Source organism: Cyprinodon tularosa, unplaced genomic scaffold, assembly GCF_016077235.1.
Source record: "Cyprinodon tularosa strain WSP-4 unplaced genomic scaffold, ASM1607723v1 ctg248, whole genome shotgun sequence".
NCBI lineage: Eukaryota > Metazoa > Chordata > Actinopteri > Cyprinodontiformes > Cyprinodontidae > Cyprinodon > Cyprinodon tularosa.
Genome location: NW_024038921.1, coordinates 494,799 through 566,686, shown reverse-complemented (window position 1 = coordinate 566,686; position 71,888 = coordinate 494,799). Strand labels below are relative to the sequence as shown.

General features: G+C 41.1%; 4 protein-coding genes and 1 long non-coding RNA gene across 5 annotated transcripts; all 5 read left to right on the top strand.

Annotated features, from left to right (window-relative positions):
* Positions 1–13,790: 13,790 nt before the first annotated feature.
* Positions 13,791–14,487, top strand: LOC119785415 (E3 ubiquitin-protein ligase DTX3L-like). Its single transcript, XM_038288092.1, is given in 4 exon segments — positions 13,791–14,021; positions 14,112–14,144; positions 14,147–14,334; positions 14,418–14,487. Coding segments are annotated over 4 exon segments (522 nt in total).
* A 7,036-nt stretch (positions 14,488–21,523) lies between these two features.
* LOC119785391 lies at positions 21,524–32,319 on the top strand. Its single transcript, XM_038288017.1, has 6 exons — positions 21,524–22,074; positions 27,152–27,255; positions 27,790–27,835; positions 30,576–31,481; positions 31,582–31,799; positions 31,883–32,319. The coding sequence occupies exons 1-6, from the start codon at positions 21,535–21,537 to the stop codon at positions 31,950–31,952; spliced, it is 1,884 nt and encodes a 627-aa protein (XP_038143945.1). The 5' UTR covers positions 21,524–21,534; the 3' UTR covers positions 31,953–32,319.
* Positions 32,320–37,352: 5,033 nt separating this feature from the next.
* On the top strand, positions 37,353–58,820 carry LOC119785386. Its single transcript, XM_038288009.1, has 8 exons — positions 37,353–37,423; positions 41,775–42,012; positions 43,196–43,394; positions 43,534–43,718; positions 43,796–44,554; positions 57,870–58,286; positions 58,374–58,591; positions 58,675–58,820. The coding sequence occupies exons 2-8, from the start codon at positions 41,791–41,793 to the stop codon at positions 58,742–58,744; spliced, it is 2,070 nt and encodes a 689-aa protein (XP_038143937.1). The 5' UTR covers positions 37,353–37,423; positions 41,775–41,790; the 3' UTR covers positions 58,745–58,820.
* LOC119785387 (E3 ubiquitin-protein ligase DTX3L-like) lies at positions 45,696–47,121 on the top strand. The gene is made up of 3 exons (XM_038288011.1): positions 45,696–46,612; positions 46,700–46,917; positions 47,001–47,121. The coding sequence occupies exons 1-3, from the start codon at positions 45,722–45,724 to the stop codon at positions 47,068–47,070; spliced, it is 1,179 nt and encodes a 392-aa protein (XP_038143939.1). The 5' UTR covers positions 45,696–45,721; the 3' UTR covers positions 47,071–47,121.
* Positions 58,821–70,164: 11,344 nt separating the features above from the next.
* Positions 70,165–70,751, top strand: LOC119785390. The gene is made up of 3 exons (XR_005281034.1): positions 70,165–70,315; positions 70,408–70,616; positions 70,689–70,751. It is a non-coding gene; the product is annotated as an uncharacterized LOC119785390 (long non-coding RNA).
* The last annotated feature ends 1,137 nt before the right edge of the window (positions 70,752–71,888 follow it).

Sequence of the window (71,888 nt, the reverse complement as noted above, 5' to 3'; positions counted from 1 at the left end):
TTTCTCAAATGATAAGAGAAAAATTTGTTTCGTCCTCTCTCAATTGACCGGAAGAGCCCTCAAGTGGGCGGAAGCCCGTTTTGCCTTAGACGCCAGTTTCAGGTGTACTTTTGTGGAGTTTATTAAGGAATTTTCCCAGGTCTTTAATCAAGACTCTGCGGTTTTCCCCGCATCTACGCACAGCACAGCGCAGGCGGCACGATTCACCGCGCAAGCGACAGAAACTCGTATGCTCGCTAAAGGCGCGCAACTGTCGCCCTGTGCTCGTGCCACAGGAGAACTATGAAGAGCGTGAATGATCAAATGATAGCCTTTATGGAGAAAGGGAGAAATCTGGATGGATGGATGGATGGATGATGGATGGATGGATCGATACTCTGCCTTTTCAACCTACTGTATTTTTTATTTTAAACATTATTTGATGGCCTTTGTGGCAGGGATGGAGATCCATATTTTATGTCACACACAGAGTATACATCTAGATAGATAAATTGATAGATAGATGTTGATAGATAGATGTTCTATAACAACCCAAATACACAGGATTTCAGAATGAGACATCCCCAGTTATTAATTTCATATACTCACCAGATCTGAATTCCCTGTTAAAAAACTTCACATCGCGTTCCCCCTGATGTCATTTACGTTGAGTTGCAATAAATGCAAAACTCTCTGCAGGTTCTTGTCTTTGTCGTCCACTCTATTCAGCTGGCTTTTGAAACACACGGCAAGAAGGTGGGGGCCGGGTGGTGAGGGTTACGGGGGCGAGAAACGCAAAAGTAACGCAATAGTTACTTTTACTAGTAACTAGTTACTTTTATTGTGGAGTAACTCAGTTAGTAACTCAGTTACTTTTGGGAGAAGTAACTAGTAACTATAACTAATTAGTTTTTCAAAGTAACGTGCCCAACACTGCTCATCAGACTCAGCCTCTTGAACTCCTGATCTCAGGAAATCATAGAGAAACCATAACTTTTTTCATTTTTCCTTCTGCCTGTTCATCTCTAGTTCTGGGATATGAGTGGTTGGAGCTGCACAACCCCCACATTAACTGGGCCAAAAGACACATTGAATCATGGTCTGCCTCCTGTCATGTCTCCTGTCTCCGCTCTGCAGCGCCTGCCATTCAGTCTCCAAGAAATCATGGGGAGATGGACCCCCCTGATCTGTCTTCCATTCCGTCTGAATATGATGATCTGGCACCAGTCTTCAGCAAGGTCAGTGCTATGTCTCTTCCTCCTCATAGACCATATGACTGTGCCATAGATCTTTTACCTGGGGCTCCCCTTCCCAGCAGTCGACTTTTCAATATCTCCAAACCAGAGAGAGAAACAATGGAGAAATACATAAATGAGTCCCTAGCTGCTGGAATTATTCGACCGTCTTCATCCCCTCTTGGTGCAGGCTTCTTTTTTGTAGGAAAGAAAGATGGTTCTCTCCAACCCTGTATCGACTACAGAGGGCTAAACCAGATAACTATTAAAAACAAATACCCCTTACCTCTGCTCGCATCAGCATTTGAACCTGTTCAAGGGGCTACTGTTTTTACCAAACTGGACTTAAGAAATGCCTACCATCTTCTCAGAATAAGAGAGGGAGATGAGTGGAAGACGGCTTTCAAGACCCCAATCGGTCAGTTTGAATACCTGGTAATGCCTTTTGGTCTGACCAACGCCCCTGCTTGTTTCCAAGCTCTGGTCAACGACGTGTTGAGAGATTTTCTCAATGTTTTTGTTTATATCGATGATATCTTGATCTATTCTAAGAATCTGGTCAGCTGAGGCCAAGGCTGCATTCAATAAACTCAAAGCTCTTTTCTCCAGTGCACCAGTTCTCATTCAGCCTGACCCCTCTAAGCAGTTAATCTTAGAGGTGGATGCTTCAGACTCTGGAGTGGGGGCCGTCTTATCCCAACAATCTGATTCTGACCATAAAACTCACCCATGCGCCTTCTTCTCTCGCAGGCTTTCTCCAGCAGAACAAAACTATGACGTCGGTGATAGAGAACTTCTACTTTTTAGCACACGTGGAACAATTAATAATAAAAAAAAAATACACACGCATGTTGAATGAAATTTGACTTTTATTTGTAACATTCTGTAAACATGAGTTTTCAATGGAAAAAAGCGTACTACTTTAAAGCAGCATTCTCCTTGGTGCCATGTCTTTAAAGATGTTGATGACCTCGCTGTGGTTTACCTCAATGTCTTTTTCAATGGCAAGCAGAAGGTCAGAGAGCCTTTCTTCTCCACACAGGCTTCTTAGTTTAGTTTTGATGATTTTCAGCTTGGAAAATGATCTTTTAACTGAAGCTGTGGTCACTGGTGATGTTGCATATATTTGGATCATTTTGACAAAGGCAGAAAAGATCAGCTGGCCATTGTTTTCCCTCAGTATTAAACATATTTCTTGTAGGTTCTTTGAAGTAAAGCTGGAGTGGAAGACCTTTAGTTCTGTCTTAAGCTGCTCCTCATCTTCTCCATAGAACTCACAGAGAATGTGCACAGCTTCCATGGCTTCTGTGTTTGGTGTGCCTACCCAGTTAGCATGTACAATTAAGGGCTGGAATGACTCGATGATTCTTGATGTAGGGCTTCCAGTGTTCTCCCCTTTGAATCTCCTGTTCATCTCCTCAGTCATAATATCCAGGAAGGTGAAGTACACGCTACTCCTGAAATATGCCTCCACTGACTCAAACTGAGCTCCTACTTGAGACACTGTTGGGTTGTGTTGGAAACGCACCGGCACTTTCTGTTTCCTCTCTTGACCAGGCACCACAGTAGGTACTGGAATGTTGAAACTCTCTGCCTTTTCTGTTGCACATCCAAATATTTCTGCAAATTTCTCCTCAGACCTCAAGGAGCTCAATGTGTGAAGAACACCATTAACTACCTTGTGGGCTGTGGAATGGTCCAATCCTTTCTGCAGAGAATTTGATGCCATAGCAGTGACTTCGAATACTGGGGTGGTGATCTCCATGCACAGAATAAACATGAAGTTGATGGCGTTTCTGTACATCTGCGCATCACCTCTGGCCAGGTTTGGTGGGTCACTTTCAGTGATGTCATCAAGGAGCATCAAAACAGCTTTCAGATTTCTCTGAAGTGCCTTCAGAGCTTTTTCCCTGCAAGCCCATCTGGTATCTGACAGCTGCTGAAATGCCAAAACACGCTGTCCAGGATACAAGGACTCCTGAAATTTGACCAGTGACGCATGGCGCTTTGGAGAGCCTGTGCAAAATGCATACAATTTCTCCACCAGGTTGAAGAATGTCACAAAATGTTTGCTGGACTTTGCTGCTTCCACCAGTACCAAATTGAGGCAGTGGTCTTTGCAGTGCACATAGAGCACCTTCTCATTGTGTGCACGAATCCTCGCTTGGAGACCTTTGTACATGCCACTCATGTTGGCTGCTCCATCATAGCCTTGGCCATACATGTGGCTAGCTCTAGGCCATTCTTCTGGAGAAGGGAGAACACAGTGTTCTCCAGCTCCTGGCCTGTAGTGGAATCTACGTTGCAGACTTCAATAAACCACTCCTTGATTTGCATATGATGTAAATATCGCACAACAAATGTAACTTGCTCTTTGTGTGAAATTTCAGAGGTTTCATCAAGAAGGATGGAAAACATTTCTGCCTCTTTTATTTCGTGGTTTATCTCCCTTCTGATGTTAGTGGCTAGTGCTGCAATGATGTCATTTTGGCATCTGTTGGAAAGCAGTGACACCTGGGGCCTAGTCTTGGTGGCTTTAGCTTTCAAAATCTTTTCCAAATGCATTTTCAGGACACTGTCATATCGAGCAAACACATTCACCAATTCATGGAAATTGCCACGGTTGTCGCTGGACTCACTCTCATCATGACCTCTGAATGCTTGTCCCTGATGTGCAAGATACACTGTGAGGTCAATCAATCTGGTCAGGATTTCACTATTTGCCTGCCTCTCTCGCTTTCTAACTTCCACCCTCTTTACATCTGAAACATCAAATGCGGACTGGAGGAGCTTTTTTTGGAAGTTGGTCCATCGAACCATGCTTGTCATGTGCATCTCTGTGATGGAGTGTTGCTTGATTTTTTTCAAGAGCAGTGCTCCACTTTCTGATGCCATCAGTTGTCCAGGCTTTTTTACTTTTGTATTTTTCCTCAGAGAGGAAAGGCCGACAGCTAAAACAATGCATGGAATTACCAGCAGGGGAGTATTCCAGCCACACATTCCCTGAAAACCACTGCTTCTGGAATGATCTCCCCTCTGTATTTTTTGGGTATTGTATAACTGGCTGACATGGGCCCCGACTGCAGCACATTGAAATGTATTCATCACCCTTGATTTTAAATGCTGAAAAATGTGAAGGATCTGTGGGATACGGCAAAGTCGCTATCTTGCTCATCTTTCTTCTTCTTTCATCTGGCTCATCTCCCTGTTTTCCCTCATCCATCTGTTCTCCCTCATCCTGGTCTTGAAGACATAAAAACCTACCGTATTTTCACGACCATAAGGTGCACCGTACTAAAAGGCGCACTCTCAGTTATGTGTCCCATTTCTGTATTTAACACACACATAAGGCGCACCGGACTATAGGGCGCGTTTTTTATATACCGGTACATGTCCTCTACTACCTTTAAATACCTCTACTGCGTATTTAAAAATACAGCGGGGGCAAAACTGAGTATGACTGTGCTTTATTCATGTATTTATTGCAAAGTATTAATCAAACCTGGGTGCTGGCCGTGAGACAGACACATCGCAGATGACAGTGCGCTGTGATCACTCCTAAATTAACTTAAAATCCTGAAACCTGCCGACGGAATTTGTTCGCTTTTATTACCGGTATCCTGGTGCCTGCAGCTAAAATTATTTAGATGAAAAACACCTGCCAGCAGCCGCCGGTGAACCTGGAGGCTGCCCAGCCTAGAGGCTGCTGATGAAAGGATTTCTCCTGTCGGTGTACCGCTGGTACGTGGGGGTCTGAGAGCCTCCGACAGAAATAGATAATCTGGATGAACTGACTGCAATTATGAAGTTTTCAGGTGGACTTTCTCACTTAAAAACATATTAAAACTACTTTATTCCCACTGATCACAGCAAATATAGCTGCAAGATTTAGATTATTTAGATGAAAAAACACCTGCCAGCCACCGCGGTGAAGAGGAGGAGACCCGCCCAGAGGCTGCTGTTGAATTAAGTTTTCAGGTAGAAAATTAGAGCGGGAGCAAAACTGAGTATGATTGTGCTTTATTCATGTATTTATTACAAAGTATTAATCAAACCCATCAAAGTCATCATCCTCTGTTTCTGAATAAAACAGCTGCGCTAAATCAGACATGCCAGTTTCCCCTTCTGCGCTGTCAGAGTCACTTTCCGTGCAGCGCGGCTCCTCAGAAATAATGCCGGCTTTTGTGAAAGCTTGAACAACAGAGCCAGCAGACACGTTAGTCCAAGCATCTACAATCCATCCGCAAACGGTGGCGTAACTTGCCCGGCGCTGCCTTCCACTTATCCTGAAACTGTAGTCTCTGTCTGTCATCCATCGCTCCCACGCCGCTCGCAGCCTTACTTTGAACGGCCGCTTCACACCAATGTCGAGCGGTGGAAGTTCCTTTGTCAGACCCCCGGGATAACGGCGAGCACAGCGTTTATTTTTTTTCACCATGTTTTTCACATCAGCTGTGAGATGGGCAAGCATGGAGTCACATATTAAAAGCGATGGTGATGCGTGGAAAAAAACCACCTGGTCTCCTCACATAGCCTACACCTCCCTCAGCCACGCTTTCATCATCTCCTCATCCATCCAGCCCTTTCATTTGCTTTAAAATCATATGTCATCAGAGCGATGTGTCTGTCTCGCTGTCAGCTCCCAGATCAGCTTCTCTGATTGGTTGATGTGGCGCGTCCAGCAGCAAAACTTCAATTTTTTCCATCTCGAGCAGCAGCAGCGCGTTGGCGGTGCGCTCCCGACTCGCTGCGCCTGCTGCACCTGCTGCGCTGCGGGACCTTCTGCTGCGTCTATACGCTCGTCAACCGTTGACTTTGCATGTAAACTCGCTGCTTCTGCTGCACCTGCTGCGTCCGGTTCACAGCGAGCACAGCATTAATTTGTTTCACCATGTTTTTCACATCAGCTGTGAGATGGGCACGCATGGAGTCAGATTAACAGCGATGGTGTGGTGATGAGTGGAAAAAAAAAACACCTGGTCTCCTTACATTCAGCCACTCTTTTATCATCTCCTCCATGAGGTGGTCTCAAAAGTCGCAGTTGCAACACACATAGGGCGCACCGCACCAAAGGGCGCACCGCACATTTTGAGGGGAAAAAAAGACGTTTATGTGCGCCTTATAGTCGTGAAAATACGGTAGATGACTCTTAACTTTCTGCTTCTGAATGCAGACAAAACAGAAGTTATAGTCTTTGGACCAGAGTCTTTGAAAAAGAAGCTGATTAGTCAGTCATATCATTTGGATGGGATTAAACTGATTTCGGATAACATTAAGTACAAGTACAACATTTTGGTGTTGTTTTTTATCAGGACATGTCATTTAAATCCTATATCAAAGAAGTTTCTAGAATTTCCTTCTTTTATCTGCGAAATATTGCAAAACTTTGAAATCTCCTGTCCAGGGGTGATGCTGAGAAACTAGTCCATGCATTTGTTACTTCAAGGCTGGACTACTGTAATGCTTTACCATCAGGAAGTCAACAAACTGTAGTTAAAAGCCTTCAGCTGATCCAAAATGCTGCAGCCAGATTTCTGATAAAAATTGAAAAGAGAGATCAAATCTCTCATATCCTAGCTTCTCTTCATTGTCTTCCTGTTAAATCAAGAATATCCTACTTCTCAAATATAAAGCCTTAAATGGCCAACCTCCATCCTATATCAGAGATCGGATTGTTCCTTATGTTCCTAGAATTTCTAAAAGTAGAATGGGAAGCAGATCTTTTAGTTATCAGGCTCCTCTCCTGTGGAACCAACTACAAGTTTTAGTCCGTGAGGCAGACACCCTGTCTACTTTTAAGGGTAGCCTTAAAACTTTCCATTTTGATAAAGCTTATAGTTAGAGTGGCTCAGGTTATCCTGAGCTATCTCTGATAGTTATGCTGCTATAGGCTTAGACTGGTGGAGGACGTAAGGATCCGTTTTTCATAATTCTGCTTCATTCTATCTCTATTCCTCCACTCTGCACAATATGTTAGTTCAATCTCTGTTATTCTCTCTCTGATTTGTCTCATAGTAGCTTCGCCTCGGCTGTTCCTGTTTGGCTGTGACACCATCCTGGAGAGAAATATTAGCTGTACTGCTGCCATAAACACCTTTGTTTATAGACACTGGAGATTGGTATTGGTAGATTGGTATATATATATATATATATATATATATATATATATATATATATATATATATATATATATATATATATATATATATATATATATAAACAGCGAAATAAAACGAAGGTTGTGAATTTGAATTTCAATTTCAATAAAGAGGTGCGTCAGTACGAGCCGGGGAGCACATAGCATCACATGGAACTATGCTGTTTAACTTCGCTCTCTGATTTTTCTGCGTTAAGTTCCGCCTTCTCTCTTTCTCAGTGCTTGTTCTGTAAAGAAGCAGGAGAGAGTTTTGATTTGTGGAACTTGAGAAATGTCAGTAACCAACATTAGGATTTCTTTTATAAAACTAAATATTCTGAGTCAGTCAGGAGTTCTGAAAACTCCTGTTAAAATGAACAAGCAAAGACTGTAAGCTATGAACATTTCTGATTGCTATTACTGTTTTCATTTTTGATGGCAGTTTAGGTATAAATAACAGGTGTTATTTCTTTTGTAGAACATAGCACGAGAAGGATGCTGAAGATCTGCTATTTTTTGTTTTTCACATAAAAATAGTTCTATTTAATTGACTTCTACTTCTAGAAATAGGATAAAGACAAATAGAGGAACACAATTTACATTGATTCTATTTTTCTAGATTTCCACATGGTCCATAAGTCAATTAGTACAAAAATTAACGTCTGATAAATAATGCTTGAATCTGGCTTTTTATTTTGGATACTATTATAATTACAGATAAGATAGTGTTATATTGTTTTTTTTTTTATAATTGTTAAAAGTGATTTTATATTTGAATAAACTTAGGCTCATTCTTAGTCTTGTGCTTTAAAATAGACATAAGGAGCTATGTTAACAGCCAGACATTAGGCAATATAGGATGATGATAAAAGATTGTGTTACATTTAATCCTTTACTATTAAAAACCCACTTGTATAATAGAAACATTATATGATTGTAGGAAACCCAGACAGAATGATGCAGGGCAGTCTCAGGGTGAAGCAGCAGCCCTTCAGTGCTGTATTATGGAAGACATGTGTTTGGAATGTTATCATAAAATTAGGGCTGCAAATAGATTAATCTGTCGATAATTTTTTCGATAAATCGATGAATAATTAGACATTTTATGAGAAGATTTTTTACCACAAAAACTTTTTTTTTATCTTAAATGCAAAATCTTTACATGTTTTTTACAATCTTGGTATAATTCCTGCTCTAAGTGGGTCGCTCTGTCCTAATTCCGCATTGGTCAGAGCCAGTGATGCTTTAAACATTGATAAACAGCATCTAGTGTGTGTAGGGCTTATAAGATTTGTATTAATGTAGCAAGAAATGCTGCTGTTCTCTTTAAACAAAATGTGCCCTGATGCTCACATTAAGCATAAATAAAGAGCATGCATATTTTTGCATAGGACCAATGAAACTGAAGACCAATAGCAAGGGTGTAACACTGTAATGGAGTTGGTGGGGACACTATAAGGCAGAGGTCACGGATTAGCAGACCGCGGTCCGGATTTAAAACCCAACCTGATTTAAAACATTTATAAATTACTGCATGTTGTCTGAGGACAGTGTCTCAAGGTCACTGTGGCGCTTCTTCTGTTACCCCGAAATCCCACATCCTCCGCCCCGCAGCGCTCAACACCCCGTGCGCAAAGCAAAGCCTACAGCCTCCGCTGTTCCTCCCGTATTGCTGCGCTCCGACTTATCCTAGGAGCTCGAGGAGAGCATGCACCATATTATCATTAAATACGTAGGAACAAAACATGCAGAAATTAATGCTTAATTTAATATGACAGATAAAAAAAATCCCCATCAGCATCCAGCACATGTGCGTCCTGATCTGTTGAAGAACCAATAGTTTGCATCCAGTCCTTTAAATAAACAGTGTTAGTTTTTTTTAAATATGTAAGAATTATGCTCTAATTTGTAGTTACCAATCTTTTGTTACTATATTTTAATTTGACAAAGCGGATCTTCTCTCGCCGTTCTTTTTCCTGTTCGGTGCGATTGCAATAGCGGATCTTGACCTGGCCGGACCGGAGCGGAGCCTGACCATTTAGAGTATGTTTGGCTCAACCTGCTGCTGAGAAGCAGGATTCTCCACCATGAACATGATCAAAAATAAACATGGATCCAGGCTCAAAATTAGCATCTTGATATGTGCTTTAGAATGGCTTTGTCTCCATTCAAACCCAGGTTCAAAGCCTTGCAGGTCAGCATAAAGCCCACTGCTCTCATCAAGTTCGAAAAAAGAAAGAAAAAACTGTGTTTTATAAAATATGGGAATCAGGAAATTGTCTATATACCAAACTATTGTTGTTCCCTACTTAAAAAAAACACTTTAGATTGTAAAATATAAAATTTTATTTATTTATTATTTTTTTATTAAGAAATTCAATGTATAACATGGATGCATAAAAACCTATACCCTTTTATCTCAGTGTTAAATGCTTTTTAAAGTAACAGATCATTAAAAATGTCTCCATTTTTGTATTTAGCTAAAATAAGCCCATACACAAATTTTAATGCCACACATTTATTCATTACTTTCATATTGCTGAGAAACAACAACAAAACAAAAATATTATAATGTACAGATATACTGGTTCCTTTAAGTGGTTCTTTTGTAATGGCTCAGAAACATCAGCAACATTAATAACAAATAAAAACAGGGGAAAAACTGAGATGTTTTGCTTTTTGCAAACCAGCAAAGAACACACTATTTAAACACCTGCTTTTGTCAAACTTATTGCATTACTGTTAGGACTTCTGTTTGTGTGGTTTGTGTTTTGTGTGTTTGTCTTCCTTCCTCCACCAGGTGGCGCCTGGTCCTGATTCACCTACTCACACACCTGCTAAGGGTTACCTCATTAACTGAGTGCTCTTAAGCTGCTGACTGCCACTACCTCGACGCCAGAGTGTTTGCCAGTTTTGGGTACTCTAGCCAAGCTGAGTGTTGCTGAGTTTTGTCAACCTGAGTTTTAACCTTGCTATTTTTGACTTTGCCTCTCGGCAGGAAGTCATCCTGCAAACTGGACTTTTTGGACCTTCTCTCCCTGGAGGGATCAACTGAGCCTCAAACTGAGCTGGGGATTCAAACTGGAGGTTTGGATCCACTTTCTACCAAGGGAATGTTTGAGTTTCACACTGAGCAATTCAATTCAATTCAGTTTATTTATATAGCGCCAAATTCACAACACATGTCATCTCAAGGCACTTTACAGTTCAACCAGATCATACAGTCAAATTGATACAAAGTTTTCTATCTAAGGAAAACCAGTTGATTGCATCGATTGCATTGCATTGTACATTTGAACACAAATGTACAAATCATTGGTGGGTACTGTCACCACCCATTTCAAAGTTGGTAGAGACATGTCCACACCAGTCCTTCAGAAAGTTACGCCAGTGACCAATAGTGTCCCTGCCAAAGTTGAAATCAAACCTACGCCCTTGGAATAAATAGAGAACAGTGGCTATACGCAGCTCATTCAGTGTTCAGACACTTTAACTTAGAGGCTGTTGATAGTAACTGCTGCCACCCTTTGGTTTAGTGGGGTACTGCTTGTTTCGCCTTATCTCACAACGTTAGAGGATCCTTTAAAAAAATAATTTGTCCAGATTACGATGTGGATCATCACTAAACTATGGGTTGTTCCTTGGACTCAGGTGCACCTTTGGTTAGATTATCATTAAAATCCATCCATAACTTCAAGTTATCTTTAGCTCAGGAAAACAAAAGGAAAAAAAAAAAAAAACTTGACTAAAACGAAACCTCCTTGGCAGAGGTAGTAAATTATTTTGGGAAAAGCAAGAGAGTATACTGTTCATCCCTTTAGAACACAGAAGCTTAAAATAAAAGCATAGGTATCTTTTTTTATGTAAATAAGAATGAATCTTGGTTAGAGTTCCCAGTCGTATTCATTGTCAGATAATGCAGTCATCAGAAATTGAAAGATTGATTTATTATTTATTGTGTCCCTTTTCAGGACATGGTCCTCCCTGTCAAACAAAACAATCCCCTTATAAAGGCTTGACGTGTAGCTCAAGAAAGTTGTCTTCTACCAGTAAATCCCTTTTGGTACATGAGTCACATCTACAAAGAAGAAATTAAATGTATTGAGAGAAAATATAAAAGTAAAATCATGGCACAGGTCCATCTGACATTTGAAGCTGGAAGACCCAATGAGGCTCTCTGTGAGTTCATAGAGCTCTATCAGAGCTGCAGCTGAATCAGGGGACGTAGTGATTCCCCTCAAGTTTGTAGATCCAGATCAGTGGAGCGATGCACTAAGAGTCATCAAGAGAAGTGAGGATAAGCTTTTGCTCTCTATGTCCTCTAAAGAAGTCATTGTCTGTGGTCCAAATGTGGCACCCCAGAGAGGTGTGATCATCCAAAAACAAAAGAAAAGAGACGGCGGCGATTGTGAGCAGAGCCTTAAAAATGTTAATAGATTAAAAGTTCAATAATTGATTTAAAAAAAAGAATTTGCAAAAAAGTTCTCTAAATAAAAAAAAAGTTAAAAGGTAAAAAGATTTAAAAAAAATGCAGGGCAGTCAGGAGCAGCAGAGTCAGCGGACAGTCTGTAAAAAGGGGTGTACTCTTAGCTGACATGACTCTCTCCAACATGCCGGGCCGTCCTCTCTCTCTCCAACACGCGGGGTTGTCCTCTCTCTCCAACACCCTGCGCGGTCCTCACTGCACGGTCCTCTCTCCGTCTGCAGCTCCTTTTCCCCGTGCTCTGTCCGGCTTTCTTCTGTCTTCTTCAACTGCACAGCTGCCTTTTATCACCACCGTCTGTATGCTGCTCAGCTGATAGAGAACACCTGTGCTGCCGCCACGGGGTCTCCGGGTACACGTGGCAACGTCACCTTAAAACCAAGACAAAATCAGAAGAAACATGCAACACAGCAAACCCAAACTAAATCCAACAAGAAAAGCAAACAACTTCAAATCAGGAAAACAAGACATGAAACCAACTTCAAAATAAAACAAAAGAGCCACATTACCACACAGAGCAAGGCCAAGATGAATTCAGTTCAGTCCTAAATGCAATGCAGAAGATAAACCATCCCATTGACCTTCTTAAACCTGTATCAGTTGGTACATCACAGAGGATGAGCAACGTGACCTTGAATGCACCAATTGGACAGATTTTAGGGGAGAGAAAAGAAGGTGACAGCAAAGATGACCAATGCTATATACACTATATTGCCAAAAGTATTTGCTCACCTGCCTTGACTCACATATGAGCTTAAGTGACATCCCGTTCCTAATCCATAGGGTTCAATATGACGTCGGTCCACCCTTTGCAGCTAGAACAGCTTCAACTCTTCTGGGAAGGCTGTCCACAAGGTTTAGGAGTGTGTTTATGGGAATTTTTGACCATTCTTCCAGAAGCGCATTTGTGAGGTCGCACACTGATGTTGGACGAGAAGGCCTGGCTCTCAGTCTCCGCTCTAATTCATCCCAAAGGTGTTCTATCGGGTTGAGGTCAGGACTCTGTGCAGGCCAGTCAAGTTCATCCACACCAGACTCTGTCATCCATGTCTTTATGGACCTTGCTTTGTGCACTGGTGCACAGTCATGTTGGAAGAGGAAGGGGCCAGCTCCAAACTGTTCCCACAAAGTTGGGAGCATGGAATTGTCCAAAATGTCTTGGTATGCTGAAGCATTCAGAGTTCCTTTCACTGGAACTAAGGGGCCAAGCCCAGCTCCTGAAAAACAACCTCACACCATAATCCCCCCTCCACCAAACTTTACACTTGGCACAATGCAGTCAGACAAGTACCGTTCTCCTGGCAACCGCCAAACCCAGACCCGTCCATCAGATTGCCAGATGGAGAAGCGCGATTCGTCACTCCAGAGAACGCGTCTCCACTGCTCTAGAGTCCAGTGGCGGCGTGCTTTACACCACCGCATCCGACGCTTTGCATTGCACTTGGTGATGTATGGCTTGGATGCAGCTGCTCGACCATGGAAACCCATTCCATGAAGCTCTCTGCGCACTGTTCTTGAGCTAATCTGAAGGCCACATGAAGTTTGGAGGTCTGTAGTGATTGACTCTGCAGAAAGTTGGCGACCTCTTCGCACTATGCGCTTCAGCATCCGCTGACCCCGCTCCGTCAGTTTACGTGGCCTACCACTTCGTGGCTGAGTTGCTGTCGTTCCCAAACACTTCCATTTTCTTATAATACAGCTGACAGTTGACTGTGGAATATTTAGGAGCGAGGAAATTTCACGACTGGATTTGTTGCACAGGTGGCATCCTATCACAGTTCCACGCTGGAATTCACTGAGCTCCTGAGAGCGACCCATTCTTTCACAAATGTTTGTAAAAACAGTCTGCATGCCTAGGTGCTTGAATTTATACACCTGTGGCCATGGAAGTGATTGGAACACCTGATTCCAATAATTTGGATGGGTGAGCAAATACTTTTGGCAATATAGTGTATGTATGTTCAAATTTACTAATAAGGAACAGCTGAAGTGTAAGCATGCATTCTGCAAAGACTGTCTGCAAATGGCAGTGCAGCACAGTGGACCAATCTGTCCTATATGCAAAGATGTGTTTGGTGTGGTGAAGGGAAACCAACCTGATGGAACAATGAGATGGAGAAAACAAAACTATGCAGACCTCCCTGGCCACATAGAGATCACCTACAATATCCCTATAGAATTACAGACAGTAAAGTACCAGCTCAAATTCCCTATATTAAGAACTTAACATGTATTTTTGAAATGGCTATCACTTACCAGACTTTTTCCATTCTATCAGAAAAATCCTCCCAAGTCTGGACAGTACTATGTACTGTAGGAACTACTAGAACAGCATATCTTCCAGATAACAAGGAGGGGAATGAAGTTCTGCAACTGCTGAAAAAAGCCTTTGAGCAGAAGCCGATTTTCACTGTTGGAGAATCTAGGACAACTGGGGTGGAGAATGCAGTGACCTGGAATGATATCCATCACAAGACATCCATGACAGGAGGACCAGAGCAGTACGGGTATCTGATTTGATCCTTTTACTTTCCTTTAATGTTCAGTTTCATGTATTAAACATTTTAGATTTGTTCTTTCACAGTTTTGGATATCCTGATAAGACCTACCTGAGCGGAGTCAAGGAGGAGCTGAAAGCTAAAGGCATTGAGTGAAATCTTTATTCTACATTAAAGGAGAAGTTCGGTTTTTTTACACTTTAAGCCCATTTTCTGTAGTGTCCAGGATGAAATCGAATGATCGACACCAAAAGTTTGACAATTGCTCCTGTCTCTGCTTTTTGGCTCATTAAGAATCAACCCCTGGCTGCTTTAGAATGGCTTGCATAGAGCATGTCTGATAATGTCCTTAAAACAACCTTAAACGTTCTTTTTTTTTAAATATGCTACTCACCGTGTCGTCAGCGCTGTTCAATGACGTTCCAAAAAAAGTTTCGTGAAGAAAAAATGTTCCTGTAGTGTTTTATTTAGCATTTTGTAAATCCCATTGAGTTCTGTAGGAATAGTCAATATTCCGCTGCCAGCGGAAACGGAAATGGAGCCTGTTTACACAGTTGTAGTCTTTTCGCTTCACTCTGTGTACTCCGACGTCGAGAATCAAGAATCCACCTTTCGTATTCCATTTTCAGAGTTTTTTAAAGTGTTTAACAGAGACGTTAGCACCTCGACGTCGGAGTACACAGAGTGAAGCGAAAAGACTACAACTGTGTAAACAGGCCCCATTTCCGTTTCCGGTGGCAGGGGAATATTGACTATTCCTACAGAACTCAATGGGATTTACAAAATGCTAAATAAAACACTACAGGAACGTTTTTTCTTCACGAAACTTTTTTTGGAACGTCATTGAACAGCGCTGACGACACGGTGAGTAGCATATTTAAAAAAAAGAACGTTTAAGGTTGTTTTAAGGACATTATCGGACATGCTCTATGCAAGCCATTCTAAAGCAGCCAGGGGTTGATTCTGCATGAGCCAAAAAGCAGAGACAGGAGCAATTGTCAAACTTTTGGTGTCGATCATTCGATTTCATCCTGGACACTACAGAAAATGGGCTTAAAGTGTAAAAAACCGAACTTCTCCTTTAACTGATTACATTTCAGATAAATATGTCTTCCTAAAGTCTGACAAACTGAATTTGCACACTAATAGATAATAGATGCGTAGTAGTAGTAGATCTTAATGGTTAACTTCGAGTTCACTGGAAGCTAAATCACATCGCTCATCGGTTTTAATGCAACCAAATGAATTACAGAGTTTTGAAATAATTTGCTGAGCTGTTTTCTGTAGTCTTTATCTTTTAATTGTTTTATTATTTTAGAGATGTTATAAATGTGTTGATGTAATTATGTGAGAATGCGTGTTGGAGCAGCCCTGTTAAAGAACTTCTGTCAGTAGATTAGACATACAATTAAGTTTTTCTATATGTCATCTAAATGAAAATATCATCAAAAATGTTTTTTTTATTCTAATAAATCAACAGGGTTACATACTTTTTATCTTCCTATAATGAAATGTTCAAAAGTCTGAAGTTCACCAACAGTGGGAGAGGTATTTTTTATATGTTAACAATTCACAAAACAAATTATCTTTCTAGGTTGGTTAGTATAAAATAAGATTCAAAAATTAAACAATACTAAGTAAAGTGGAAAAGATTAAAAACACGTGGTCAATATGTAGCTCATCAAACACTCATGAATTAAGACTGGCTTAGTGGAATCGGACATGGCAGTGATTGCTCTAAGGTTTGTAGACCCACATAAGTTCAGCAAATATATACATATGTATGTATGTATATATACATATATATATATATATATATATATATATATATATATATATATATATATATATATAGAGAGAGAGAGAGATAGATCTGATCTGACCATAATTCCCACAGAGCAAAAATTGGCTGAAAAGACACTGAAAAGACGACGATGTCCAAAAACATTTTTTTCAAATAAACTTTATTTAAAAAACCGAATATACAATTGCAAACGGTCGCATGCTTGAGGTGCAGGATAAATAATCCACAGGATCCAATGACAAAAAGGGAGAGAGAGAAAAAAACAAAATGTCGATATGTCCAAAGACTGTAAGAAAAATATCAGCTTAATGACGTCAGCATGTGAGTAAATGGAATCGCTAAAATAAATTAAGTTTTAAATATTGTTTTCAGATGCTTAATGGGTCTGTAGCTCAACAAGGTTTGCACGTAACAAATTAAATGACCAGAAGAGATAAAATGGCAAAACCTGAGCGCGTGACGGAGGAGCGTCAGTTGGACGCTGGGAGCGACTTTCCTGACAGCTGAGCTTCAGCTGCTTTCACTTTCATTTACTGAGAAGTGCTGAAAACATTGACGGTAAGTACGTCACAGGGTTCACTTAATATTTTACTGTTTTTATATAGAAAATATGACAGGATTTCTATAAATATTGATCAAAGAAGTAGTTTGTAGAAACATGAAGACAGAGGCGAACCTAAACGTTTAACTTTACAGTTGGATCTTGGCTAGAATAAGTAGCCTACTCAAAGTAGAGCAGAAAAATAATTTCTGTCAGCCTCTATATCCAGGTAACTCAAAACAACCTTCATTTATACACAACTTTTTACAGTCCCTAACTATTACTTTTTGCTTGTACATACACCTGTTATAATATTTATATCCTGTATAGCACATCTGGATAAATGCAAACCACATATTGTTGCTTTGTACTCGTGATAGTGCAATGACAGTAAAGTTGAATTCTATTCTATTCTATCAAGACGAAGGCTATTAGACAAAATTTCTTTGAGAGGCCCTCATTGGAAATGGGGTCTTCCTTTAGGCAAAAACAATACAGCTTTTGTCAACTGGGGGGAGCCAAAATCGACCATAATGAAAGTTCTTTGGTACTCCTTTAATAATTAATTTAGTGGTTCCTAGTTTTCTTTTTTTTTTTCTCGAATATTTGTCACTAAAGTGTTTCAGAACAACAATCTGAGCAAGATATTATTCAGTGACAATAGAAGTAAACACAAATACAGTTTTTTAATGCTTTTATTATTAAGGGAGAAAGAAAATTCTCAACAATCGCGCCTTTTTAACCACTGTATATAAAAGCCAAATTAACATAATTGTCACGATTTGGTTAAAAGGTTTAGATTGGACCCAAACGCAGAAGCTGGGAGGCAGAGGTGAATTCTTGGAGGGTTTATTGCAAGATAAGGCAACAAAAACAGGTATCCAAAAATCCAACTTAAAAAAATGGTAAACAAAAACAGGAATCCAAAAATCCAACTTAAAAAATGTTTAACAAAAACAGGAATCCAAAAATCCAACATAAAAAACAAACACTAACCAGAACCATGGAGACATCAGGGAAAAACCAACAAGGAGCCAGGGTGAGGAAAGGTAAAGACGAGGAACCAGCAAAGAGGGACTGCAGAGGGAGTGTATTTATGGCTGACTGAACAAAGGTAGAGGTAATGAGCTGATAGGGAACAGGTGTGATTAGAGCTGACGAGGAAGCCAAGGGAAAAGAACACAAGGAGGCAGCAGGGGACAGACAGAAAAACCTAAGCAACTTAAATGAATCCAGACACACCAAAAAAAGCTAGAAATCAATGAAAAACCTGGCTAAACTTGAAACAGAAAGCTTAAAGAAAAACAACAGAACCAAGATCATTACAGAGCCCCCCACTCAAGGGCGGATTCCAGACGCCCCTTTAATGTCCAAAAAGCAAAAAAAAACAAAACAACCCAGGGTGGGCGGAGGGGGAACCAGGAAGGGGGGAAAGAAGCCAAAAACAGTCCAAGAAACAAAACGCAACCCATCCAGAGTGGGCGAGGACAATCGAAAGTCTCTGAAAGGCCGGCCGCGGGGCCGGAGGCGAGGCAGAGTCTCTGGAGGGCGGCCGCGGGGCCGGAGGCGAGGCAGAGTCTCTGGAGGGCGGCCGCGGGGCCGGAGGCGAGGCAGAGTCTCTGGAGGGCGGCCGCGGGGCCGGAGGCGAGGCAGAGTCTCTGGAGGCCGGCCGCGGGGCCGGAGGCGAGGCAGAGTCTCTGGAGGCCGGCCGCGGGGCCGGGGCTGAGAGAGACGCCCTGGAGGCCGGCCGCGGGGCCGGGGCTGAGAGAGACGCCCTGGAGGCCGGCCGCGGGGCCGGGGCTGAGAGAGACGCTCTGGAGGCCGGCGTCTCCAATGCAGCAGAAACCTAGGAGGAGGACGCCGCCTCCGCAGGATGCGCCGAGGAGGACGCCGCCTCCGCTTCTGTTGCTCTGCAACAGGCTCAGAGGGAGCCGTCGACTGCGGCTCTAGAACAGCCTCGGAAGGGGCCGCCCACTGCGGCTCTGGAACAGCCTCGGAAGGGGCCGCCCACTGCGGCTCTGGAACAGCCTCGGAAGGGGCCGCCCACTGCGGCTCTGGAACAGCCTCGGAAGGGGCCGCCCACTGCGGCTCTGGAACAGCCTCGGAAGGGGCCGCCCACTGCGGCTCTGGAACAGCCTCGGAAGGGGCCGCCCACTGCGGCTCTGGAACAGGATCAGACTGGGCCGCCCACTGCGGCTCAGGAACAGGATCAGACTGGGCCGCCCACTGCGGCTCAGGAACAGGATCAGACTGGGCCGCCCACTGCGGCTCAGGAACAGGATCAGACTGGGCCGCCCACTGCGGCTCAGGAACAGGATCAGACTGGGCCGCCCACTGCGGCTCAGGAACAGGATCAGACTGGGCCGCCCACTGCGGCTCAGGAACAGGTTCAGACGAGGCCGCCCACTGCGGCTCAGGAACAGGTTCAGACGAGGCCGCCCACTGCGGCTCAGGAACAGGTTCAGACGAGGCCGCCCACTGCGGCTCAGGAACAGGATCAGACGAGGCCGCCCACTGCGGCTCAGGAAGAGGATCAGACGAGGCCGCCCACTGCGGCTCAGGAACAGGATCAGACGAGGCCGCCCACTGCGGCTCAGGAACAGGATCAGACGAGGCCGCCCACTGCGGCTCAGGAGCAGACCGCCGACCGCAGTTCCGGATCAGGTTCTGAGGGGGCCGCCGACTGTGGTTCAGGAACAGCCTCAGAGAGGGCTTGGAGTGCCCGCAGAGGGCTCTTGGAGGCTTGGAGCTCCCGCTGAGGGGCTCTTGGAGGCGTACTCCCACAAACCCCAAAGTCTGAAGCCTCTTTGAAAGTGTGCTCAGGGGTCTCCAGAGGGCACAGAGCGGGCTCAGGGGTCTCCAGAGGGCACAGAGCGGGCTCAGGGGTCTCCAGAGGGCACAGAGCGGGCTCAGGGGTCTCCAGAGGGCACAGAGCGGGCTCAGGGGTCTCCAGAGGGCACAGAGCGGGCTCAGGGGTCTCTGGAGCTAGGCTAACTAGCCTGCTAATGGCCTCTGGTGCTGGGCTAACTAGCCAGCTAACGGCCTCTGGTGCTGGGCTAACTAGCCTGCTAACGGCCTCTGGTGCTGGGCTAACTAGCCTGCTAACGGCCTCTGGTGCTGGGCTAACTAGCCTGCTAACGGCCTCTGGTGCTGGGCTAACTAGCCTGCTAACGGCCTCTGGTGCTGGGCTAACTAGCCTGCTAACGGCCTCTGGTGCTGGGCTAGCTAGCCTGCTAACGGCCTCTGGTGCTGGGCTAGCTAGCCTGCTAACGGCCTCTGGTGCTAGGGAAACTGGACTGCTAGGAGCTGATGGAGATGGCAGAAAAGGGAAAAGATCTTCCCTCTCCCCATAAAAGAAACCCCAGAGATCTGACTCTGGTATATGGGGAGCTCTGACTGTGGGGGGTGAAGTTATGAAAGCAGGTCTAAACCTACCAACCCGAGAAGCTAGCTGTTTGTCATGGAGGTGACGACTAAAGCCATAGGGGAAACTAACCAGGTTAAGAGAGGGACTGAAAAAGGAGTCAGGCTGACCCTCCGGAGAGGGAGAGGAGGAGTCAGGCTGACGCTCCGGAGAGGTGGTTGTCTTCCTCCCCCGGCGGCGTTGCTTGCGCCTGGAGGAAGCAGATGGCAGGGGAGGACCCACAGCTGGTAATGGTGGGGGAACAGGATCGGAGGTGAGAGACAGCAGAGTGGGAAGGTGATGGAGTGATGGTTTGGGTGGTGGAGGTCTATTGCAGAGTTGGGCGAAGGCGGCTTGGCGGTTCCACTCCAACTCCTCGAATAGCTCAGATAAAACTGGTGGTGATAGAAGTGAGGAGTTAGAGAAGAATACTGGCTTCAACTGGTCAACCGCACTCACCCTCTTCCAAGGCGGACTGAGAGCGGCAATGGAGTCCAGAGCATTCCTGAGAATAATGGAAATTCTCCTGGGGGCGTCCGGGCCGTGTTCTGCTGGGTCCATTCTTGGCTGGTTCCTTCTGTCACGATTTGGTTAAAAGGTTTAGATTGGACCCAAACGCAGAAGCTGGGAGGCAGAGGTGAATTCTTGGAGGGTTTATTGCAAGATAAGGCAACAAAAACAGGTATCCAAAAATCCAACTTAAAAAAATGGTAAACAAAAACAGGAATCCAAAAATCCAACTTAAAAAATGTTTAACAAAAACAGGAATCCAAAAATCCAACATAAAAAACAAACACTAACCAGAACCATGGAGACATCAGGGAAAAACCAACAAGGAGCCAGGGTGAGGAAAGGTAAAGACGAGGAACCAGCAAAGAGGGACTGCAGAGGGAGTGTATTTATGGCTGACTGAACAAAGGTAGAGGTAATGAGCTGATAGGGAACAGGTGTGATTAGAGCTGACGAGGAAGCCAAGGGAAAAGAACACAAGGAGGCAGCAGGGGACAGACAGAAAAACCTAAGCAACTTAAATGAATCCAGACACACCAAAAAAAGCTAGAAATCAATGAAAAACCTGGCTAAACTTGAAACAGAAAGCTTAAAGAAAAACAACAGAACCAAGATCATTACAATAATGTGAATATTTTCAGAAGTGGCTTAATATTACTTTAATTCAAGTGATTTAATTATACTTTTCAGGGCTTGTAATTACTACCATTTTATTAACATATATGTTTAAAATATAATCTGTGCAACTTAAAAATAGTTTAGAACAAACAACTATTGCGTTGTAAGCAAAAATCACAGTATTATCCTTTACAGTTATCTTCTAGTAATTTAACTTATTACATTTTTATATATTCTTCTTGTGTTGTATGGGAGAGAGTCCCTTGTCCTTAAAACCTGATAACACATGTGCTAATATTTATGTTTCGTAGGAAAAACACTGTTACAATGTCTGACGTAGTTCAGCCAATGGATATTGACCAGAAACCTGAGGAATTTTACTTCGGAACAACGAACCCCCAAACACCTGACTCCAGCGGACTTGACTTCAACAGACCTGACCTCAACCAATCTGACTTCAACCGACCTGACTCCACTGGAACTGACTCCAACGGACCGAACACCAACGTACCTGACTTCAACAGACCTGACTCCTATAGATCTGACTCCAACAGAGCTGACTCCTATGGATCTGACTCCAAAAGACCTGATTCCTATGGATCTGACTCCAAAAGACCTGACTCCAAAAGACCTGACTCCAAAAGACCTGACTCCATAGCACCTGACTCCAAAAGACCTGACTCCAAAGCACCTGACTCCAAAAGACCTGACTCCAAAGGACCTGACCCCAAAGGACCTGACTCCAAAAGACCTGACTCCATACCACCTGACCCCAAAAGACCTGACTCCAAAGGACCTGACTCTAAAGGACCTGACGCAAAACCACCCAGCCTCAAAGAATCTGGTCTTCAAGAACCTCAATCTCAGGTTTACTTTTCTATTATTTGTATTATTAGGACTGCAGCTGTGTGTTTTCAGTTAGTTACACCACAAAAATGTGTTTTAGTCACCCATCTGAATTTGAATAATTAAAAACACAACTGCGCATAAGGAATTAGGTCTCAAAGATAATAAAAAAATTTTAGTTTTCTCTGCTCTAAGCAACTCGGTGTGTCACGGTCGCTCTGCTCAGTGAATGCAGAAACAAGTCGCTGTGGAGGAGGGAGGGGCTTGCTAGCTTTACATGAAGATGGTAAACTCGATAAGTGCTATCATGTGTTTTTACCAAAGTCTCAAACAAGACAGAAAAAAGTACATAGACTTGTCATAGTTGTTTGAAAAAAAAAAAAGTTTGTATAGGGGTCTAAAAAGGCAATCAAATTAGGCTCTGAGATGGCAACAAGGCAGAAGCGGCCTTTCTGTTTGTCTTTATACTGCTGGGCCGGCAGGGGGTGGACAGCTGCATGCCTACTAGAGGCCACATTTTAGACACACCCAAAAAATCCTGAAACAAGGAATATTAAAACTCAAGTTTAAATCTGTGACTACAGTGCAACCATAAATGGTTGGGAGACTTTTTACACGATATGAGACCAAGGTCTGCTAGGAATAGGGAGAGGTTGTAGCAACCCTGTGGGAGGATGGTGAAGGTTCTTGTTCGGGCAAGCAGTGACAAAGTCAGCTATGTCTTTGTTAAGGGAAGGCCACCAAAAGTAGCGGCGGAGTAACCCTATGGTTCTGCGGACACCAGGGTGACAAGAGAAACAGGATGAGTGAGCCCTCTGGATGATCTGAGAACGGACAGACATGGGGACATAGAGGCAATTGGGAGGACCGCCTCCTGGATCAGGCTCATCTTTAAGTGCCTTTTGGATGCAAGTCTCAAGGTCCCAAGAAAGCCCCCCAACGGTGCAGGAGTGGGGAAGAATGGGTTGGGGAGATTCTGAAGGTTCGTCAGGAGAGCACTGAAGTGACAGCATCTGCCTTCATGTTGCGAGAACCTGGAAGGTAGGTAATGTTTAGGTTGAACCTGGAGAAGAATAGAGTCCATCGGTATTGCCTGGGGTTGAGTCGCTTAGCATTCTGAAGGTATGCTAGGTTTTTATGATCTGTTCACACAATAACAGGGAGATCAGTTCTCTCTAGCTAGTGCCTCTACTCCTCAAGGGAAAGCTTAATGGCCAAAAGCTCTCGAAAACCAATGTTGTAATTTCTCTCCAGAGGTGAAAACCGGCGGGAGAAGAAGGCATAGGGGTGCATCTTCTTGTCACGGTGGGATCTCTGAGAGAGGACTGCTCCAACCCCTGTATCAGAGGCATCCACCTCCAAGATAAACTGCTCTGAGGGGTCAGGGTGGATGAGAATGGGAGTTTGAGTAAACATCTTTTTGAGGTCAGTGAAAGCCTTGTCTGCCTCAGGTGACCAGGAGAAAGTTCTCTTAGTGGAGTTGAGAGCTGACAGGGGGGCAGCAATCAGACTGAAGTTCCTGATGAACCTCCTGTAAAAATTGGCAAAGAAAACGTTGGAGCTGTTTCCTGGATTCTGGAACCGGCCAGTCCACTACAGCTTGGAGCTTGGCTGTGTCCGTCTTCACCTGTCCACCCTCAAAAACAAAACCAAGAAAAGTTATGGATGACACCTGAAACTCACATTTTTTCGGCTTTCACATACAGATGACTCTCCAAAAGTCTTTGTAAGACTTTTCGGACGTGTTCCTGGTGCTCTTCGGGGTCCTTAGAAAAGATCAGAATGTTGTCAATGTAAACAAAGACAAAAATGTTCAGGAAGTCCCTTAGAATGTCATGACTAGGGACTGAAACACAGCTGGAGCTTTGCAAAGCCCAAATGGCATAACTAGGTATTCATAGTGACCTATGTGTGTTTTGAAAGCAGTTTTCCACTCATCGCCTTGACGAATTCTTACAAGATGGTACGCATTGAAAATATCTAGTTTGGTGAAGATGGTAACTTGTCGGACTGGTTCGAAGGCAGAGGAAATGAGAGGAAGGGAATATTTATTTTTGATGGTGATTTGATTAAGCCCTCTATAATCAATACATGGACGGAGAGTCCCAACTTTCTTCTGTACGAAGAAAAAAACCTGCTTCTAGAGGGGAAGAGGACGGTCGAATGATGCCAGCATTCACAGAATCAGATATTTATTTTTCCATGGCTTCTCTCTTTGGTCTGGATAGGTTAAATAAACGGCCCCAGGGGTCCCAGGTAAAAGATTAATGGCACAATCACATGGTCTGTGAGGAGGGAGAGAGAGGGCCAATTCTTTACAGAAATCCCGCTGCAGATCGTGATATTCTGAAGGCACATTGGCTAGATCTGAAAGAGTAGGTTCTGGGGGCGGAGAACTGGGTGGAAGAGCTGAATGAAGACACCTATTAAGGTATTTAGGATCCCATGACTCAATGCATGACTGAGACTAGTTTATGTGTGGGTTGTGCTTCTTAAGCCAAGGGAAGTCCAGAACTATAGGAGAGTTCCTTGTAGGGAAGATAAAAAAAGATATGAGTTCATGGGGATTGCCTGACATCATGAATGAAATGGGTCTGGTTCGCTGTGTGACTGAATGGAGTGCACTACCATCTAGTGCAGATACAGGAACTGGAGCAGGGAGATCCTCAAAAGGGATCTTGTACTGGTTGACGAGTTCAGGACTAATTAGATTCTGTTCTGAACCAGAGTCAACAAGGGAGAGGACTTGATAAGTCTGATTATTGACACAAACAGTAGATGGGATTGAAAGCCGGAGGTTATCTTTTAAGAACTGCTTGCCCGCCAGTACCCCCAGAATTACTGGCGGCTCTGGCTTTTGGTCGCACAGGGCATTGAGGAATTAAGTGGTCAGGGGATCTACAGTACAAACAGCTGCCTGAGTTAATGCGTCGCTGGCGTTCCTCAGGAGTGAGATGAACGCGACTAATTTACATTGGTTCCTGAAGTGGAAGGGGAGACGGATTAACAGGAGGTTGTGACAGAGGAACCTCTAAACGAAATGTTGAATGTGAGGGCTTCGGCTTGAGTCTATTTCTTTCCCGCAATCTTTTGTCGAGCTAAGGCAATCAGATCATCCAGAGTATCTGGTTCATCCCGGCTAGCAAGCTCATCTTTTTTTCGCATAGGGTGTGAAGGAATGCTCCTTTAAGGACAGGCATGTTCCAACCAGCGAGGGTCCGAAATTCAATCACTAATTCAGCTGCAGATTTATTGCCCTGCTTGAGAGTCAAAGCTTCTTGGCTGCTTCTTTCTCACTAATTTTATGTATAAAAGTCTGTTTAAACAAATCCAAGAAATCATCATAGGAAATGATGATAGATCTTTTCTTCATCAAAAATGGCTTTAGCCCATCTAAGAGCTTTGTCACGTAATAGACCGATGATATAAAATTTCTTAGATGCATCATCGACTGAGGGGACCTCCTGAACACTAGGGAGCACTGTAACACAAAACCTCTACACTTACCCAGTTTCCCCGAAGGGTTCTGGAGGTGGAGAGGCGGTGTCACGGAAAGCAGCAGCGGGGGGCTGAGCCACCGGAGCAGGAGACTGAGAAGGAGAATCAGAGGATGAGGAAACAGGAAATTTTGCACTCAACTGTTGCACTTGATGAGAGAGCTGAGTAAGCGTCTGCAGAATTGAAGTCTGTTGTTGGGCCATACTAGTGATAGCATTTTCGTGATGCCCGAAAAGAATTCCCTGTTCGGATAAAGCCGTACGTAACACGGCTGCAGAGTCGATTTGGAAAGATGGTTCTGACATGATTTCGGATCAAGACTCTGGCGCAGCAGCAATACGTACGACAGGAGAACAGAGTTTACTTGAGGGGTTTTTATTGTTCAGACTGGAAACAGAGTAAATAGGAAATCCAATGCTGTGTCTCACTGCAAAACAGGTAAGGTGATGAGTACGAGTTCCAACTGATGTTGAGATGAACAGTGAGGGCATACTTACTTCACTGGGCTTGGAAACAGGCTGAGAGGGAGAGCAACAGTATCCACAGAGAGGGAGTGAAAACCTTGGAGTGATCCGGTTCTTCAATTTGCGTTGGAGGGTGGACAGGCAGGTGAGCTCAGCTTTAAAGGATCTTGAAGCGAAGCCTTTTGGGAGGAGTGAAAGCACCGTTGAGGGAGGACCATGAGCCAGACTTCAGCCAGGAGCCAGCCTTCAGCAGGAGGTAAACTAGCGGGAATAAGAGAAACACAACTGGTAAGTAAGATGATAAAAACACGTTCAACTAACTTGGAAGTCTTTTGACGAGGGACCCAGTTACCACTGGTATTGGTAACCATCTGTCGTCTGACTCAGGGAATCCACTCCTCTAAATACTGCTTCCTTGATTGTGGCTGATGAGTACCTGCTGGGAGCTTCACCTGCCCGGCACACCCTGAAAATGAAGGTGAGAAAACATAAACAAAAACTCCAAACCAAAGCAGCTCTGTGGTCACAACATGCTTCTCCAGAGCACCAGGATGATGTACTTCTAACTTTATCATTAGACTGGGGGAAACATGAGAAACAACCAAAATTAAAGTTTCCTGTAAAAATATATTCAATCTTGGCTCAACAAAAGAAACATTAAGACTAATTGCTCAGTTAAAGATCCACTTGCTAACGGGTGTGTTGTGGTTCAGATAAAACTTCCTCCAGGTGTGGTAAAATGGTTAAATGTTATTTTCTAAACCCTCTGATAATCTGCTCCCATAGCAACTATAAAAGGGTTAACATGATGATGGATTTTCAGAATTTGACCAATTAATTTTGTATTTCAAATTTTCTAGCCTTCAATGAGCTCCAGAAGCTACAGGGTGAAACATTAATGAAAGATGGGACAGAAGTCACCATTCTTTCACTTAGTCTAAGGGTATCAAAGATTGGTGCACAAACTGCAGATGGTGCTTTCAGTGAATACCGCTTCTCCAGCTGCTTTAAAAAGCCCCAAACCTTCGGTGTCAGAGCAGACAGTGGCATGTCCTCCAAACTAAATGCATGAAATTTACAAACACACTGTAATTATATTCTATATTATTCAACCTAATATAATTTTTATTTTGTAGGTGCAGATTGCAGGACAGACAAATCCAGTTACCCTGGTAGGAAACCAAGCTCAATATGATAAAAAGAGATCTGAGGAATGTGTTGGCACACTGGATCATTACTGGTATGTCCGCCAGATCTACAAAAATGAGTCGCATAGAGAAAGAAACTAAAGTTAGCAGAATGCCAACTGTCACGGTGACATTTAACACCGAACATGATGGTGGGAATCCAGTTGAGGCTCTCAGTAGGCTGACAGATCTCCTCAAAAAGGATTTGTCTGATTCCAGTTCTTCAGTTATTCCTCTGATGTCTGTAGATCCTGATCAGTGGGGTGATGCACGGAATTCATTAATAACAATGACAACAAGCTTTTAGCCACCATTTCCCCTGAGAGAATGAGTGTGGGCCACAACATTGTCGAAATGTTCTCAGTGCAATTTGAAATGCAACGCAGAGATTCAACTCTACCTTGGAGTTAGAAGAACCAGCTAGGTTCAATGTGCATCTGTGCCATAATTCTAGGGTGATGATGAAAAGCTTGGTGGTAAAGGACCAGCCGTGGAGTATAACAAGTGGAGTTGCTAGTAGTTTTTAGAAGAGCAATTCTCACTTTTTATGATAGTTTTTTTTTATCTTGTTTTCATTTTTTTTGAAGGAAGAAGAGTGCTTCATTAAAGGGCCAAGATAAGAAAAAGAATAAGGTGGTAAAATTTCATATATGCTTAGTCCTTTTGATTGGGGTTGGGGTGGGGGGTGGGAGGGTGTAACAATGCAAAACTTATTCCAAAACCAGATTAACTCTGTTTGATGACGATTAGTTGTATTTCAAATTCACATTTTTGAACGTTTGTGAGCGGATTTTAATATTATTTTTTACCAAAGCTAAACCTCAGTCCAGGTAACAATCCCTTGAATTTTATTAATGAGCCATATCATAATCTGGATGCAGGATTTTTTTTTTAAGGATTATGTAACGTTTCGAGATAGGGATATTTGCCAGAACAAGCACTTCCTCACTAAACAAGAGGGTGGCAGCAGTGACTATTAATGGAGAAAAAGGAAGTTCCAATTCAGTATTTTTTTTGTTTAGCTGCTACACACTCTGATCTCTATTTGTTCACTGGATTACTGACCATCTACCATGCTGTTGGGCTGGCAGCAGTGTGACGCAGTGAGCTTGTCGCAAATATTTTTGATTTATGTCCTTTTTTGAAGCGTGGTCTGCGCTATGTTACTTCACGCCACAACACAAGAGGGACAATCATGAACTAGCTGTGAGTCTAGATATGGCAGAGGCGGTGAGGAAGTTGGGGCAAATTTTGTGTGACAAAGGAGGGACATGAGGGCGAAAAAGAGATCCAAGTGGAAAAAGGGTCCCAGCATTCTCGTGCACCTTGCTCTTCTAGCCGGTCCAACTTCATGAGTTGTTTTCCACAATGGTGGTCATACAAACAAAACAAGCCGGTAAAGTCCAAACAGGAAATACGCATAGAGGAGAACAGATGTAGATTTGACCAATCAGAGGCTTCCTACAGCAGTGTCTGCAGTTACCTACAATTTGGGAGAGATGCAGCAGAGTGTCTGCGGAAGGGGGCAGGGACGTCTCTGCGTTCACCGCAACACCTATGCATACGACCTAGTTTCTAACTAAGACACGCAGTAAAAATGCCTGTGTGGGTAGCATTTGGCTGCAAAAACAAGCAGTTTGCCGGCTGTGGGAAGATGTTTCACAGGTAATTTCAGAGTCAGTGGATGTACTAGAAAATCAATCAAAATCAGTGTATCCTATAGTTTTGTATGCAGTGTAACATTAGTCTGGCTATCTTGGATTGACTCGAGATAGCCTGAAATATATTGCATGGCATGTTGATTAAAAAAAAGCAACTGAAACATTTGACCCATATATATATATATATATATAAAAAAAAAAAAAAAACTGTTTTCTCACCCCTCGTGGGGTGGTATGTGTCATCCTCAAGCTCGGGTCCTCTACCAGAGGCCTGGGAGTTTGAGGGTTCTGCGCAGTATCTTAGCTGTTCCTAGGACTGCGCTCTTCTGGACAGAGACCTCTGATGTTTTACCTGGAATCTGCTGTAGCCACTCTCCCAGTTTGGGGGTCACAGCCCCTAGTGCTCCAATTACCACTGGCACCACTGCTGCTCTTACTTTCCACATCTTTTCTAGCTCCTCCTTCAGCCCTTGGTATTTCTCAAGCTTCTCGTGTTCTTTCTTCTTGATGTTGCTGTCGCTTGGGATTGCCACATCTATCACTACTGCCTTCTTCTGCTGTTTGTCGATCAACACGATGTCTGGTTGGTTAGCCATCACCTGTTTGTCAGTCTATATATATATATATATATATATATATATATATATATATATATATATATATATATATATATATATATATATATATATATATATATATATATATATGTGTGTGTGTGTGTGTGTGTGTGTGTTGCATGCATATATATACACACAGACATGTAAGATGTAATTACCATAACAATGTAATAAATACATGTATATTTAATATACATCATCAAATGAGCACTTTTGGCACATATGTGTAATTATGATCCGTTAACAGATTAATTTCATTGTGATGGATTTAAATAATATGTTATACTACATGATTTAGAGACTTCATTGATCTCATAATGACTATGCAATGTGATGTGCCTATTTTTTTATTACAGGTTAAAGTAATCTACTTATGCTGTGAAACAGCAATTGTTTGTCCAAGTGATGAATTTATCTTTATTTTAAAAGTCTTAAGTTCCCCTGAAAATGAGAACATCATCATTGTTCGATGCTGTGCAACACATATTGTTTACAATGCGACCAGTCTAACTAGGGAGTACCAATATGGTGGCCAGTGGCTTCATTTAACCCCATACTACCAACGGGCAATCAGCAATCCAGTGAATAAATAGAGATCAGCTCATTCGGTGTTCAGACACTTTAACTCAGAGGCTGTTGATAGTCACTGCTGCCACCCTTTGGTTTAGTGGGGTACTGCTTGTTTCGCCTTATCTCACAATGTTAGAGGATCCTTTAAAAAAATAATTTGTCCAGATTACGATGTGGATCATCACTAAACTATGGGTTGTTGCTTGGACTCAGGTGCACCTTTGGTTAGAATGTCATTAAAATCCATCCTTAACTTTTCAAGTTATCTTTAGCTCAGGCAAACAAAAGAAAAAAACTTGACTAAAACAAAACCTCCTAGGCAGAGGTAGTAAATTAGTTTAGGAAAAGAAAGAGAGTATAGTGTTCATCCCTTTAGAACACAGAAAATTAAAATAAAAGCATAGGTATCTTTTTATGCCAATCAAAAATGAATCTTGGTTAGAGTTCCCAGTCGTATTCATTGTTAGATAATGCAGTTAGTAGAAAATGAAAGATTGATTTATTATTTATTGTGTCCCTTTTCAGGACAAGGTCCTCCCTGTCAAACAAAATAATCCCCTTATAAAGGCTGGACGTGTAGCTCAAGAAAGTTGTCTTCTACCAGTGAATCCCTTTTGGTACATGAGCCACATCTACAAAGAAGAAATTAAATGTATTGAGAGAAAATATAAAAGTAAAATCACGGCACAGGTCCATCTGACATTTGAAGCTGGAAGAACAAATGAGGCTCTCTGTGAGTTCATAGAGCTCTATCAGAGCTGCCCAGCTGAATCAGGGGACGTAGTGATTCCCCTCAAGTTTGTAGATCCAGATCAGTGGAGCGATGCACTAAGAGTCATCAAGAGAAGTGAGGATAAGCTTTTGCTCTCTATGTCCTCTGAAGAAGTCATTGTCTGTGGTCCAAAGCAAGGCCAAGATGAATTCAGTGCAGTCCTAAATGCAATGCAGAAGATAAACCATCCCATTGATCATCTTAAACCTGTACCAGTTGTTACATCATCAAGGATGAGCAACATGGCCTTGAGAGATACAAATGTTGGAACAATAAAGTATATTGAATATCAGAAGAAAGGAGACTCTAGAAGTCCTACAATAACAAATAAACCAAATCTTGATGCATCAATTGGACAGATTTTAGGGGAGAGAAAAGAAGGTGACGGCAAAGATGACCAATGCTGTATATGCATGTCCGAATTTACTAATAAGGAACAGCTGAAGTGTAAGCATGCATTCTGCAAAGACTGCCTGCAAATGGTAGTGCAGCACAGTGGACCAATCTGTCCTATATGCAAAGATGTGTTTGGTGTGGTGAAGGGAAACCAACCTGATGGAACAATGAGATGGAGAAAACATAACTATGCAGACCTCCCTGGATTCCCAGGATGTGGCCACATAGAGATCACCTACAATATCCCAGAGGGAAAACAAAAGGTAAATGTCTTTCATGTTACAAAACACAAAAAATTGCAATTTTTTTACTAATTTAAAACGTGCCTGCAAGTTAGCAGTTTTTTCCCATTCTGCTTTGTAGGACAATCACCCCAACCCTGGAGAACAATATAGTGGAACCACTAGAACAGCATATCTTCCAGATAACAAGGAGGGGAATGAAGTTCTGCACCTGCTGAAAAAAGCTTTTGACCAGAAGCTGATTTTCACTGTTGGAACTTCAATGACAACTGGTTTGAAGAATGCAGTGACCTGGAATGATATCCATCACAAGACATCCATGACAGGAGGACCAGAGCGGTACGGGTATCTGATTTGATCCTTTTACTTTCCTTTAATGTTCAGTTTCATGTATTAAACATTTCAATTTTGTTCTTTCACAGTTTTGGATATCCTGATGAGACCTACCTGAGCAGAGTCAAGGAGGAGCTGAAAGCTAAAGGCATTGAGTGAAATCTTTATTCTACATTAACTGATTACATTTTAGATAAATAAATGTCTTCTGACAAACTGAATTTACACACTAATAGATAATAGATGCGTAGTAGTAGTAGATCTTAATGGTTAACTTGAAGTTCACTGGAAGCTAAATCACATCGCTCATCTGTTTTAATGCAACCAAATGAATTACAGAGTTTTGAAATAATTTGCTGAGCTGTGTTGTTGTAGTCTTTATCTTTAAATTTTTTTGTTATTTTAGAGATGTTATAAATGTGTTGATATAATTATGTGAGAATGCGTGTTGGAGCAGCCCTGTTAAAGATCTTCTGTCAGTAGATTATACATACAATAAAAGTTTTCTATATGACATCTAAATGAAAATATCATCAAAATAGTTTTTTTTATTCTAATAAATCAACAGGATTACATATTTTGTATCTTCCTATAATGAAATGTTCATAATCAATAAAAGTCTGAAGTTCACCAACAGTGGAAGAGGTATTTTTTTATATGTTAACAATTCACAAAAAAAAGATCTTGCTAGTGTAGGACTCCTGTTTTTGTGTTTGTGTGTTTGTCTTCCTTTATCCACCAGGAGGCTCCTGGTTCTGGTCCGCCTCCTGACACACCTGCTGATGGTTTCCTCGTTAAACGGAGTGTTCTTAAGCTGCTGACTGCCACTACTTTGACGCCAGAGTGTTTGCCAGTTTAGGGTACTCTAGTCAAGCTGAGTTTTTGTCAACCTGAGTTTAACTTTGTTTTGTCTTTGCCTCTTGGCAGGAAGTCATCCTGCAAACTGGATTTCTCGGACCTTCACTCCCTGGAAGGATCAACTGACCCTTGATGGAATGGCATGGAAGGAGATGGAAGCCTAAACATTGAAGTGTATAGGAAACCTACTCACACAGAATAGTATCTTATTTTTGACTCACACCACCCACTGGAACACAAACTCTCAGTCATCAGAACCTTACAACACCGGGCAGAACATGTCCCTACTAAAACAGAAAGGAAGCACAAAGAACAGAAACACATCAAAGATGCTCTCCAAAACTGTGGATATCCAAACTGGGCATTTACACGTAACAGAAGACAGCGATGAGAAAATTAAACGCAAAAACATCCCAATCCCTTATGTTGCTGGAGTGTCTGAAAAACTCAAGAGGATTTTCTCCAAACACAAAATTCCAGTACATTTCAAGCCAAACAAAACCCTTAAACAGAGGCTAGTGCATCCTAAAGATAAAACTCCCAGACCGAATATGAGCGGAGTGGTATATGCTGTTCAGTGCAGCAAGGAATGCTCTGATCTTTATATTGGAGAAACCAAACAACCTCTCCAAAGACACATGGCTCAACACAGAAAAGCGGCCTCCTCGGACAAGACTCCGCAGTACATCTACACTTTGTGGACAAAGGACATTCTTTTGAGGACCAGAATGTTCACGTTCTGGATAAAGAAAATAGGTGGTTTGAGAGGGGCGTGAAGGAAGCCATCTATGTTAAGAGAGAAAAAAACAACTTTAAACAGAGGTGGTGGACTCAGATTCTAGCTTTCAAAAACTTACAATTCAGTTATAGAGATGATCCCTTCCAGATATCTTCACACCCCCCACCCCATCACAGAGGGACAAAGTACCTCCTCTCATCAGCCGGTGAACAATACCCATTAACGACGACCTTCAGAATCATAGACAGGTTTTAGATATTACAGGCTAACAATGGAACCAAACGACCCACTCATCGGTTTTCATTTGCATGTTTCCAAGCAATACAATGCCTTGTCTATATCATCTGCGTCGCCAGACCCCATTTACTGGGGCACGTGCCCCAGTATAAATGAGCTGTGCCCCAGTATAAATGAGCTGTGCCCCAGTATAAATCTCATGAATATTTGCAACAGTATTACATTTTTTTAATGCATCAATTTAGGTATCGGATCGGGACGCCGATATTGGCAAAAAAATGCATATCGGCAAAGCATGTAAAATGCCGATCCAGACTGCCGATCCAGTTTTTAAGAAAAAAATCCGGTCCGTATTTTCCAGTTTCGCCGATTGAAACGATCCATTCCACTATTTTGCGCCAGTGTTTCCCTGTTTTACATTTTTATTAAAACTTAGAGTAATACTTGCACCTTTAACTGTTTACGGTTTTACTGTTCACTGTGCAATTTCAGATTGCTATTCATAATTTTGTCCAGTTTGTGTTTATCTCTTAATAAACAGGTAAGTTTGTTGTTACCAAGCATTGTGTTTTATTCAATCTCACCTAATTTAGCTGGCTAGATGTTATAAAGAGTACTAAAACCCTTTTCAACATGAGTCTTACAACTAAGGCTAAATACTTTAACTTAAACTTAAATACATGCTCGGATAGGCTGGTATCGGCCAGTATCGGTATCGGATCGGAAGTCCAAAAACAATATCGGTAACGGATCGGAAGTGCAAAAACCTGGATCGGGACATCTCTATTTCCAACGGAAGGAGACGTATATTTCTACTCAAATGCGCAGCAAGTGTGTTGGTAACTCCAAATTGAGGATGTATTAGCGCCCCCACGTCAGCGCATGTCACTGCATGAACTGCAGGTAAACTAACACGCCGCTCTGTGCGGCCACGACGCATTTTTAGTTCTGGTAACGTTTCTTACCTGTCAATTTTATTATTTTCCCAGTGAAACCACATGATTTATAGGCTACTAACTGAAAATGACCGCATTGGTTTGTAGATGGATATCAGGAAATTCCTCACACGAAGCAGAGACAGGGAAGCAGTAAAACAAGATGAGAGAGAGGGAGGTAAGGTCCCGTAATGAATTAGTGATTTAATGTAACCAGTTACATTAGGAACGTTATAAGTAATATGATAGATATTTACATAATTATAAATTTGCGTTTTTTTTAATGTTTGCTGTAGAGAATGAGAATGCAGGTGCTGGAGTAGGAAAGGGAGGAGGAGGAGAGACTGACAGGAAAGAGACAGGTGAGAGACAGGAGAGAGACAGGACCATGAAGGTGATGAGGGAGCAACAACCAGCTTCCACAAACAAGAAGGGGACATTAGTGACTTAGGGGGAAAGCATGATGGTCCTAAACAAGTGAAGTTGTCCCACCATCCCCAGGACAAATTTGGAGTAAAAAAACGTTCATTTAATTCAAAATGGTTTGAGCTTTTCCTGGTTAAAAAAGAAAGCCTTGTCATCAAGGATATGCAGTGTGTTTTCAACTTGCTTGATAACATTATATTCCCAACACTAACGCAGGTCATCCAGATCTCCCTCACAATCCCAGTCTACAGCTGGAGTTGTGAAAGGTCATTCAGTGTGTTGAGAAGGATCCACACTTGGCCGAGGTGCACAATGGGACAAGACAGGCTCCATCATCTTGCTATTTTATCAGTTGAAAAGGAAGAACTTTCTAAGCTGAGTTACAAGTGATTGACCACTTTGCAAAAATGATAAATAGGAGGTACACTTTAATGCTCAAAAAAAAAAAGGAAAACTTAGCTCAGGATGAGTTAAAATTTCCCCCGAACTAAAACTCTGTAACCTAGGAATTAATGATTACTCCAGAATGTGTATAAGGAAACTTTTTATTTGTCAAAGTTGTTGATGTCTTATTTTTTATAGCTGCAATGTTGAAAATGTTCATGTTTGTTAAAACAATTATGCTCTTATACTCATTAATATCTCAACTGGTAATTTTGGTAGGAATGTATCAGGGTTGGGCAGTGTGCTTGTCTGTATTTATGTATGGAAGGAGGGGCATATGCACTAGGGGGCCAGTGCCCCAGTAAAGCTTTGTGCCTAGCAACGCCCCTGGTCTATATAAAGACTCAAACTCACTGCAGATCCAGACATTTGAATTGAGAAAGCTTCCTGGAGAGAGAGCGAAACGTCTTCAAATCTTGGAAACCAAGTCCAGTGGATTGTTTTTTAAACTTTTACGGAATCTACTACAAATTATAGGACTAAAATTTATGATTGGCAAAGAAATGGCTTTGTCAACCTGAAGCCTCTTTAAACATATTCTTTGGGTATTATTTGGATCAGTGTTCAGTGGGGCCCAAAGACAAGTTCTTTGCACCCACAATGGAAACAGATGCTAAAACCCTTACTGTTAATCAATATCTCAAAGTCACAAAACAGTTATTTAAATTTATTTATTTAATTTTTGGGTGACTTTTGCTTCAATTCTTCATTTCAGTCTGCAAGACAAGAAAAACGTCCACATCCTTAATGGTCATATCAGAAAACCACCTAAACAGCACATCTTTCAGCCAAGGAAGAGGGCAAAGAGCAGCTGAAACTGCTGAAAAAAGCTTGGAACAGAAAATTATATTTACTATTTGGCAGTCCAGGACATCTGGGTTGGACAACCAGGAGATCTTGAATAAAATTTTTTTACAACACCCCAATGTCGGGAACAACACCACAGAGGTTCTGAGCTGCTAATGTTTATGTTTCATTCTTCTTATTCTTTCTTTCATTCTTCACTTTTTTTACTTTGATGCTTCATGTTACTATTTAGGGTTGGGCGGTTACAGACGGGTATCCTGACACAAAGTGCAGAGCAAAGACAATGAAGACCCCTGTTTTATTTTGCATTGTTTTATTGTGTTTGAAAGAAGTTTATTAATGTGTTATTGTGTGCTTAGTTTTACTTTATCCCCATTTATTTTTTTATTGTTTTTGAGCACCCTTTTAGCTGTGTTAAATGAAGCTGTTGATGATGATGATAGAATGAGGTTCAATGGCTCCATCATTACCAAACTCAGTGTAAAGTGATGGATCCAGCTGTCAAACAGTATCACACCCTTTGCTTTCAGAATTCCTGTATAAATTCTAATCAAACAACATTGTTAACTACAAAAATAACAATGAAAAGGGATGCAATGAAATTGTGGAAGCCTGATTTATATACATATACATATATATATATATATATATATATATATATATATATATATATATATATATATATATATATATATATATATATATATATATATATATATATATATATATATACATACACATATATATATATATATATATATATATATATATATATATATATATATATATATATATATATATATATATATATATATATATATATATATATATATATATACGCAGACACACATTCAAAAATTAGCTGAAAAGACGACGATGTTCAAATAGTTTTTTTTTTCAAATAAACTTTATTTACAAATACCGAATATACAATTGCAAACAATCGCATGCTCGAGGTGCAGGATAAATAATCCGCAAGATCCAATGACAAAAAGGAGAGAGAGAAAAAAACAAAACGACGATATGTCCAAAGACTGTAAGAAAAATATCAGCTTAATGACGTCAGCATGTGAGTAATTGGAAACGCTCCGTCGTATCATATGGACGCAGGCGGCGACTTTCCTGACAGCTGAGCTTCGGCTGCTTTCACTTTCATTTACTGAGAAGTGCTGAAAACATCGACGGTAAGAACGTCACACGGCTCACTTAATATTTTACTGTTTTTATATAGAAAATATGACAGGATTTCTGTAAATATTGCTCAAAGAAGTAGTTTGTAGAAAGATGAAGACTGAGGCGAACCTTAACGTTTAATTTTACTTTTAGATCTTGGCATAAGCGAAAGTAGATTAGAGCAATAATCTCTGTCAGCTTCTATATGCAGGTAACTCAAAACAACCTTCATTCTAACTCACATTACTAAATTGTTAATATAATCAGTGGCGTGTCTAGACCTATTGTAGGTGGGGTGACTGAAGCCCCCCTCTCATGTTCTCAAGCCCTCTTAAAATAACACTTTGTAATTTTGCAACCTTCATGAAATATTTTTCTTAACTTTTGTGATATATATATATATATATATATATATATATATATATATATATATATATATATATATATATATATATATATATATATATATATATATATATACAGTGTTGTGCCTGAACGCGTTCATTGAACGAAAGTTCATGAACTCGTTCATATTTTGGGCGAACGTGAACTGAACGTACTGCATTACTGCCTGAGGAACGTTATTGTGAACTCGTTCATTCTGGTGTCTGTGAACGGCACGCTCTCTCAGTTCAACTCCGTTCAATAGGTTGCCAGATTTCTGTAGAGCCCTCTAGGCGAAACCCCGGCTAAATCACACCGTAAACAGGCCTTAATATGTAGCGGGAAAAACACCCAATCTGGCAACACCAGCTTCCAGTGTCGTAGCCTACAGCCGCGTGCGTCATCAAAACAAAATGCAGCGTGGAAGCCACAGCAGCATGGAGGCGACCGTGGAGGCGACAAAGCAGCAGTATGATCACTTAAAACAGTTTTATGACCAGGTGGTCGGTGAGGATGATGGCAACAATCTTACATTTCTCTGCAAACTTTGCCCGCCGTCTTTCAGTAAAAAAATCCGCACTTCAGTAACCTTAAATTCCTACCTCATTCTGGTCCCTCAGTTTGTGTTAGTAAAATGTTGTTGAGGGTTTTACTATTCATGTAAACCTGCCTGGTTTATTTTCCAGGATTCCAGTATTCCTTTTTAGTATGTACTAGTGCTGTCAATCGATTAAATTTTTTTAATCGCGATTAATCGCATCAATGCCTGAGTTAACTCGCGATTAATCGCATTTTAATCGCAAATTTTTTTTCTGATTGAAAATCATTTAAATACTCTCGATGACATACAAAAAATACATACAGGCTAGGTTTGTGCCAATGTTCTTTTTTTTAAATGAGAACAGGTCACAGATACTGATTTATGCCATAGAAACATATGGCAAGAAGATGGGGAGGCATGTAGCAAAAAATAACAAATATGTAGCCAAAAAAAAGGCCCTGAAAACAGGCTGATGTAAAAGACAGTCTTTACAGTTAATACAGTCTTTTGAACAAAGACAAGCATTTTACCCTACTGCTATAAAATGTAGTACAGTTAACATTAGATGTTAATTAACCAAGATAATAATGAACAATTTTCAATCAATACATCAAAATCAATAGACCGACATCACTAGATGGAGGTAGTCTATGAAAGTTACTTTTCAGACTCTTAACAAAAATGAGAACACAGACACACCCACCCACACACACACACGATACCGACCTGTGACAGCAAGAGTGCCGTAGCAGGTTCCATTTCACCTCAGTAATCTGTTTTCTCAGCGTATTTCAGGTTGCTACTAGTTACCAGACACTCAACTTGTTTGTTGGTGGTGGGGCTTAAAGAAAAGGCACTAGCGTCACTCAGTGTATGAGCGTCTTTTTCCCTTGAGGAGCTCTCCGCTCTTGAAGCCTATGAGAAATGCATAGACTGGGGGAAAATAGCCCCGCCTTCCCGCAGGCTGCAGCGGGATGTACTTGGAAAATTGTACCATAAAACCACATAGCGTTAATCTCACGTTAAAAAAATTATCGCCGTTAAAATGGCCTCGCGTTAACGCGATAATAACGCGATAATTTTGACAGCACTAGTATGTACTGAAATGGAATTTCAAATTGAAAAAAATTATTAAAATAAAAAAAACATTTGCACCTTAAAGACTACTTTCCTGTTTTTCTTTTAATAATAATTCCTCATAAAAGAAGACAATTCAAGCAGCACATTTTTCATGATGTTTTTGAGAATATACTGTAGGGATGAAAGCTGCAGCTGCTACTAGTGTGAAGTGAATGGACAGCAACAAAGCGTTAAAGCAACAATGGGGAAATGCTGTCCCCTCAATGCTAATGTAAACCCTGGTTGGATAAGGATTCAAAACTGGATATGAAGATGAAATCTGACGCACAGTTTCAGAGTTACAACTGATAAAATAATTGCTGTCTGTGGTTCTACAGTAGACTATGAACTAGTTAATTTTTTGGAACTGTGAACTTAGTTCAAAATTTTGAATTATGAACTATGAACTGAACTAGTTCATTTTAAAATGTGTGAACTGAACTTTGAACTAGTTCACGTAGAAAGAGAACTTTCCCAACACTGTATATGTATATATATATATATATATATATATATATATATATATATATATATATATATATATATATATATATATATATATATATATATATATATATATATATATATGTATATTATTTGATCGACCCGTCTGTCATGGCCGATCGGGTCTGTTTCACTTTCACCAACTCTAAGCAGCTTAGAGGACAGCAGTAACCCTGCCACACAAAACTACTACAACTGTGCAAACTGCTTTAAGGTATTTGTCTCTTCAACCCTTTTTCATTCGTTATAAAGACGGAAGGCGATGAGACTACATTTCTCTGAGAGGCATATATATCCGTAAAATCTATGCAGGGTTGATATTCAGGCAATGAGGGACTTACTGTTGGGATCTCTATGTCTGTTTATTGTGAAATTATGGAACATAGCATTATAATTATCTGTTTCAAGGCTGTAAACTGTCAGCACATTAGTTGCGAATGAGTCAGATTAGGTGGGTAGTAGAGGTACAGTGGCGGCAGTGCAGCAGTACTGTACAAAACCAAGTTAAACTGCCATATTTTCAACATCGTCATGTCACATTACCTCGTTGCTATTCATTTTTCACACAGCCACTGGAAACAGTAATGTAGTTCAATCTAACTCCAGGTTACTGGGAGGTCAGGATTTCACTCTGCTCTGGTCTTTACCAATCTGGTCCTCATGGGAAATGGGGTCTTCCTTCAGGAAAAACAATACAGCTTTTGACCACTGGGGGGGGGGACAAAATCGTCCATAATGAAAGTTCTTTGGTGCTCCTTTAAAGCTACAGTGTGTAACTTTTAGCGACATCTAGCGGTCAGACTGCAGACTGCAGCAACATGAACATCTCCCCCCCCACAGCTTCTCCCCCCCAACAGTACGGCGAGCGTTACGGGACAAAATGTCTTCCACGACGTCCGCATCACCTACCTTCTCAAGTGATGAGGTTTGTTTACATAGATAATTTTACAGATAGTATTTCATTAGTCTGTGTAAGGTATAGATTTCATGTAGACTTTAGATGATAAATATACCCGTTATTTTTTCTACATCGTTGTGACGTTTTGGCGATCTCGCAATCGCTAGTTTGTTGGCTCTGCGCTGCCGTAGCGCAAAGATGTCTGCCTCCATGGCTGCGAGACCCGCTCCTATGTAATTATAAATAACGAATTCTAAGGCAACGCAAATATTAAGGTTAAAAGGCTGAGCTCGTAGATGATGATAAATAACATAGTTATGTATAATATATTACATTTCTGACTGTATATCCCTGTAATTATTACACACTGTAGCTTTAATAAGTAATTTGGTGTTTTTTTAATTAAATCAGATATATTTTCTTCATTTGGTTTCTAATTTTCTTTTTTTTCCCCAATGTGTTTCAGAACAACAATCTGATTAAGATCTTAGCCAGTGACAATAGAAGTAAACACAAAAACAGTTGTTTCATGCTGTTATAATTAAGGGAGAAAGAAAATTATTTTCAAATCCCCCATCTTTTAACCACTGTATATAAAAGCCAAATCAACATGATGTGATTTTTTTCAGAAGTGGGTAAATATTGCTTTAAGTCAATTCATTAAATTATACTTTTCAGGGCTTGAACTTACTACCGTTTTATTTCCGTTTGTGTTCAAATTGTAATCTGTGCAACTTAAAAATAGTTTAGAACAAACAACTATTGTGTTTTAAGCAAAAACTACAATATTAGCTTTTACAGTTATCTGCTAATAATTTAAGTTATGGTGTTTAAGATATTCTTCTTGTGTTTTATGGGAGAGACCCCCTTGTCCTTAAAACCTAGTAACATATGTGCTAATATTCAGCTTTCTTAGGAAGAACACTGTCACAATGTCTGACGACTATTTGAACGAAATTCAGGAAATGGATGTTGACCAGATACCTGATGATTTTTACTCCTTTAATACAAAACTCCAAATACCTGACACCAGTGGACTTGTCTCCAAAGGACCTGACTCCAATAGAGCGGAGTCCAACGGACCAGACTCCAAAAGACCTGACTCAAAAGGGCCCAGCTCTAAAGAACCTGGCCTTCAAGAACCTCAATCTCAGGTTTACTTTTCTATTATTCGTATTATTAGGACTGCAGCTGCGTGTTTTCAGTTAGTTACACCAAAAAAAATGTGTTTTAATTAATCACCCGTCTGAATTTGAATAATTAAAAACACAACTGGGCATAAGGAATTAGGTCTTAAAGATGATAAAAAAATGTTAGTTTTCTCTGCCCTAAATAACTCTGTGTGTCAGGGTCACTCTGCTCTGTAACTGCAGACAAAGGCTGCAGCTGCTGAGCCTAAGTCGCTGTGGAGGAGGGAGGGGCTTGCTAGCTTTACATGAAAACGGTAGACTTGGTCAGTGCTATCATGTGTTGTCACCAAAGTCTCAAACAAGACAGAAAAAAGTACATAGACTTATCAGTAGATGTTTAAAAAAAAGTTGCTAGAGGGGTCTAAAAAGGCAATAAAAATAGACTCTGAATTGGCAGCAAGGCAGAAGCGGCCTCTCTGTTTGTCTTTATACTGCTGGGGAAGCAGGGGATGGACAGCTTCATGACGACAAGAGGCCGCATTTTTAGACACAACCAAAAATCCTGAAACAGGAATATTGAAATTGAAGTTTAAATCTGTTACTACAGTGCAACCATAAACGGTTGGGAGACTTTTTAAACATGTAGTACGATGCATTTATGACATTTATAACGTGTTTTGAAGACAATTGGGAAATTCTCTTTACATGGTCTTTAAACGGTGCATCTTAAGGATTATCCTTACAGCTGGACTAGGAATTAATACATTAAAAGACTGGTCCCACCAACTCCTGCACTCAGGCTTCTTTTGCCTGCTGCTGCTAAGTGATATAAATAAAAATTAACTGGACTTTGTCCAAAAAGGCAGATATGATATAGAAAGGGTTGGGGTAGGTTGAAAAATCTTTGACAGGGATCCAGGGGAAGTAAGTGCACTAAATATATGAAAGAGAGGTAACAGTTAAAGATACCAAGAATCAAGAAGAGCATTGAAATATTTTTTTAAAATTAATATTGTTATTGATGAGCTTAATACATTGATTTGCTTTGATTTCGTGTGAAGTTGAAGAAAATTTGTCTGTCACATGGGATCTTAATAATAACAGTTCTTTGGTTGTATCTTGAAAAATTTGAGGGCATACAAATATTTTTATATGACATATTAGTTTTCTTTGAGGTATGTCAAACTTTTTCATTCTAATTTTTCAGGCTTCTCCAGAGCACCAGAGTCAGGTACTTCTAACTCTGTCATTAGACTGGGCGGAAAAAGAGAAACCAGCAAAGAAAAAGAGATTCCTTGAAATATCTCTTCAATCTTGGTTCAACAAAAGAAAGATTACAACTGATTGCTCAGTTAAAGATCTACTGTCAGATGGGCGTGTTGTGGTTCAGCTTAAACCTCCTCCAGGTGTGGTAAAATGGTTGAATGCTATTTTCTAAACCTTCTGATAATCTGCTCCCATAGCAACTTTAAAAATGTTAACAAAATAATAATGGATTTTCAGATTTTTGGAACATCAATTAATTTTGTGTTTGAATTTTTCTAGTTGCCAATGAACTTCAGAAACTACAGGGTGAAACATTAATGAAAGATGGGACAGAAGTCACCATTCTTTCAGTCAGTTTTGGAGCACCGAAGATGGATGCACAAACTGCAGATGGTGCTTCAGCAAATACTGCTCCTCCAGCAGCTTTAAAAAGCTCCAAACCTTCAGTGTCAGAGCAGACAGTGGTATGTAATCTAAACTAAATGCAATATATTTGCAGGAAAATATATATTATATCCAACCTGCTATACTTTTTCTTAAGGTGCAGATGCAGTTTGAAGAACAAATGGATGTGGGAAGAAATGCTCCTAGAAACCATAGAAAGAAATCTATGGAATGTGTTGTCCCACCGGCTCATTACTGGTATGTGAGCCAGATCTACAAAGATGAAATCAGACACATAGAGAAAGAAACTAAAGTTAGCATAATGCCAACTGTCACTGTGACATTTCACACTGAACATGAAGGTGGGAATCCAAGTAAGGCTCTCAACAGGTTTGCAGATCTTCTCCAAAAGTGTTTGTCTGATTCCTCTTCCTCAGTTACTCCTCTGAAGTCTGTAGATCCTAATCGGTGGGGTGATGCACTGAAAGTCATTAATAACAATGACAGCAAGCTTTTAGTCACTATGTCCTCTGAGGAAATTACTGTCTGTGGGCCACAGCTTTGTCAAAATTTTCTCAGTTCAACTTTAAATGCAACACAGAAATTCAACTCTCCTGAAGAGACATCTAGGTCAGCTGGAGCTCAAAACTTCAACGAAGAGCTCCGCCTGAAAATCAAAATGACAATCAAAGATAATCTGACCGATACAGGACTAACCATAGCTGAGAACTCATGGGAACGCTTGATCTCTTCCTATGCTAAAGAACTTGCAAAAATCAAAGCTAAGTTCAATGTGGACTTTAAAGAGTCCATCAGTGGGGGCAAAGTTAATGTCAAAGCGTTCTACAAGAGACCTGGAGGAAACCCAGCCATGGAGAGCCATGCTGTCAGAGCTCTGCTGCGTCTGTACCAGAAGATTATGATGTCACCCTCTGAGGAAATGACCGTCTGTGGGCCGCAGTATTCTCAAAATGTTCTCAGTTCAACCTTGAATGCAACACAGAATTCCAAATGGGCTTCAGAAGATTCTGAACGGCCGGCTAGTTCTAAAGACTTCAATGTTGACCTGTGCCCTAATTCCAGCATGATAATGAAAAGCATTGGTGATGCAGGACCCTCTATGGAGAAGAACCAATGGAGGTGCTCGTAGTTTCTTGTAGTAGAGCAGAGTTGAGCAATTTTCACTATGTATTATCGTTTTTTATCTTGTTTTCTGTTTTTTGAAGAAAGAAGAATGTCAGAACTTTATTAAAGGGCAAAGATGAGAAAAGGCACAAGGAGGTAAAATGTAATATATGCTTAATCTTATAAATAATTATAATCCAACAATGTCACATTTTCACAGCATCTTTATTATTGAATAATCGTTATTGATTATTCTTTGAATATAGTAAAATAAAAAGTTTTCCCCCCATACACTTTCAGTCAAAATACAATGATTCACATTGTCAAACAAATAAGAGATCCAGCGACTGAATTTCAGCGTTTTTGGCACCCAGGTTTTGCTTGATACTGCTAACAAACTAACTAACTAACTTCAGTAAAATACATCTGGACTTTTTCAGATGATACTTAGGCTGTTGATAGTCAGTGCTGCCACCTTCTTGTTTAGTGGGGAACTGCTTGTTTTGCCAAATAACCTTATCTCACAACGTTGGAGAATCCTTCAAAAAAAAAAAAATCCTGTATACAGATTATGATGTGAATCATAAGTACACTTAAATGGATTGTTCCTTGGACTGAGGTACACCTTTCGTAAAAATGTCATTAAAATCTGTCTGTAACTTTCCAAGTTATCCTATACACACAGGTAAACAAACAAACACACACAAACTTGACTAAAACATATCCTCCTTGGTGGAGGTAATACTTTTTAGTAGTAAATTAGTTTGGGAAAATTATACAGTACACTGTCAGTCCCTTGAGAACACAAAAGCATAAATTAAAAACATAAGTGTCTTTATTTTTTTTATGTGAATGAAGAATGAATCTTGGTTAGATCTCCCAGTTGTATTGATGTCAGATAATACAGTCATTAGAATTGAAATATTGATTGACTATTTATTGTTTCCCTTTTCAGGACATGGTCCTCCCTGTCAAACTAAATAATCCCCTTACAAAGGCTGGAGGTGCAGCTCAAGAAAGTAGTCTTCTGCCAGTGAATCTCTTTTGGTACATGAGCCACATCTATAAGGAAGAAATTAAATGTATTGAGAGGAACAATAAAAGTAAAATCACGGCACAGGTCCATGTGACATTTGAAGCTGGAAGAACAAATGAGGCTCTCTGTGAGTTCATCGAGCTCTATCAGAGCTGCTTAGCTGAGTCAGGAGGCGTAGTCATTCCCCTCAAGTTTGTAGATCCAGATCAGTGGAGCGATGCACTGAGAGTCATCAAGAAAAACAAAGATAAGCTTTTGCTCTCTATGTCCTCTGAAGAAGTTATTGTCTGTGGTCCAAAGAAAGGCCAAGATGAATTCAGTGCAGTCCTAAATGCAATGCAGAAGATAAACCATCCCATTGATCACCTTAAACCTGTACCAGTTGGTACATCACCCAGGATAAGAAACATGACATTAACAGATTCAAATGTTGGAGCAATAAAGCATAGTGATTATCAGAAGAAAGCAGACTCCAGAACTCCTTTAACAATTAAGAAACAGTATCTTATGAATGCATCAATTGAAAATATTTTATTGGAGAGAAAAGAAGACCCATGTCTTATATGTTTATCCCAATTTACTAATAAGGAACAGCTGAGGTGTAAGCATGCATTCTGCAAAGACTGCCTGCAAAAGGCAGTGCAGCACAGTGGACCAATCTGTCCTATATGCAAAGATGTGTTTGGTGTGGTGAAGGGAAACCAACCTGAGGGAACAATGAAATGGAAAAAACATAACTATGCAGACCTCCCTGGATTCCCAGGCTGTGGCTATATAGAGATCAGCTACTATATCCCTGGTGGATTACAGACGGTAAAGTACCACCTCATATACACTATATTAGGAAATTGACATATTTTGAAATGGCTATCAGTTACCAGATTTTTTCCATTCTATCAGGAAAATCATCCAAAGCCTGGACAGTACTTTGCAGGAACCACTAGAACAGCATATCTTCCAGATAACAAAGAGGGGAATGAAGTTCTGCACCTGCTGAAAAAAGCCTTTGACCAGAAGCTGATTTTCACTGTTGGAGCTTCTAGGACAACTGGGATGGAGAACGCAGTGACCTGGAATGACATCCATCACAAGACATCCATGACAGGAGGACCACAGTGGTACGGGTATCTGGTTTGATCCTTTTACTTTGCTTTAATATTCAGTTTCATGTAATACACGTTTCAATTTTGTTCTTTGACAGTTTTGGATATCCTGATGAGACCTACCTGAGCAGAGTCAAGGAGGAGCTGAAAGCTAAAGGCATCGAGTGAAATCTTTATTCTACATTAACTGATTACATTTTAGATAAATAAATGTCTTCTGACAAACTGAATTTACACACTTTGTTTTTTGCATAATAGATGCGTAGTAGTAGATCTTAATGGTTAACTTGAAGTTTACTGGAAGCTAAATCACATCACTCGTATGTTTAAATGCAACTAAATGAATTACAGAATTTTGAAATAATTTGCTGAGCTGTTTTGTTGTAGTCTTTATCTTTGTATTTTTTTTATTATTTTAGAGATGTTATAAATGTGTTGATGTAAGAATGTGAGAATGCGTGTTGGAGCAGCCCTGTTAAAGAACTTCTGTCAGTAGATTAGACATACAATAAAGTTTTTCTATATGTCATCTAAATGAAAATATCAAAAATGTTTTTTTTATTCTAATAAATCAACAGGGTTACATATTTTGTATCTTCCTATAATGAAATGTTCATAATCAATAAAAGTCTGAAAGTTCACCAACAGTGGAAGAGGTATTTTTTATATGTTAACAATTCACAAAAAAATTATCTTGCTAGGTTGGTTAGTATAAAATGAGATTCAAACATTAAACAATACTAAGTAAAGTGGAAAATATTACAAACACATGGTCAATATGTGGATCATCAAACACTCATGAATTGAGACTGGCTTAGCGGAATCGGACATGGCAGTGATTGCTCTAAGGTTTTTAGACTCACATAAGTTCAGCAAACCACTCATTTGTCAAGAGAAGCAATAATAAACCTTTGGTGACTCTGGCACCAAAAAGACTTTAAAGAAGTTATTGTATGGGTCCAAAGAAAAGCCAGATGATGATCCATGGCTCCTCTTTAGAAAGTTGATATAATTGCTTATCTAAATGTCAAATCCAGCAACAAACGAAAACAAAGTTCTTAACACCAGAGATCTTCAGCCTGTGATTCTCTACTACAAATTATAGGACTAAAATTTATGATTGGCAAAGAAATTGCTTTGTAAACCTGAAGCCTCTTTAAACATATTCTTTGGGTATTCTTGGGATCGTGTTCACTGGGGCCCAAAGACAAGTTCTTTGCACCCACAATGGAAACAGATACTAAAACCCTTTACTGTTAATCGATATCTCAAAGTCACAAAAAAGTCATTTAAATTTATTTATTTTATTTTTGGGTGACTTTTGCTTCAGTTCTTCATTTCAGTCTGCAAGATATAGGAAAAACGTCCACATCCTTGACGGTCATATCAGAAAACCACCTAAACAGCACATCTTTCAGACAAGGAAGAGGGCAAAGAGCAGCTGAAACTGCTGAAAAAAGCTTTTGAACAGAAAATTATATTTACTATCGGGAAGTCCAGGACAACTGGGTTGGACAATCAGGTGATCTTGGATTATATTTTTTACAACACCCCAATGTCAGAAAGACCACAGAGGCTCAGCTGCTAATGTTTATGTTTCATTCTTCTTAATATTCTTATTCTTTCTTTCATCCTGCACTTTGTTTACTTTGATGCTTTATATTACTCTTTAGGGTTGTGCTGTTACAGACATGGGTATCCTGACACAAAGTGCTGAGCAAAGTCAATGAAGACCCCTATTTTGTTTTGCATTGTTTTATTGTGTTTGAAGTACGTTTATTAATGTATTATTGTGTGCTTAGTTTTACTTTATCTCTGATTATTTTATTGTTTTTTATTCTTTTTGATTTTCAGCACCTTTTTATCTGTGGCTTGTGTTAAATGAAGCTGTTGATGATGATGATAGAATGAGGTTCAATGGCTCCATCATTACCAAACTCAGTGTAAAGTAATGGATCCAGCTGTCAAACAGTATCACACCCTTTGCTTTCATAAATCCTGTATGAGTTCTAATCAAAGAACATTGTTATCTATAAAAGGAATGCAATTAAATTGTGGAAGCCTGGATAAAAAAAAGTATTTATATATATATATATATATATATATATATATATATATATATATATATATATATATATATATATATATATATATATATATATATATATATATATATATATATATAAAGACTTTTTTTAAATAACCTTTTTTTTTTACAAATACAGAATAAACAATTGCAAACAGTCGTATGCTCGAGGTGCAGGATAAATAATCCACAGGATTCAATGACAAAAAGGAGAGAGAGAGAAAAACAAAACGGCGATATGTCCAAAGACTGTAAGAAAAATATCAGCTTAATGACGTCAGCATGTGATTAATTGGAATCGCTGAAATGTTTAATGGGTTTGCATCTCTTTAAGGTTTGAGCTCATCAAATGAAATGACCGGAAGAAAAAACCTGAGCGCTTAAGGGAGGAGCGTCAGTTGAACGCTGGGAGCGACTTTCCTGACAGCTGAGCTTCGGCTGCTTTCACTTTCATTTACTGAGAAGTGCTGAAAACATCGACGGTAAGTACGTCACACGGTTCACTTAATATTTTACTGTTTTTTTTATAGAAAATATGACAGGATTTCTGTAAATATTGCTCAAAGAAGTAGTTTGTAGAAACATGAAGACTGAGGCGAACCTAAACGTTTAATTTTACTGTTGGATCTTGGCATAAGCGAAAGTAGATCAGAGCAATAATCTCTGTCAGCTTCTATATGCAGGTAACCCAAAACAACCTTCATTCTAACTCACATTACTAAATTGTTAATATAATCAGTGGCGTGTCTAGACCTATTGTAGGTGGGGTGGCTGAAGCCCCCCTCTCATGTTTTCAAGCCCACTTAAAATAACACTTTGTAATTTTGCAACCTTTATGAAATATTTTCTTAACTTATGTTAATATATATATATATATATATGTATATATATATGTGTGTGTGTGTGTTGACTTACAATTATTTGAACAACCCGTCTGTCACGGCCGAGCGGGTCTGTTTCACTTTCACCAACACTAAGCAGCTTAGAGGAGGACAGCAGTAACCCTGCCACACAAAACTACTACTAATGTGCAAACTACTTTACGGTATATGTCTCTTCAACCTTTTCCCATTCATTATAAAGACAGAAGGCGATGAGACTAAATTTCTCTGAGAGGCATATATATCTGTTAAATTTTTGCAGGGTTTCTATTTAGGCAATGAGGGACTTACTGTTGGGATCTCTACGTCTGTTTATTGTGTAAAATATGGAACATAGCATTATAATTATCTGTTTCGAGGCTTTAAACCATCAGCACATCAGTTACGGACAAGTGGGATTAGGTGGGGGGTAGTAGAGGTACAGTGGCGTCAGTGCAAAAGTACTGTACAAAACCAAGGTAAACTGCCATATTTTCAACATCGTCATGTAACATTACCCCGTTGCTATTCATTTTTCTCACAGCCACTGGAAACAGTAATGTAGTTCAATCTGACTCCAGATGACTGGGAGGTCAGGATTTCACTCTGCTGTGGTTTTTACTAATCTGGTCCTCATGGGAAATGGGGTCTTCCTTCAGGTAAAACAATACAGCTTTTGACCACTGGGGGGAGCTATAATCGACCATAATAAAAGTTCTTAGGTACTCCTTTAATTAATTTAGTGTTTAATTAAATCAGATGTATTTACTTCATTTGGTTCCTAGTTTTATTTTTTTCCCCCAATGTGTTTCAGAACAACAATCAGATAAAGATATTATTCAGTGACAATAGAAGTAAACACAAATACAGTTTTTTAATGCTTTTATTATTAAGGGAGAAAGAAAATTCTCAACAATCGCGCCTTTTTAACCACTGTATATAAAAGCCAAATTAACATAACTGTCACGATTTGGTTAAAAGGTTTAGATTGGACCCAAACGCAGAAGCTGGGAGGCAGAGGTGAATTCTTGGCGGGTTTATTGCAAGATAAGGCAACAAAAACAGGTATCCAAAAATCCAACTTAAAAAAATGGTAAACAAAAACAGGAATCCAAAAATCCAACTTAAAAAATGTTTAACAAAAACAGGAATCCAAAAATCCAACATAAAAAACAAACACTAACCAGAACCATGGAGACATCAGGGAAAAACCAACAAGGAGCCAGGGTGAGGAAAGGTAAAGACGAGGAACCAGCAAAGAGGGACTGCAGAGGGAGTGTATTTATGGCTGACTGAACAAAGGTAGAGGTAATGAGCTGATAGGGAACAGGTGTGATTAGAGCTGACGAGGAAGCCAAGGGAAAAGAACACAAGGAGGCAGCAGGGGACAGACAGAAAAACCTAAGCAACTTAAATGAATCCAGACACACCAAAAAAAGCTAGAAATCAATGAAAAAACTGGCTAAACTTGAAACAGAAAGCTTAAAGAAAAACAACAGAACCAAGATCATTACAGAGCCCCCCACTCAAGGGCGGATTCCAGACGCCCCTTTAATGTCCAAAAAGCAAAAAAAAAACAAACCACCCCCGGGTGGGCGGAGGGGGAACCAGTAAGGGGGGAAAGAAGCCAAAAACAGTCCAAGAAACAAAACGCAACCCATCCAGAGTGGGCGAGGACAATCGAAAGTCTCTGAAAGGCCGGCCGCGGGGCCGGAGGCGAGGCAGAGTCTCTGGAGGGCGGCCGCGGGGCCGGAGGCGAGGCAGAGTCTCTGGAGGGCGGCCGCGGGGCCGGAGGCGAGGCAGAGTCTCTGGAGGGCGGCCGCGGGGCCGGAGGCGAGGCAGAGTCTCTGGAGGCCGGCCGCGGGGCCGGAGGCGAGGCAGAGTCTCTGGAGGCCGGCCGCGGGGCCGGGGCTGAGAGAGACGCCCTGGAGGCCGGCCGCGGGGCCGGGGCTGAGAGAGACGCCCTGGAGGCCGGCCGCGGGGCCGGGGCTGAGAGAGACGCTCTGGAGGCCGGCGTCTCCAATGCAGCAGAAACCTAGGAGGAGGACGCCGCCTCCGCAGGATGCGCCGAGGAGGACGCCGCCTCCGCTTCTGTTGCTCTGCAACAGGCTCAGAGGGAGCCGTCGACTGCGGCTCTGGAACAGCCTCGGAAGGGGCCGCCCACTGCGGCTCTGGAACAGCCTCGGAAGGGGCCGCCCACTGCGGCTCTGGAACAGCCTCGGAAGGGGCCGCCCACTGCGGCTCTGGAACAGCCTCGGAAGGGGCCGCCGACTGCGGCTCTGGAACAGCCTCGGAAGGGGCCGCCCACTGCGGCTCTGGAACAGCCTCGGAAGGGGCCGCCCACTGCGGCTCTGGAACAGGATCAGACTGGGCCGCCCACTGCGGCTCAGGAACAGGATCAGACTGGGCCGCCCACTGCGGCTCAGGAACAGGATCAGACTGGGCCGCCCACTGCGGCTCAGGAACAGGATCAGACTGGGCCGCCCACTGCGGCTCAGGAACAGGATCAGACTGGGCCGCCCACTGCGGCTCAGGAACAGGATCAGACTGGGCCGCCCACTGCGGCTCAGGAACAGGTTCAGACGAGGCCGCCCACTGCGGCTCAGGAACAGGTTCAGACGAGGCCGCCCACTGCGGCTCAGGAACAGGTTCAGACGAGGCCGCCCACTGCGGCTCAGGAACAGGATCAGACGAGGCCGCCCACTGCGGCTCAGGAAGAGGATCAGACGAGGCCGCCCACTGCGGCTCAGGAACAGGATCAGACGAGGCCGCCCACTGCGGCTCAGGAACAGGATCAGACGAGGCCGCCCACTGCGGCTCAGGAGCAGACCGCCGACCGCAGTTCCGGATCAGGTTCTGAGGGGGCCGCCGACTGTGGTTCAGGAACAGCCTCAGAGAGGGCTTGGAGTGCCCGCAGAGGGCTCTTGGAGGCTTGGAGCTCCCGCTGAGGGGCTCTTGGAGGCGTACTCCCACAAACCCCAAAGTCTGAAGCCTCTTTGAAAGTGTGCTCAGGGGTCTCCAGAGGGCACAGAGCGGGCTCAGGGGTCTCCAGAGGGCACAGAGCGGGCTCAGGGGTCTCCAGAGGGCACAGAGCGGGCTCAGGGGTCTCCAGAGGGCACAGAGCGGGCTCAGGGGTCTCCAGAGGGCACAGAGCGGGCTCAGGGGTCTCTGGAGCTAGGCTAACTAGCCTGCTAACGGCCTCTGGTGCTGGGCTAACTAGCCAGCTAACGGCCTCTGGTGCTGGGCTAACTAGCCTGCTAACGGCCTCTGGTGCTGGGCTAACTAGCCTGCTAACGGCCTCTGGTGCTGGGCTAACTAGCCTGCTAACGGCCTCTGGTGCTGGGCTAACTAGCCTGCTAACGGCCTCTGGTGCTGGGCTAACTAGCCTGCTAACGGCCTCTGGTGCTGGGCTAGCTAGCCTGCTAACGGCCTCTGGTGCTGGGCTAGCTAGCCTGCTAACGGCCTCTGGTGCTAGGGAAACTGGACTGCTAGGAGCTGATGGAGATGGCAGAAAAGGGAAAAGATCTTCCCTCTCCCCATAAAAGAAACCCCAGAGATCTGACTCTGGTATATGGGGAGCTCTGACTGTGGGGGGTGAAGTTATGAAAGCAGGTCTAAACCTACCAACCCGAGAAGCTAGCTGTTTGTCATGGAGGTGACGACTAAAGCCATAGGGGAAACTAACCAGGTTAAGAGAGGGACTGAAAAAGGAGTCAGGCTGACCCTCCGGAGAGGGAGAGGAGGAGTCAGGCTGACGCTCCGGAGAGGTGGTTGTCTTCCTCCCCCGGCGGCGTTGCTTGCGCCTGGAGGAAGCAGATGGCAGGGGAGGACCCACAGCTGGTAATGGTGGGGGAACAGGATCGGAGGTGAGAGACAGCAGAGTGGGAAGGTGATGGAGTGATGGTTTGGGTGGTGGAGGTCTATTGCAGAGTTGGGCGAAGGCGGCTTGGCGGTTCCACTCCAACTCCTCGAATAGCTCAGATAAAACTGGTGGTGATAGAAGTGAGGAGTTAGAGAGGAATACTGGCTTCAACTGGTCAGCCGCACTCACCCTCTTCCAAGGCGGACTGAGAGCGGCAATGGAGTCCAGAGCATTCCTGAGAATAATGGAAATTCTCCTGGGGGCGTCCGGGCCGTGTTCTGCTGGGTCCATTCTTGGCTGGTTCCTTCTGTCACGATTTGGTTAAAAGGTTTAGATTGGACCCAAACGCAGAAGCTGGGAGGCAGAGGTGAATTCTTGGAGGGTTTATTGCAAGATAAGGCAACAAAAACAGGTATCCAAAAATCCAACTTAAAAAAATGGTAAACAAAAACAGGAATCCAAAAATCCAACTTAAAAAATGTTTAACAAAAACAGGAATCCAAAAATCCAACATAAAAAACAAACACTAACCAGAACCATGGAGACATCAGGGAAAAACCAACAAGGAGCCAGGGTGAGGAAAGGTAAAGACGAGGAACCAGCAAAGAGGGACTGCAGAGGGAGTGTATTTATGGCTGACTGAACAAAGGTAGAGGTAATGAGCTGATAGGGAACAGGTGTGATTAGAGCTGACGAGGAAGCCAAGGGAAAAGAACACAAGGAGGCAGCAGGGGACAGACAGAAAAACCTAAGCAACTTAAATGAATCCAGACACACCAAAAAAAGCTAGAAATCAATGAAAAACCTGGCTAAACTTGAAACAGAAAGCTTAAAGAAAAACAACAGAACCAAGATCATTACAATAATGTGAATATTTTCAGAAGTGGCTTAATATTACTTTAATTCAAGTGATTTAATTATACTTTTCAGGGCTTGTAATTACTACCATTTTATTAACATATATGTTTAAAATATAATCTGTGCAACTTAAAAATAGTTTAGAACAAACAACTATTGCGTTGTAAGCAAAAATCACAGTATTATCCTTTACAGTTATCTTCTAGTAATTTAACTTATTACATTTTTATATATTCTTCTTGTGTTGTATGGGAGAGAGTCCCTTGTCCTTAAAACCTGATAACACATGTGCTAATATTTATGTTTCGTAGGAAAAACACTGTTACAATGTCTGACGTAGTTCAGCCAATGGATATTGACCAGAAACCTGAGGAATTTTACTTCGGAACAACGAACCCCCAAACACCTGACTCCAGCGGACTTGACTTCAACAGACCTGACCTCAACCAATCTGACTTCAACCGACCTGACTCCACTGGAACTGACTCCAACGGACCGAACACCAACGTACCTGACTTCAACAGACCTGACTCCTATAGATCTGACTCCAACAGAGCTGACTCCTATGGATCTGACTCCAAAAGACCTGATTCCTATGGATCTGACTCCAAAAGACCTGACTCCAAAGGACCTGACTCCAAAAGACCTGACTCCAAAGGACCTGACTCCAAAAGACCTGACTCTAAAGCACCTGACTCCAAAGCACCTAACTCCAAAGAATCTGGCCTTCAAGAACCTCGATCTCAGGTTTACTTTTCTATGATTTGCATTATTAGAGTTGTAGCTGTTCATTTGCCTGTTTAAAGGCTGTGTAATATAGACATAAATGTGTGTTCTCAGTTAGTCACACAGCAAAAACATATTTTATTAATCACTCATCTGAATAATTAAAGGAGACAACTAAGCATATAGAATTAGGTCTCAAAGGTAACAAAAAAAATTATTTGGTTTTCTCTGCCCTGAGCAACTCGATGTGTCAGCGTCGCTCTGCTCTTTGACCGCAGACACAGGCTGCAGCTGCTGTGCCTAAGTCACTGTGTTTTGGAGGAGGGAGGGGCTCAGCAGCTTTACATGAAGATGGTAAACTCAGTGTGATCGGTGCTATCATGTGTTGTTACAAAAGTCTCACACAAGACAAAGAAAAGGAGCTAGATTTGTCAGTAGTTGTTTAAAAAGAAAAAAGTTTGTATAGGGGTCTAAAAAGGCAATAAAAATAGGCTCTGAGTTGGCAACAAGGCAGAAGCTGCTTCTCTGTTTGTCTTTATACTGCTGGGCCGGCAGGGGGTGGACAGCTTCATGACGACAAGAGGCCGCATTTTTAGACAACCAAAAATCCTGAAACAGGAATATTGAAATTGAAGTCTAAATCTGTTGAAGACAATTGGGAAATTCTCTTTACATGGTCTTTAAAGGGTGCATCTTAAGGATTATCCTTACAGCTGGACAGGGAATTAATACATTAAAAGACTGGTCCCACCAACTCCTGCACCCAGGCTTCTTTTGCCTGCTGCTGCTAAGTGATATAAATAAAAATTAACTGGATTATGTCCAAAAAGGCAGATATGATTTAGAAAGGGTTGGGGTAGGTTGAAAAATCTTTGACAGGGATCCAGGGGAAGGAAGTGCACTAAATATATGAAAGAGAGGTAACTGTTAAAGATACCAAGAAACAAGAAGAGCATTGAAATATTTTTCTAAAATTAATATTGTTATTTGAATAGCCTTGTACCTTGATTTGCTTTGATTTTGTGTGAAGTTGAAGAAAATTAGTCTGTCACATGGGATCTTAATAAAAACAGTTCTTTGGTTGTATCTTGAAAAAAAATGTGAGGGCATACAAATATTTTTAGTTGACATATTAGTTTTCTTTGTATTATTATTATTAATATTAATATTATTATTAATATTAATGTTAATATTATTGTCAAACTTTTTCATTCTAATTTTTCAGGCCTCTCCAGAGCTCCAGGATGAGGTACTTCTAACTCTGTCATTAGACTGGGGGAAAAATGAGAAACCAGCAAAGGAAAAGAGATTCCTTGAAATATCTCTTCAATCTTGGTTCAACAAAAGAAACATTACAACTAATTGCTCAGTTAAAGATCCACTTGCAGATGGGCGTGTTGTGGTTCAGCTTAAACCTCCTCCAGGTGTGGTGAATGTCATTTTCTAAACCCTCTGATAATCGGCTCCCATAGCAACTTTAACAATGTTAACAAAATAATAATGGATTTTCAGATTTTTGGAACATCAATTAATTTTGTGTTTGAATTTTTCTAGTTTCCAATGAGCTTCAGAAACTACAGGGTGAAACATTAATGAAAGATGGGACAGAAGTCACCATTCTTTCACTCAGTCTGGGGGCACCAAAGATTGATGCACAAACTGCAGATGGTGCTTCAGCGAATACTGCTCCACCAGCAGCTTTAAAAAGCTCCAAACCTTCGGTGCCAGAGCAGACAGTGGTATGTACTCTAAACTAAATGCGTAACATTTGCAGAAATATATATATTCTCTTCAACCTGCTATACTTTTTATTTAGGTGGAGATGCAGATTGAAGAACAGATGGATCTGGGAGGAAATGCTCCTAGAGACCATAGAACGAAATCTGAGGAATGTGTTGTCCCAGTGGCTCATTACTGGTATGTGAGCCAGATCTACAAAGATGAAATCAGACGCATAGAGAAAGAAACTAAAGTTAGCATAATGCCAAATGTTACTGTGACATTTAACACTGAACATGAAGGTGGGAATCCAAGTGAGGCTCTCAACAGGTTTGCAGATCTCGTCCAAAAGTGTTTGTCTGATTCCACTTCCTCAGTTATTCCTCTGAAGTCTGTAGATCCTAATCGGTGGGGTGATGCACTGAAAGTCATTAATAACAATGACAGCAAGCTTTTAGTCACTATGTCCTCTGAGGAAATTACTGTCTGTGGGCCACAGCTTTGTCAAAATTTTCTCAGTTCAACTTTAAATGCAACACAGAAATTCAACTCTCCTGAAGAGACATCTAGGTCAGCTGGAGCTCAAAACTTCAACGAAGAGCTCCGCCTGAAAATCAAAATGACAATCAAAGATAATCTGACCGATACAGGACTAACCATAGCTGAGAACTCATGGGAACGCTTGATCTCTTCCTATGCTAAAGAACTTGCAAAAATCAAAGCTAAGTTCAATGTGGACTTTAAAGAGTCCATCAGTGGGGGCAAAGTTAATGTCAAAGCGTTCTACAAGAGACATGGAGGAAACCCAGCCATGGAGAGCCATGCTGTCAGAGCTCTGCTGCGTCTGTACCAGAAGATTATGATGTCACCCATGAAGCAGCCTCCACCTTATGGTGCCACTGGGCTCAGTGGTTCTGAAGAGGCTTCCAGCAGAGCTAGAATGAACGGTCATTCAACACAGAACAGCAAAGAATCAGCTAGAGGGGGCGCTACAGATGACAGAAAAGATGACCAATGCTGTATATGCATGTCTGAATTTACTAATAAGGAACAGCTGAAGTGTAAGCATGCATTCTGCAAAGACTGCCTGCAAAGGGCAGTGCAGCACAGTGGACCAATCTGTCCTATATGCAAAGATGTGTTTGGTGTGGTGAAGGGAAACCAACCTGATGGAAAAATGAGTTGGAAAAAACATTACCATGCAGACCTCCCTGGATTCCCAGGCTGTGGCTACATAGAGATCAGCTACTATATCCCTGGTGGATTACAGACGGTAAAGTACCACCTCATATACATTAAGAACTTGACATATATTTTGAAATGGCTATCACTTACCAGATTTCTTTTTCTATTCTATCAGGAAAATCATCCCAAGCCTGGACAGTACTATGCAGCAACCACTAGAACAGCATATCTTCCAAACAACAAAGAGGGGAATGAAGTTCTGCACCTGCTGGAAAAAGCCTTTGAGCAGAAGCTGATTTTCACTGTTGGAGAGTCTAGGACAACTGGGATGGAGAACGCAGTGACCTGGAATGACATCCATCACAAGACATCCATGACAGGAGGACCACAGGGGTACTGGTATCTGATTTGATCCTTTTACTTTGCTTTAATATTCAGTTTCATGTATTACACGTTTCAATTATGTTCTTTTACAGTTTTGGATATCCTGATGAGACCTACCTGAGCAGAGTCAAGGAGGAGCTGAAAGCTAAAGGCATTAAGTGAAATCTTTATTCTACATTAACTGATTACATTTTGAATATATTAATGTCTTCACAGTCTGATAAATACATTATAAAAATAAATAAATAAATGTACACACTTTGCTCTTTCAAAATAGATGTTGTGTAATCAGACCCAAAGGGTTAGTTTGAAGTGCACTAAAAACTGACTCCCATCTCTCATCTTTTAAAATTTAACTACCTGATTTACATAGATTTAGAAGGCTTTGTACATCTGCTTGTTGATTATCTTTTCTTCACATACACTTAATAAACTACCAGGTGTAACTGAACACGTCTGTGGTTTTTATAAAAAGCGGAACTATAGTCAACTATGTAAGATGATTGGATTTAAATTATCTCAAATAAATGATTAAATTAAATTAAACAGACCTTGTTTTTTTATTTGAATTAAAAAAATCCACATTAATTAACATCAGTCTCGTCCCACCCTATAAATGTGGCAATTTTAACAATAGAAGCTAGTTACCTTTCACAGTCTTGGTAAGATTATGGTTTTGATATAATATTTAAACACTAACACATTATTTGTTACATACAGAATAAATTAGGAATTACAGAAGCAAAAATTAAAAACCCAAGGTCATTATGTTACAATCAATCTATTTAGGTATTGAGCTGATAAGTTACCAATGTGTTTAGTTAATACTGCTATTGGTATTTATACATTTTAAGCTTGTTTTGTCTTTTCATTGTGGTAAAGTCCTTACTGTGTGTGTTATTATACATTTATCAAAGACATTTGTTACCTAATTTAAAATAGTAATAGTCCAATATCTCCATGTGGATCAATTACTATGGTAGATATAACATTTCTTAATGACTTAGAGGTGTAATAGAGTTATAGAAAACCAACATTCTTAACCTGTAACCTAATGATATAACTGAATCATTACTAAAGGTTTATGCTGGAAAATAATAACAGTATCAAGGAGAGGCGGCCACATTTTGTACAAAGGCCACAAATGTATCTGCTGGTTATGGGGCTTCATGGATAATTTATAATGTTTTAAGGTGGAGACCATAAAAAGACACAGAAGATAGAAAAACATTGTTCTAGTGGATCATATATTAGCCAGAACAGCAAAAACGGAGATGGTGATTAGCTCTACAGTGATTAAGAAAGTGTCTTTTCTATAATAATATGTCTATGTGAAAAAGAAACTGGGCTGAAGAGAAATATTATAGAGATAAAACCATAATCAGACGTTTTGGTTTAATTTGACAGTGCTTGTTCGCTTATAAAGAAAAAAAAAAGTTTTTCTAGTCTCATAAGCTGTCTGTGGATTGATAAATAATTAGATAATTGCAGTTTTCTGTTTATATTTTGCCTAAACTGAAGAATAAGGATCCAATTAGTGTGTTTGACTGTTATGCAACATCTAATATCTTTAATTACAAGTTTTTTTTCTATTTGAATCTTTTAAACTTGTATTATAATAAGCTAATTCTCGAACAGTCACATCTTTCTCCTTGGACTCTTGTGCCACCAGCTTTATAACATTTGGAGACCGGCTCTGAAAAGTACATTGTTTAATCATTAACATTAAAATGCAAACAGAAACCATGAGAGCCGCTTTTTTTTTACTGATTTACTTCACTTTATAACAACAGGCTTTAAATAAAAACACACACTGGCTGGTTGTCTGTACAATTCTAAAAATGTTATTTATGACAATATCTTATTTAGTTTGCAAAGTACTCCAGCAGAAATTAAACATTGTTCTTTTTTCAGAAGAAAGACAGCGTTTCCATGCATGGTGTACTATATAAAAGCTATGAGTCATTCCTGATTTTAAAAATAACAAAAATGACTTATCCAAAAGAAAAAAACTCCTGGAAACGCATTTATGATTCAGCAGAAAGTGTTCTTTAGGTAACATGATTGTACTTCTCTGGATTTTAACATGAAAACATACAGCGTAAAATAACACTGAACAGGTAAGCAAAGCATAAACTCATCGTCGTCACATAGAAAACTCTTATCGTCTCACTCCAGCGTTCAGATATGGCTGATGCTTTTCTGACAGAAGCAGCATTTCGGGGACAGAGGCCGAGCGTGAGGACCAACGTTAGCAGCAGCAGGGCACAGAGGAGAATAAAGAGGCGGCTGCTGAGGACAAAATGAACATAATGCACTTCAGACGGCGAGAGTGAACTTACAGACTTTGATTCTCAAAAGGCAAAAAGACACATTTATTCACACAACCAGATGCACGTTATCTGGTCTTTACAACGGGAAATAAAAGACAAGCAAATCGCTCCAACCCTTCCTTATCATCTGGAGGAAGACCTTTGTAACCTAGAGCTAGATAGTGCAGATATGACACCTACTGTACAACAAACCACTTTATCTGCAAATCAGCCACCATAACTGTAAAACATTAATAACGTCCGTGTATGGACTGTCACACCCACAGTCACACCAACACGCCTCCTGAACCTTCCTCACACTGTGTGGTAGAAAGCTAGCAGTACACATTGTACCGTAAAATGTGCGGTTCTGTGCAAGGAAGACGACACGATCATTTAATGAACATCGCTTTCTGAAGGGAAAAAAAAAATCTATGTTAAAAATACTGTTGCTGGCGGCTGATACTGACATTTTACATGTGCTATACACAAACCCCTACACAGTCCTGCAGGAGGACATTATTCTACGTACCGATTCAGAAAACTTTGACTCTTTCTATCCTTATCCTGCTCAAAGTCCACATAAACCACAAGCAGTTGGCACTGGCTGAGATCAAACATGTTTTCGTTTCTGTACAGTTCATACAAAAATAAAAAAATTAAAACTGCTCCAATGGTAGCATCTTTTCTGATTTTCCTGTTTCTGTTTCATTGTTTTGTTGTTTTTTTTTTATCTATTTTTTTACTCAAAGAGGTAGTGGCTATTTAGGTAAAGGGTGAGGAACGAAGTGTAAATTAAAAATCTCATAGAAAATGCTTTTATGTTGTTTTACTTTTGACCAGAGGAATCTCTAAAGAAAAAAATATAATACTGCAATCACATACAAAAGTAGTCCTTCATTTTGTACATTTATACAGTGTTCACACTGAAGCCATTTTCTCTCACACTTTGTTTGGATTTTTTTTTCTTCTGCTGTTGTAGTTTAGATTTTCTTTAAAAGGCGAGAAGATGGATGCGTTCTGAGGGGGAGGTTGTAGGATGAAGGACAGTCTATGCCAGGGGGTCTACCAGGGGCTCCTCATCTCCACGTGACAGCAGCTCCTTCTTCTCATCTGTGCTGGCCAGAGAGTTGCGGCTGTTGTGGGCGCCAATGTACAGAGTGGCGTATACGGGATTGGTGAAGTTGGTGGGCTACAGGCGAAAAGTTAGGAAATAAACAGTCAGTATGTATTGCCACTCAAAACAACATTTTTTATACTATGTCATGTTTTAGCCCCAAACGGCAATTATTTTAAGAGACAGATCAAACAGGGTTCCTCATTTTCTAAATACAATCTAAAAAGTGTGAAATGTGTAAAATGAACCTAAAAAATATTATGCATCAAATTGATGGCAAGGAGAATATTGAACACACACACAAAAAACAGCCAATAGACTCCCTGTAACTCTGGGTAAGCTGCAGAGGTTCACAGCTTAAGTAGAAGAATCAGTTTTAACAAACCTGAGGCAATTAATCAGGACTAATTAGGCTAACATGACTGCTCACTGAGGGGGTCATTCAGAAAGGCACATGTGAAAGACTGGAATTGAAGAACCAAGAATTACATTCAGTGAAAGCCTTAAGCTGGGCCTACACTGTGAGATTTTTTTTTGCCATTTCGGGCTGATAATTTTTTCGATCGGGCTGAGTTTCAGCCTCATCCTGCAATATGTAGTGTACAGGGGATGACGAGGGGCGATCATCCTCTTACGACACCTCAGGTCAGGGATCGCAAGGTCGGGTGACAATCCAACATGTTTGAATATCAGTCCGCCCTCGTGTGGCGTTCGTAGGCAAATCCTGCTGATGAAGCAGATCCATGAGCCAGGTTACCAGAACCTTGCACACTGCACATGTGCAAACAAGGGAGTTCTTCTTCCAGATTAACGAGTCCAACCAGCACCATCTTTCGATGCAGAGTCAGATGTGTGGTTTTTGGACGTTTAGTGTTAGCAGGTAGATCAAATCAGACCGTACATTGTAAGAACATACATCTTGAGCTGTGGAAAAATTGTGGAAACTAAGCTTGTATGAGTGATGCAAACAGCAACTGGTGTTTGCTATTGCACGCATTTAACAGACACTCCCTGTGGGGAGCAGGTACAGTACAAGGTTGTGCATGTGTAATTTTTTTTTTTAAGTGGAGAGGGCAGCACTGCATGAAAAGTGGGATTTTCGTCAATATACGGCACTGTAGATTGTCGTGGAACTTCAGGTTAGCGGCAGTTTACGGCAATTTGCAGGCTTCGTTGTAAACTCCCGTAAATTGTCAGAAATTGACGTGGAATTTCTTAGGCAGTGTTCCCCCCATGCCTGCCCCCATGGAATTCTAGGGGAGGCTTTAACATGTAAATGAACATGCTGTGAGCTATACAAATGCAAACCAGGGTTGCAGGGGGGGTTTTACCCCAAGTGACATCTTTCTGAGGAAGAAAATCTCTGATACAAAGAGATCAGGCTTAGTATAGCCTCTCACATTTTAGCTTGAATTGATTTATTTAATTAAAGTATAGAGACCAAAACAGATCTTTAGCTGACAGAGCAATACATTTAGAGCAGTAATTATTTTAAAAAAAATTTGCATTTAAGATAAAAAATAAAATGTTGTCTGTCAATATGCTCAATTCACAATTACTTAAGTGGAAAAGTTTCAAGAAATGAGTCTGAGATGATTCACTTTATAACATGGCGCATTATCCTGTTGGAAGTAGCCATCAGAAGATTGGTACACTGTGGTCATAAGGTCCGGCCAGGTCAAGATCCGCAATTGCAATTGCACCAAACAGGAAAAAGAACATCGACAAATTCCGGTTTGTCAAATTAAAATATAGCAGCAACAGATCGGTGACTAGAAATTATAGCACAATTCTTATATATATATATATAAAAAAAAAAAAAAACTAACACCGTTTATTTAAATGATTGGATCCAAACTATTGGTTATTCACCAACGAGGAAGCAGATTTCTCATCTCCATCAAAATATTTATTTTATACCGAGGGACTTAAACTTTAATGAAATCCATTCAAAAGAAACTTCTTATTACAGGAATGAAAAGAGATGCTGAGTTTGGAAGTAGTGAACAAGTTCATTAAAAAAAAGCAGTTTTGAATTATCCTTATCCCCGTTACAAAAATCTACAAAAATATATATATATATATTTGGGCAGAAACTGAACATATGCTGGAAGATGGTGGGATTTTTTTAATATGTCATATTAAATTAAGTGCTCACAGGGTTCATACAGGAATGAGTGACTCTAATTTAATGCTATTTAAATGCTATTAGAAATGATTTTAATACCATCAACAAGAATCATGTACACAAGTTATTAGTGTACATGAAATATGAAGGAGCTGCAAGCAGAGTTCCATGACTCCTGTATGTATGTAAACACACACACACACACACATATATACGTATATATATATCCTCTAGCTTTTTCTCCGCCTGGAGCGATATAATATATCTGACGAAATTGTTTTTATAAGCATTTTTTATTAAAGAATTATAAATACTTCGATAAACATATTTAAATAATTTTAGTGCCAATTAAGGCCTTGATTTAAAAAAAAAAAAAAAGAATGATTTTTTAATTATTTTTATTGATCCGCGGAAACTCTGGTTCATCTCGCGCATGCTCTGTACGATCTCCAAGAAACTTAGAGCGGCGGGGTCTGGATCCATAGTGGAGGATGCTGCTTTGCTTTGTGCAGGCGGTCTGGAGCGTCTGGATTTCGGGGTAAAACTCCTCTTGGACGCGATGGCGACCCTGCATCGAACAAGACGAACTCAAAGAAGAGATGCTAGCGGTAAATATATGTTCGATTACTGCCTGCTAAGCTAAAAGCAGCCTAGCCTAAGCTACCGGCTAATAGCAGCCTAGCTATTAGCCTATCTAGCCTAGCCTTGCAAGAACAAGCTTTATTAAAGTGTATTTTTTCTGATTACAGGAAGCAGTATGCCGTCTTAACAACTCGGAGACTAATTGCAGGCGCTATGAACCGGAGCAAGGGTAAGATTTAAAGAATATGCTTTCATTCTGCGGTAAAAGGCAATGGATACGGATATTCACCGATCATAGCTTTTACATTTTGTTTTCACAGACTACTGTCGCCTCACAATGAGGCGGTGACCTCCTATTTGCTCGGAGCCATAATCAGCAAGTCCAGATTTGCACGATGTTGATAAAGACGACATTGTGTGTAAGTGACTTGTTTTAATGTTTTCTCCTTGCTTGTTACTGTGACTTGCGTTTGATTTTTTATTTATACCACTCTCATTTAATTGTTTTCCAGCTGCCTGTAAGACGTATTTTCAGACGGTACGCAGGAGCTTCAGATATAGGCTGCCAGCCAACACGCTGCGTGCGGAGGCTGCCAGGCTATCTACTCGGAGTCGGGCCAGAAGAAAGAGGGTAAGACTTTATTTGGTGACTATTTTTCAGGTGCATTAATAGATGTGTTGTGTCCATACGCAGTGCGCTGATTCATTGTTTTTTTTTTTCAGCTGCTGAAAGCGAGGCAGAGTGTGCTAACAGATGAGGAAGTGGAACTCTGGAAGTCCGCCTTCCTCGGCGGTGTCTCTGGATGGATTGTACGGTCGCCGCCATTTCGTAGGCCGGATCTCACTGAACTCTGTGTTAAGCTGCAGTCCCGGTTAGAAGCGATGCCGAAGTACAAGGCCACGCACACTAGGCGTCTGCACATCGGACCTGCCTCGGAGGGAATGCTGCCAGTTACCTCCAACCCCGAGGAAGCAAACGGACCGTTCACGGACTTTTAATTTTTAGAAACGCATGTGTTTGGATACGCGTTGTATATAGTTGTGTGTGTTTCAATAAAGCTCTTTCTTTGCATAAACAGCTTCCTGCAAATGTTCATTTCCTGTATAAATTCATTCATGTCCTTGATGGTAGCCTAATAATTGTGTAGTAGTGTAGGATAACATAAATACACACCATATGAATGAATAAATATATGAATGAATAAATATATGAATGAATAAATATATATATATATATATATATATATATATATATATATATATATATATATATATATATATATATATATATATGAATGAATAAATATATATATGTAAATATATATATATGCCAACCAATCACGAGCGACTTTACTTGTTTAAAAAGAAGTGGTTCCGTCCAATACTCAGTAAGAAAATTAAAGCCTGGCGTGGCCACGTGTGGTTTTGCTGCCAATCACGAGCGATTTCATTTGTTTGAGAATAGTGGTTTCAGCCAATACTGAGTAGGTTATTCAAGCCAGACCTGGCCAGCCGCGCGGGTTTGATGCATTCATATGCTAATTAGGGCCATTAGTACAGCTGATCGCTCTCCACATACGTCACGGTACGTTTTCGACAATTTGTGGCACGACAAACGCGGACAAGCACGGGTTGCAAATTGTCGGAAACTGACGAAAATCAGGCAGATCTGCGGGAGTTTACGGGGGTTTACGGGGACGAAAATCTCACTTTTCATGCAGTGCAGGTCTTTCAAAAAATGCTAAAATCCTCCTCTACACCTATAAAGGTAGAGTTAAAAAGGCTGTGGGATGACCATGTTAGCAGCACTGCTGGCGTGCAGCAGGAGTACATGGATTAGAAACCCCAGCTGTTGGGATCTGGAGTTCTGTCCATCTTCCTCCAGCAGAGCCCTAGGTCTCCTGGAGCTGAAGCTGACTACCACATCTGCGGCTGATTTGCTCATCAGGGAGACCAGCATATAAGCAGCGGCAGAACTTCTCTTCGGTGCCAGAGTGTTAAGCTAGTTACGGTTAGCAAGCCAGAGCCAACCTGCATGTCTGATTCCCTGACTCCTCTGAAGATCTGACTTCTGAACCTAACCAGTTTTGTCCTCTCTGCCTCCTAGGAAGAACCTGACTGTCCCCTGGAGCTCTGGAAGAGTTTCTCATCAGAAACCTGTCTGCCTGCTCTCCGAAGCAAACCTGAAGATCAAACTGTCTGAACCTGTCTGCCAGTTCTCTAGGAGAGAACTTGGAGAACCTCAAGGTCTGAACACCAACTAGTCTAAAGTCAAGCTCTGCTGCTGCCTAGCCCTCTGCCGACCCTCTGTCTCTGGCAGTGTTGGGAAAGTTCTCTTTCTACGTGAACTAGTTCAAAGTTCAGTTCACACATTTTAAAATGAACTAGTTCAGTTCATAGTTCATAATTCAAAATTTTGAACTAAGTTCACAGTTCCAAAAAATGAACTAGTTCACAGTTCGTTTTTTTTCATATATTGCTCAATTACATCATAGCCTACTGTAGAACCACAGACAGCAATTATTTTATCAGTTGTAACACTGAAACTGTGCGTCAGATTTCATCTTCATATCTAGTTTTGAACCCTTATCCAACCAGATTTACATTTGCATTGGGGGGACAGCAGTTCCCCAATGTTGCTTTAATGCTTTGTTGCTGTCCATTCACTTCCCACTAGTAGCAGCTGCAGCTTTCACCCCTACAGTATATTCTCAAAAACATCAGGAAAAATGTGCTGCTTGAATGGTCTTTTTTATGAGGAATTATTAAAAGAAAAACAGGAAAGTAGTCTTTAAGGAGCAAATGTTTTTTTAATTTTAATATTTTTTTCCATTTTACATATGCCGTTTCAGATTTGCTTTGGATGTTACTGAAGTGCGGATTTTTTTACTGAAAGCCGGCGGGCAAAGTTTGCAGAGAAATGTAAGATTGTTGCCATCATCCTCACCGACCACCTGGTCATAAAACTGTTTTAAGTGATCATACTGCTGCTTTGTCGCATCCACGGTCGTCTCCATGCTGCTGTGGCTTCCACGCTGCATTTTGTTTTGATGACGCACGCGGCTGTAGGCTACGACACTGGTAGCTGGTGTAGCCAGATTGGGTGTTTTCCCCGCTACATATTAAGGCCTGTTTACGGTGTGATTTAGCCGGGGTTTCGCCTAGAGGGCTCTATAGAAATCTGGCAACCTATTGAACGATGTTGAACTAAGAGAGCGTGCCGTTCACAGACACCAAAATGAACGAGTTCACAATAACGTTCACCAGGCAGTAATGCAGTACGTTCAGTTCACGTTCGCCCAAAATATGAACGAGTTCATGAACTTTCGTTCAATGAACGCGTTCAGGCACAACAGTGGTCTCTGGACCCTCCTGGTTCCCTCCCTCAGACGCTCAGCCTGAAGCACTGAACAGTGTACCCTGTGTGACCAATCCCGGATCTGTTTCCAGTCTAATATCTTGTGTCTGTTTATTCCATTAAACAGTTGAACTTTAATTCTGACTCCGTGGCGTTCTGCATTTGGGCTAAAAACTCTACCCATCATGACACCAGCCTCCCATCTCTCTCTGCAGGTGTGGCTTGTCTCCAGGTACCAAAGCTCCCTTTGACTGCCCAAAATATACTAATGTATGCACACTAATGTACACAAACACATAACGTATACATACACTATCCAGTGATTGAAAACCTTTATAATATATAGTTATATATAGTTATACAGTTTTAATAGATAGTTTTAGTTAATATTCAGATATACATACGTATGCATTTATTTGCATGTAGTTATGGATGTATGTTCCCATTGCAGAATACAAATGAAGTGTCATGGCAAATGCCCTTAACTCAGTTGAATAAGTTTCTCTGGCAGGATTATTCCCTTTGGTCTTCCCCATTCTCCCCGTAACCTCCAATGGAACACCACTGTGTGTATCTTTCAGGAGTTCAACACAGTTGTCTAAAATTAATCCTTTCTTCTTCAGTTCATCAATAACATGTTCATTTAATCAACTTTCTCCTTCAGTTCCCTTGATAACTGTTGCGTGCTACTTAAGTTTTTTTCTTGGTTGATGCTAGGGTATCCAAAGGCCCCATCTAACTTCCTTTTTAGGATTCTGGGACTATAACTGATAGAATAAATATGTTATTTCTGCACTACTACATCACCTGTTGTGCACCTTGCTCTTGTTCAAGATGCGGAGCCGGTATTGGTTCTTGTGTCATTGTGTTAATATTCTGACTACAGTTTTATTGTGCTCCACTAATACACAAATTTTGTTGTGATGGATTGTAATCTGTAATCTACCTATGCTATGAAACAGCAAGTGTGTGTCAAAGCGATGAATTTATTTAGTAAGATACAGAGAAAGCATGTTACAAATTAAAATAATACAGTTTGAGAAACCTTTATACATTTACCTTTAAGGCAGACATATATTGGTTGATAATTACAAATATCTGTGTTAAAAACCAACCAGGAAAGACGGGAAATTAAAGAAGCCAATAGCAGACACCCCAAGTTCCAAAAACTCATTTCAGGGAGAAATTAGTTTTTGGGTCTCCTGGCCCCCTGGTACATATGGTCTAGTTCCACCACTGTTCCTCACCTTCACTAGACGTGGATATACTTTAGTATATTCTGCTGTAAAATGAGTACTATATTTTCGTTTTTTACTCGAGGATTCAACCTCTGCAGTTTCACAGGATGCACAGCTTTGAGTGGTAACTAGGTGAGAGTAACAGCAACTGGTGTATGCTATTGCACGCATTTAACAGACGCTCCCTGTCAGCAGGTACAAGCTTGTGCATGTGTCATTTTTTTTTTTTTTTAAGTGGAGAGGGCAGGTCTTTTCAAAAATGCTAAAATCCTCCACTACACCTATAAAGGTAAGATTAAAAAGGCTGTAGGATGACCATGTTAGCAGCACTGCAGGCGTGCAGCAGGAGTACAGTACATGGATTAGAAACCCCAGCCTCCCATCTCTCTCTGCAAGTGTGGTTTGTCTCCAGGTACCAAAGCTCCCTTTGACTGCCCAAAATATACTAATGTATGAACACTAATGTACACAAAAACATAACATATACATACACTATCCAGTGATTGAAAACCTTTATAATATATAGTTATATAGTTATAATAGATAGTTTTAGTTCACATTCAAATATACATACGTATGCATTTATTTGCATGTAACCCGAAACTTAATGGATTGATCCAATCAGCTCTCTGACACCCAGTCGCCTGGAATGATCATTGAACACAGCATCGCTTTGGACAGATACGCTGCAAAGGTTTAACCAGCAGCCTCCTACCCACACCCTTATTGCGTCTGTGCAACACAGTATAGAGACACAGTATAGCATAGAAGACACTTGGCACATTATTATGAGCAACATAAGTCATAGTTTTTAGATAGTATCACACAATAATGAGAATGTCATACTTCCAGTCCTGGGTGCAGGCTGGGGTTTTGCTTTTCCTTTTTTCTCTCTCTGCAGGGCTGGATGGGCAGGTGCTCCTCATCAGCTGATTTCCACCCTTTTTAAGGAGCTGGAACCAGGAGGAGGGCGTCAGTTCGTTAATGCTTCAGCGTTGGTACAACTGATCCTGAACCAAGCCTTGAACCTAAGGCTTGAACCTAAGCCTTGCCTGAATCTAACCCTGTCTTCTCTGCTCCCTTCTCCTAGAACCCAGGATCCCAAGCCCTGGAACCATTCAGTTAGCCTCTAGGAACCTGTGAGGCTTCTGGTCTCAGAACCTTAAGACGCCCTCCTGCCTGAGCGCACCTGCCAGTCCACCCTCAGACACCACCATCCGATCTCGCCAACCGGACCTGCACCAATAGGCTGGATCACTGGACACCATCCTCCCAAACAGACGCCAAGCCGTCCTCTCTGTGAGTCTCATACATCCCTCACTCATCCACCAGCACCGAACGGTTGCTCACCTGTCACCTAACCTTTTCCAGCCGTATCCTGACAACCCTGCCTGCCGGACTCCTCTCTGTACTTCCACAAACCTTCAATAAAACCTTAACTGATCATTGCCTCCGTGATTGCTCCTATTCAGAGTCTGAAAACCTAAACATGACAGAGAAACTATGTTAAGATTATGAGATAGCTAAATCATAATATTGAGATAGGTTCAGATGTTTTTTTTGTTTTTTTTCTTCAGAGTGGTGGAAATGTATGGGCTTCCATAGAACTGGGCCTCCACTCATCTCATACGATCCTCATCTACTAATGCCGTTGGCTTTTTTAAAACAGTGAAATGAACCGAAGAATGTGAAATTGAACCTGAGAGCTTTGCTACGTAAAGAGGTGTGTCAGTACGAGGTCTCTCTGACAGAGAGCTGCTGCTGCTTTTACTTTCATTTAATGAGAAAGCGGCTCTGAAATCAGTTAACAGGCGGTAAGTAGGCTACGCCATTGGGTTCAAAGTTGTGTTTTTGAATGATTTGTGTTGGACATGTCTAATAATGCTGAGATTTTATTTTATTTTTTTCAGAAAATTTAAGATAGAAGCATAGAGGGATGTTTGAGTTTATGGTTACGCTTTAGCTGCAAAAACCCAAAGTGGAGTAGAACAACAAGTCTCCGTTTCTCATGCGTACTCACAAGTTAAACCCACCGAAATGTTGATCTTTACATTTTACTTACTGTACTGATTTGTTGATCTAGGTCTTATCTGGAAGGGAGAAGACTGTAACAATGTCAGGCAATGATCAGGACGAAGTACAGCCCATAGAGGTTGACCTGCTGCATTATGAACTTATAAAACCCGTCGCCAAAGAAATTGACTCCAATAAAACTGACTCAAATAAGCCTGATTTTAACCTGACTACAAAGGCACAGTCTCCAAAAAGTCTTACTTTGAAAAGCCTAAAGTCCGATCTAAAGAACCCAACCTTTAAGAGGAAGAGTCTGAGGGTTGCTTTTGTCTTAATACACATAGCTGCTCTTATAGTCCCTATGATGAAGTGGTTTGGACTGTAATTTGGGGGAACTATGTTAAACTCATGTTTGCTTCAGGAAGGGCGTCTGGTGTGATAAAGTAGGTTTTTTTTTATTTTTTATTATTATTATTATTTTTTTTCACAGATCAAAATAAAAACTCAGAATACACCAATAGAATAAAATAAAAAATGTGATGGAGTGTGACAGAAACC

Excerpts from the sequence above, each read along its gene's own strand:
- LOC119785387 (XM_038288011.1), top strand. The coding sequence starts at position 45,722 with ATGGTCCTCCCTGTCAAACTAAATAATCCCCTTACAAAGGCTGGAGGT. Across the intron at positions 46,613-46,699 it reads TCCCTGGTGGATTACAGACG|GAAAATCATCCAAAGCCTGG; the intron begins GTAAAGTACCAC and ends CCATTCTATCAG. Across the intron at positions 46,918-47,000 it reads ATGACAGGAGGACCACAGTG|TTTTGGATATCCTGATGAGA; the intron begins GTACGGGTATCT and ends GTTCTTTGACAG.
- LOC119785386 (XM_038288009.1), top strand. The coding sequence starts at position 41,791 with ATGTCTGACGACTATTTGAACGAAATTCAGGAAATGGATGTTGACCAG. Across the intron at positions 58,287-58,373 it reads TCCCTGGTGGATTACAGACG|GAAAATCATCCCAAGCCTGG; the intron begins GTAAAGTACCAC and ends CTATTCTATCAG. Across the intron at positions 58,592-58,674 it reads ATGACAGGAGGACCACAGGG|TTTTGGATATCCTGATGAGA; the intron begins GTACTGGTATCT and ends GTTCTTTTACAG.
- LOC119785391 (XM_038288017.1), top strand. The coding sequence starts at position 21,535 with ATGTCTGACGTAGTTCAGCCAATGGATATTGACCAGAAACCTGAGGAA. Across the intron at positions 27,256-27,789 it reads GGCACACTGGATCATTACTG|GAAGAAGAGTGCTTCATTAA; the intron begins GTATGTCCGCCA and ends TTTTTTTTGAAG. Across the intron at positions 31,800-31,882 it reads ATGACAGGAGGACCAGAGCG|TTTTGGATATCCTGATGAGA; the intron begins GTACGGGTATCT and ends GTTCTTTCACAG.